The 63,149-nt window shown below is 43.4% G+C and overlaps 1 protein-coding gene across 1 annotated transcript; it reads left to right on the plus strand.

Annotated features, from left to right (window-relative positions):
• The first annotated feature begins 12,527 nt into the window (after window positions 1–12,527).
• On the plus strand, window positions 12,528–56,981 carry LOC147433512 (uncharacterized). The gene is made up of 10 exons (XM_086490192.1): window positions 12,528–16,472; window positions 37,130–37,319; window positions 37,400–37,550; window positions 38,064–38,184; window positions 38,401–38,475; window positions 38,557–38,644; window positions 39,931–40,201; window positions 40,702–40,744; window positions 40,859–40,962; window positions 56,328–56,981. The coding sequence occupies exons 1-10, from the start codon at window positions 12,740–12,742 to the stop codon at window positions 56,736–56,738; spliced, it is 5,187 nt and encodes a 1,728-aa protein (XP_086346318.1). The 5' UTR covers window positions 12,528–12,739; the 3' UTR covers window positions 56,739–56,981.
• Window positions 56,982–63,149: the final 6,168 nt, after the last annotated feature.

Below are 63,149 nucleotides of genomic sequence, written 5' to 3' on the forward strand. Positions count from 1 at the left end.
ATCAAAAGACAGACGTTACTCAACATCATGTAAGCTAGACACAACGAAAGCATAACAATCTGATGCATAAGATGCATGGCAAGAACCTGAACGAGTATGACTAGACAAAGGTGCATCCAATTTATTGTCATGCAAAGTATGCACCAACCATTTAGGCATACCCCTAGCTTGCTCTTTCTCAGCCCTTTCCTCATCAAGTACATCATGTATATCTGCATCAATAATAGGCTGATCCATAACATTTTTAGAAACCCCCATAGGCTGTGCTTTTGCCTCATTGGAATTTACATTTGAACTTCCACCATTGAAAAGGGGCAACAAAGTATCATAAATGTCCTGTGAGCTTACATTATTGTCTCTAGTACATGACAGCAAGCACTGAACAGAATCTTCCACAAACACAACATTTTGTGAGATCAAGATACGCTTTGTTTGCGGATGATACAACCTGTAACCTTTCCTTTCAGCACTATAACCAACAAAATTACATTTAATAGCCTTATCATCCAATTTCTTACGATGTGTTTGTGGCACCAAAGCATATGCCAAACATCCAAAAACACACATGTGCTCAATAGAAGGCTTTTCTATCATGCCATGCTTCATATGGAGTCATAGACTGCAAAGCTTTCATAGGAAAGCTACTTAGGACATAAGTGGCACACATGATGGCCTCAAGCCAAAACAAATGCGGCAAAGCTTGACTCTTAACCATACATCGTGTAATTTTTGTCAATGACCTATCTTTCCTCTTAGCAACACCATTTTGCTAAGGCGTACAAGGCACTATTCATTGGTGTTTTATCCCACGACTAGCCAAAAATGCATTAAACTCATGAGACATATACTCCCCCCCTCGATCAAAACGGAGGGTGCCCATGGTACATTTCAAGACATTTTCAGCCATAGCCAAAAATTGTTTGAAGAACACAAATAATTTGGATTTTATTTTAAAGCAAATATACCCATGCATGCCTGGAATAATCATCAATGAAAGTCACAAAGTAAAGGTAATCGCCCAAGGACGAAGTTTGCATGGGCCCACAAACATCTTTATGCACAAGCTGCAACCTGTATGCGGCCCTAACTAAACCATCATTCAAAAACTTTGAATGCTGCATCTTACCCAAAATATAGCCTTCACAAATATGTTTGATAGGTGCTTCAAGAGGCGGCAAAGAAGCAACCATATTAGATTTCTGCAAGCACAGTAAACTGGTAAAATTCAGATGTCCAAAACGTGCATGCCAAAGTTTTGCATCTGAAATAGCCTTAGAATCTACAACTGCATTTGCTAAATTTTGCCCACACTTTTCATATAAAGTAAGCTTATACAACCCATGGCATAAATGCCAGATGCAACAATTTCATCAGCAAAACTGAGATCATGTATTGTACATCTGTCATCCACAAATTTGACTACCAAACCAAGTCTACAAAGGGTAGATACAGACAAGAGATTCTTCTTGATCCCAGGTACATACAATGCATCAACAAGTGTGAAAGAACTGCCATTTGCAGTAGTAAGCACAATATTTCCAATTCCCTTGATTGGATAAGAGGCATTGTTGGCACAAGTGATTGAATTCCCATAAAGGACATCCTCGAGAGAGGTAAACACGCTACGATGAGAGGTAATGTGCTGTGTAGAACCACTATCAAAGTACCACACTTGAGCATCTGCAACAATTGACAAACATGCATCATGGACAGAAGGATCATAAGTGCACTCTGCACTAAAAGCCCATTCTGCATCAACATCAGCATCATAGTCCTTTCATGAAAGACACAACGATAACTGCATTTGTAGTGGAACCATCCTCTTTCTTCTTAGCCTCTCTGGCCTTCAACTTAGGACATTGCTTGATCAAAAGATTATTAGCTTTACAATAATGGCAACGCATCTTCTTTGCTCTTATCACCAAAACTTCCAGACGAATTGCTGCCAATAGAAGCATTAGGAACAGGCAATTTACCACTCTCATAAGAACCATGAGAAGTGGCTACATTGTTGTTACCACCTTTTCTTTCAGCAGCAATAGAGGCATGTTCAATTGCACGATGTCTAGTCCTATTTTTTCTGGAAAGTGACTCTTGCAATACCAATGTGCATAATGCATCAAACTTAACAACTTCAGGATTTCCTTGGGTCATAAGTCTCCGAGTACTAGCAAAAGTCTGGTAAGAATCTGGCAAGGCATCAAGAACAGTCTACACAAGGGAACTGTTTGAAATGACTTCTTTTACAGAAGTAAGTTGCTCATTGATATCCTTGACACCAACAAGGCAAGTGTCCATGTCATCTTCCTCACGCATAATCTTTGACTCCAGCTCTTTACACAACAATGCAATTTTTGCCTCATTGCGACTTCCATAAAGACCAGCTAGAATATCCCAAGCCTGTTTTGCAGATTTTGTTGAACAAATGTGAGGAGCAATAATGGGCTTCAAAGACAACGCAATCAATGCATGAGCTTGTACATCTTTTACATCCCAACGAGCTTGCTTAGTTGTAGGCAGCAACCCTGCCACCAAAACTTGCAACATTCTCAACATCGCCTACATTCTCAGAATGAGGACATAAATCAATGCCCTGCACAATATTCGAGACACCCTTTGACACAAGGGCATGTTGCATCATATAAGCCCACATAGGGTAATTGTCCACATCCAATCTATCCTCAGCAGCAAACATCTTGAACACGTCTGTGTTTTTGTCAGCCATGGTAAATGTTGCATCTGATGTGAAAATTGCTTGAAAAGAGGAGAAACGAAGCGAAAAGAACATGTTCTATACATCACAAACCTTAGAAGATTGTAAGGACCTATTATGCAAAAAACGGCATTGACAGAATGTCTACACAAAATGACAAAATAGCATGCATAGTACTACATGTAGTGGAAATGAAGGCCAAAATGAGCCCAAATAAAAAATCTAAGTAGACCAAGCTCTACTAGCTTGCCTAAAATATATTTTGACCTGCGAACACTCACCAAAGCTCACAAAAATCAAAGAAAGTGAGTAGGCGTGTGCTAGAGTTGCTAGCGACTAAGCCCGGGAGGATGCAACCTACTCTCATACCAATTGTTGGTATTAGGGTTGTAGGAAAACACACAACTTAGAGAAGATGAAGGAAGATCAAGGAGAGTGATGGACGTATATACAATGAACGGGGGGAAAACCTCCTAGTGAGGAAAAAAATTCCCCGACGGTCCTAAGTGTATTCACACACATCACTACCACATGTATATGGTAACAAATTGATTAGGAACCAAAAAGATGGTAGTGGTGCTACTTTACAATCAGCAACTATCCCTGAGATAAACATGGATCACGATTTTTTCCAAAGGGATATACGATCTCTATATGGGGATATCAGGTCTGTCGCATCTGAAGAGAGCAAACCACACTCTCTACAGACTTTGCCATCTTTCATAGGAGAACTCAAAACAAAATTTGAGGTTAGACTGGTACCTTCTCAGTGGAAAGCCACACCAAAGGTGACAGTACACGAAGTGATGTCATCCCTATACGATGCACTATTACTCTTGCAAAATTGTTGAAAATTAGACCGCATCTATGGGGCTGAATGAGAAAAACCTTAGAAAAGATGGGGTTGAAAATACCTTCACATGACAAACTCACAGATGAAAACATGGATGAAACTTCGCCTAAGAAACCACAAACAAAATCGGTACCAGTGAATAAGGTGGGTGATTACTGCAAAGGAGAGGAAGGAAACACCACCTCACCACTTGAGTATAAGACGGTTGCGATATTAGATAGTGGGGCAGGAATTGCCATTGCAACCAAGGGAGCATGGGAAAAATGGGAAAAGCTTGCTCTTAGGAAAAATCGAAGGAAACTGCAATTAGCGGATGAATACATGGAGAGACCGATAGGAATGTTAGAACAAATCATTGTATCCTCGTGTGGCATTGCGTAGTACGAGCATACCTTCACCTAGTTAATTTTGACAAGAGCAGCAACTTTGATATCATATTGGGCAGACCATTCATGTGTCAGCTCAAAATGGTGCAAGACTGGGGCTATGACTATATCTACTTGAGACACAAAGAGGGCACACACAAAAATCAGTGTCAAAGATCATAGTTATAGAGACGTAGAGAGAACCCCAGGGGAAGAATTAAACTCCACAACCAAACAAAAAAAGGATGTATCTGCTTGGTTGCAAAGCAAAGCGCATATTGGATGTGCGGGGCATCAGAATGCGGGTGTCTTAAAAAGGAAGATTGCATCCTAGAGCATTCAGTAGAAAATGGACCTTACATGAAGGAACCATTTCCAGAGGAGTTATTTGAAACCTTTGGATGGGATCAAATATTGGCGACTCTTGATGTCTGCGTAACGATGTGACCAACACCAAATTTTGCGACAAAGATGGCTATGATATAAAACCATTTCTAATGGTTTCGACGGTCAAGAAAATTGAAATCCTCTCTAAAGCTACTAAAACAGGATTGGCAAGTGATTGCAAACAAATTGTGGATTAAGTTTCTATACGGGATCTTCCACACGATACTGAAGAAGAACTTTCAAGTGGCTATGACATCACTCCCTTATTTATGATAAAGGTGTCGAAGAAATCTAATAAGATCTGTGAGTATGAAAGCAAAAAAGGTGAGACAGATAGCTACATCGTGAAACATGATGTCAAAGTGCAAAAGAAGAACACAAAGCAACCATGAGAATATGTCATCATTGACATACTTGGAGAATCGACAAAGGTTGTTTTAAATAAGCCGACTCTAGAAAAAGTGCAAATGAAAGCAGATGAAGGAAAAGAGTTTCCAAGTTTGGAATCAAATGTTCAGCAAACGCAAGATCAAGAGAAGAACAAGGATAAGAAAGAAGATCGATTGTCTCCTATGAAGATCAAATTAAGCATATGCGAAGAAACAAAACTTAAAATCACATGTTCAGCTATGATAGATCTAGAAACAAAAAAGAATCTAATGACTTATGGAACGTGGATCGTGATGGCAAAGCTGTCAACAATAAAAGAGCTAGAAGAAACAGTGTACATAAGTTTAAAAATTTTGATTCCTAACTTTGGCGTGGCAGAAGCCGTACTCAAGTTGAATACTGGGGAGTATAAGGATACTTTCCAATTAATCAACTCCCATCACATCAAAGAGAGTCTGGTCCTGACACAAAGCTGAAGAAATATCTTCTTTTGACAACAACCCAAAGCTTTGACAACGACAACAGTAACAGTCCATGAAGCTTCTCAAATCCATGCGGAGAAGAAATTTCCAACCATTGCAAAAAAAGGTAAAGCTAAGGTAAATACTGAAGAAGATCAACCTTTTAAGACGACTTTACCTTCAACAAATCTCCATCAAACTTTTCGTAAAGCTTCTACATCAAAAGACAAAACATCAACAATGCAATGGAGACCAAAGAAAAAGTCTATCAACCAAAGTTTCCATCACAAAAATGCATCCAGAAGAAGCCGGAAAGAATAAACCAAGTGCTAGTATCCAAGGAGTACATCAACGTCAATGACCCAATTTGGATACATCTAACACGGGTTCAACCTTAACAACAAAAGGTGATAGGGTGGGTAGTATCAAATAAGTCAATCACTACTCAAGGCTACCAACCTTAACAAACAAAGGTGATAGAGTGGGTAGTATCAAATAAGTCAATCACTACTCAAGGCTACCAACCTTAAAAACAAAAGGTGATAGGGTGGGTAGTATCAAATAAGTCAATCACTACTCAAGGCTACCTTCAAGGAAACACCATTGTTTGGGCCAAAAAGCCTAAAGTAATAGCCTTGATCTAATCACCTCAAAGAAAAAAGTTATACACAGAGCAAGCCGAGCAATGGACAAAATACCAACAACTTAAGAAAGAGTAAAACAAACCGCAAAAGGCATCAAAAGAGACCTTCAAAACCACAAGCAATGCGACAAGTGTGGTTATCAAAGTCAAACGCTACTGGTCAAGCTACCCAAGAAAGACAGACGAAGCATCGGATGACTATAGTCAAGCTACTCGCAGCACAATGATTTTATGAAGGTAACACTCAAATATGGTTACCAAAAATTGTAGCTCAATCTGGAACAACCAAGAGAAATCATGCAGCAAAAGCTTATATTCGCTTATATTCAAAGGCAAGCAATGACAACCAAGAGCTCACGAAAGCCAATCACAATGGAGGGTGCTAAGACCTCTAGATGGATACCTCGTCTTCAACTACAAAATCAAGGCTTCTACAACGAAAATCATCAAATCTGGCTACCGAAGCCTAGTGTCCATCAAGTCATCGAGCAAAAGAAGCAAATGCAAAAGAAGACAAGGTGCGTTCCAAAATCACTAGTGGAAACTCAATCACAAAGAACCCACACCTATCGACAATCGCTTCTCATGGGAATTAACGCAAAGGCTACATAAGCCCCTACAAGATTTGTAAGACTTGTTTCACAAAGCAGTTACAACATAAAACAAGCAAGTCAAGAGGAGCCAAAATATGGCAGGCTAGTGGACAAAATGGTGGCGTACGTAGACCAACACAATGAAAGAGACCTAAATTTCCATGAATTACAGAATTGGGTTTCTGGCTTTGAACAGGTAAGTCCAAGTCGCCATTAAACATACATGGCATAAAAGTCAGAGTCGAACAACTAAGCCACTAAATGAGCGAAACGTTGGTCCCAAACCTTCATGTAATATTCTCTGTGGTCTAAACATCTTAGTAATTCTAGGTAATGCTGAAGCTTGAAGAGTTGAGCATAGATACATTATGTTGGTCATGTTGGTATTGGTGAGCATAAGAGTCGAAGTCTATATAAATTATGTGTGGTGAAGTGAAGGAGGAAGTCCAAAAGACTCTCACGCACTAAGCACAATGAGGTATGAGTGGAGAAGCTTCTATAATGAAAACCCTTCTTGGAAACGTGGAAGCTATTGAAACATCCTTTGATGTCACATGTGTTACATTTGTTCCTTGAATCACCCATCAAGTCCATCTCTTACATTGCATGCTTGTGTTTGATAAAATTTTCATATGCATATAGAGTGTCTCATAATTGGCACTTGCATTAGACACTCTTCCTTTGTTTATTCCACGCACTCACCTTGCATGACATGTACTTCAAACGCAAATGCTCAAGTCCAACAATAAGAGCGTATACCAAAGGCACTTTTTTCCCCCTGGGTTTTTTACCTTTGGTCATCCAGATTTTAGACCCTAATCTAAAAGCACATAATCTTCTTGTATATATTCCTTCTACATCAGCAATAAGGAAATGGATACCCAAATCAATCAACAACGACTTGGAGCAAGATGTGGAGATTTCAACATACTTATCAAGAGCATCTCTTATCTTCAAGGACGACAACAAAGCTCGATAAAAAAATGGGACAACAACAAAGCTTCATCAAACACGGACAAAACATAGAATGGCATACAAAGACAACGGACAAATAATGACAACTTCAGGAAGCGAGCTCTCAAGAACAAAATATAAGGAGCTCCACAACGCTGAAGCTAGCGAAATATTGCAAGTCAACGACAAAGGCAGACACATCAAAAGAACTCTTCACGGCAATAAATGGCAACAAAAAGAAGAATGAGCAACAAGATTAAAAGTTGCCTTGATAATTGAAGTCCAACACATGCATCAACCAGGCCACATGAGATATGAAATACTCAAGGAAGGGGGGAGCATCATCAACGACAACGCACTTCCCAAGCTAAAGATCAACCTTGAAAACAAAGCTGAAGACAACCCTAATGGCAAGAGTGCACATGGTCGTGTCGAGGGACAACATGAGCTAGGAAGGGGGGAATGTCAGCGGATTGACCGAACAGGCGTCCACTTGGCTGGACACGTAACCGGACACCACATTTGTACTCTATTATTTTTTCAAGCTAGTGTAGTGATACTCTGTGTAAATCCTAATTCCAGAGTGGCAAGTCAATTCCCTAAGTTATTTTGTCATGATAACTGTAAAGGTCCATGCCGGCCACTAACCATTTAGAAAGCCCTAGGTATAAAGGTCAATAACTTTAATGTGAAAGGAGGTTTATCTTTTGAAGAAGAAAGAGCTATGTTGTACGTACGCTGAAGCGACTACGAAGCTCCCACTTGTAATCATCGCAACTAATGATTGGGTGATCCGATTTCAGTTTTGAAACTTGCATTGTGTTCCTCTTTCCATGCTCTTTCATTCAAGTGTAAGCATTGTCAGTTTTGTTGTGGTTCGCGACTACGTGTTAGTGAGCCTTGATTGCAGTTTTGAATGCTTAAATACTATTTTTGACATTTTGACCATAGGAGAGTGTTTCAAAACCATAGGGTGACCTTTCTGGATAGTTCTGTTGTAGTTTTTAGGACTTTTTTCATGATAGATCGTGATTTTGGTACCTTGTTGGATTGCGACCAGACTTGGTAGGATAGTGTCCCTAGGTGTCTTAAACCTCCTCCTAAGTTTCGTTGCATTTTGAGTCGGTTCGAATGTTGAAATGGCGTGATAACCTAGAGTGGTGAGAAAGGACATAGGCAGGTTTTCCTGATCATTGAGTGGTGGTTTGCTTGTTAGGTTCACTTCTTGAGATTGACAACCTCAAAGAGTCTCCGTGCCCCATCCGAGTCACTTCCCTGAGTATTGACATTATGTTAGTGCCGGATAGCTATGCTACAGATGTTCGTCGCGACGACCCACTAACAGAAGGAAATTTACAAAGCATGGTTGATAGAAAGCACCCTATCCCACCGAGCGCAACATGGCTTTTTGAGAGGTTTCTAACAAAAAACGATAGATAATGCTATGATTGAAGATATTATGGATTTTTGTTCAAGAAACACACAACTCCTAGAAGTAGAACAAAGCCTTTGCTAGCTAGATAAGTTCAATACATTGTAAAATGTTGAAACATAGCTTTGTTTGTAGCTCTTGGAGGGGCCCACCTTCCCCCCACAAACTTGGAAAGGGCCCAACTTTCTCCCCAATTTTGGCACTAAGTTGGAGAGAGACTCAACTCTTAAGTATGTTAACCTTGGGTGCCAACAACTATCCGAGGTTGTAGATCTTGTTGGAAACACTTGAATTTTATACCTAAGTAACCTCAAGTAATGGGGATTAATTGCATGTTTACACATTGAAAGGAAACATGGGATCCCGTATATCACAAAGAAGTGCGTGGGCCATGGGGTTAAGGAATATGCCTCAAAGGCCTAGGTGGTGGGTTCTATCCTTGGGGGCACACGATGGGGCATGGCATAGCGATTGCATCCACAACAGAGATCCGTTCACTTTGAATCTCCTTTGTAGAGCTTAATGGGTGTAATGGGTACCCATGATAAAAGAGTCCCACCCTTGGTGCCCCCTTGGCTCTATATACCATGGGGTCGAGAACCGTTGACCTCCCTGAGGGCAGCTTGGTGCTCTATCCACACATCGTGTGGGTTTGCTTGTCCATATTGCCACTTCACTTGTTCATAAAGTGAACCAGCCCAGGCAAAAGTAAAATCAAATGAAACAAGTGATAAAATCACGAGGCGTGCCCTTGATAGCAACAATGGATGTTAAAAAAGACCACCATTTTAGAGAGAGAGAGAGAGAGAGAGAGAGAGAGAGAGAGAGAGAGAGAGAGAGAGAGAGAGAGAGAGAGAGAGACCCATGATTGGGTCAACGAAGTCCAAATGAGCACCACCGAGTCGTGCATTCGAATCCCCGACTCATAATGCCGAGTTGTTGACGAAACACAAGAAGTCATCCTGATACAAACTTTGGCAGTGCACCATATGTAATACATAGTTGCGATGAAGAGTTTTTGCTCACAAAGGTAGCACAAGCACACAACTTTAGAGTGTGCCATTGGGATTCCACAAGCTCGCTCAATTCTTTAGCTGCACATGATTCTATTCGCTTGCTAGATTGCCTACTTCCACCATAAGAAAGATCTAGAGGGGAGCTTGCGACCTCCAAACGGCCCATGCTAGAGCTATGCAAACAATGCGTGTGCTCACCTTGGCACTTCCAATGAACATTCCAACGCTTAAAAAACAAGACTTGCGTTCTCACCTTCATCTGCAGGCTATGGTGCTTCTAAGTATTGCACACATGAGTAGAGCGAAGAGGCACGAGTAGGTTGGTGCCATGTGGTCACATGCCCATGTATATTCTAAGGTAATGCCTTATCATTGGTGAGAGTGGCAGCATGCGAGCAAGCCTTCACATGCATAGTTGCCTCAGCACAGGAAGGAGCATGAGTAGAAAGAGGGAGATAGATCAAGTCAAGTGCATGCATGATTGGCACATATCTGCAGCATGTTGCACATATCTATAGTGCAGTAATGTGTAGATGGATGGAGATGAGGTATGTAGGTTTAATGGCGAGCTTGAGGTAGTTGATTCTGATATGCAAGAGCAAACACAAATGCGAAGAGAATCGCAGAGTCAAGGAAGAGACCATCTCATAGAGCAAGTGCTTAGCAACTTGTTCCAGCAAGCGCCGAGGACGAAATGTTATGGGGGGAGACTCCAAGAAGGGTCTGGAAGGGTGCTCGCACGCGAGAGAGAGAGAGAGAGAGAGAGAGAGAGAGAGAGAGAGAGAGAGAGAGAGAGAAATGAAATGTTATATTAACGTCTTCAAAAGGCCATAGTGACCTATGAGACCAGAAAGTTACAAGGTGGTGGATCTGATACAAAGTCAGAGTAAATAACCTAACAACAGTACAAAACAAAGATATATACTATGGGATCCTAGATTGGTCGGTGTGAGCTAAGCAAAAATGGGCGGCTTGTTGGGATAGCTGAATCACAAAAGATCTAGCATCGGTCATTGGCGAATCTCATCAATTTCCTCCATGGTTAGTAGTTTGAACGGGCGTCGTGCATGCCTGGCCAGCGTGCTCCGAATCTTTTGACGTAGCCTCTGTCGATGCTGTGTAGTCCTTCGCAGTCGTGGGCGCCTGGATTTCCCTAGTTCAATCGCTCGGTCGATCAGTGTGCCTCTAGTGTGAGACGAGGGGGAGCTCTGTTGTGGGAGTGGCTCTTGCGACTGTCCCGTGTCTGCTCTGAAGAAGTCTGTGATCCGTCTTTGAGACTGGCTAGCCTCGCCATTCATCAGGCTCTCTCTGTGTCTGCGCAGCTCGAGCAAGAACAAACCCATGCATCTCTGATCTTCGTATCCCATTACTCTTGAGAGTGGTCCAAAACCCTCGCTGAACAAGCAATGGAAGCGGCCTTGTATCTCGTAGTAGACGGGGCAGCGACATGTATAATGCAGCTCTGTCTCAGGTTCCATGTAACACAAGGGGCATGTTCTGGCCTTTGCTGGTACTCCGCTGTATCTCCCAGTTTCAATCCGCAGCTGGTGAGACGATGTGCGTAACTGGCCAATAGCACATCACATTCCATGAGACACAGTGGGTATCCATGTATCTTGGTCTCGTCACAAAACCATCTTTCGTGAGCTGGAGAAGGTGGTCTCTGTAGAAAGCCATCTTCGTGCCCAATTCTTGTGCTGGTTGTATCCATGTCCTCATGGTGTCTAGCTGGGTCAGGTCTTGGCGGATGAGCTTGGTGATCTCCGACTATGTAAGAATGGGAGATGGTGCATCCAATGAGTACTGGAATGGTGCCAGCCTGTCTATGCTGAACCCATGCGCCTGAAACCATGATGTCATCTCCCCATACCAGCAAGTTGTATCTCCTTGTATGGCTAACTGTCGAGAGGACTCAAGTGCAATGTAGGCATATCTGTCTCTGGGAAGTTCCCATGTGCGGTTTATGAAGGAGACTGATCTGGTGAGCGCCTCCACCACTAGTGGGGGGGTCGCTAGCTCTGCTCGGATAATGGCCCGTGGTACTGATGCCTTGGCTCTAATGAGCCGCGAGATCATAGAGACAAGAGGTTTCTCCATGTTCCCCCATCCATCTATGCGACCCGGCCTCCCGTGGTGATCCAATGAAGGTCCCCATATCTTAGCCCCGTAGAGCAATGCTGAAGCCACCAAGGTGTCAAAGAGCCAGAGCTTCGTCCGGGGCTCCTGAAACTGAACCTGCGAACACATCCTCTCCAATCTACCCAATGCTGCGTGGGCTCTAGTTAGTTTGGTCTCTGCTGCTCTTCTGAGTGAAAATGTAGGTCCGCTAAAAACCACTCCAAGGTAAGTGTAAGCGTCTGTGTACTCCACAGTCTCCTGGCCGTATGTGACTATAGGTGCTGACCTCCTGATCCACTGTAGGGGAGAGAGAGAGAGAGAGAGAGAGAGAGAGAGAGAGAGAGAGAGAATTAGAATTTTAAATACATATTTTTTACTCTCTTTAAAGAGAGGATCTTCATTCGATTCCACCTTTAACTAAATTTCCCAACATTGAGTAATGAGCACTGCTACAAGCCTACTTATTACTTGCTTGTCTTTGTAATGAATATTTTTCTAACCAATAAAAAAATATGAAAATTTTAAATATATTCTCTTCTTTTTCATTAGTGAAAAGGGAATGCATCAGGAAGGCCTCACCCCTTTGGGACATGCCGAAAAGAAACTCGGACGCAAAAGATGGATCAAACGGCACGGCGGGTGTCATCAAACCCAGCATTTGAGGTTCATCCAAGGCCCCGTGATATATATTGCCGAGGTGTGTGCTGCTGGCGGCTCGACCATTTGGGGGAATCAACAGCAGTCCATTAAGAAAACGCAGAGAACGGCTAACGAATTCACGACGTTTGATTGTCCACCCTGCTTGATATCAGACATGGATTCTCGCCTTCACAGCCAGCGGCAAAGGGGCAGGTTAAGGGTATCTCGAGCATTTACGCCTCCTCCGCAACAGCAGTACGTACAGCAGCTGCCGCCTGCTGCGTCGTCGCATTTTCATCCTCAACAACATCCGCTGCAGCATCGCATCTCCCTTGTGGAGGATCACTTCCCCCGCGCCGCTTCCTCTGGAGCTGGCATTCCCTTGGAGCATTGCGATTATGCTACCCTTCTTGCCTACCGTCAGCGCATCAATGGTCTCTTCTCATCGCAACCTTCAGACATGGTCCCTCACCTGGCTCGGAGCCAAAATGCTGTTTGGTCTCAGGCCCAAAGACCACAGGGGTTTCGTGGCGCAGAGAACAGGCTTGCTCTCTCCGAGGAGTACGGCAGGCAAGGACCCTTTGATCGTGATTACAGGGACACTAGGGACGATTTACGATCCCTGTCAGAACTTGACAGCAGCAGAAGGTCGGCAGCCCTTTCTGCGAAGCTGTTTCTAGACGATGTTCGACCTGGATTTCAGAGGGGCTCCCCCTTTGAACCAGCACCAGCTGTTGAGTTGAGTAGACACCGCATTGACAGAGAAGAGGCCTTGTCTCATGACTCTCTTTTCTCAAAGGGATCTGAACGGGGTGCAGAGCGAGGTCTTCGGAAAAGAAACAGGGAAGAGGAAACAAGCATGGATTGCAGAGAGAGGGCTTTACGGCACAGAAGATTTCACGATCCTGGACTGGCTGCACTTCCAAGAACACCCGAGTCATCTCGGGATTTTCCCATTGTGCAACGTGTGCTTTCATCAGGTCGCTTTGTGGATGGGGAGGATCGGCAGGATCGAGCTGCATCTCCTCGTGAGAGGCAAGAGTCACTTCATATATCTCCTGTCAAGTCAGTCAAGAAGAAGTTTCCCTGCCATCACAGAAGAACATCATCAGATGTGTGGTATGGCAGTGCCCCTGCACTAAAAAGGTTAGATGAATCAAAAGATAAACTGCTTAACTCTAATAATCCTATGGATGCTCATATGCGGTTAAGGAAAATTAATGGCCAGCGAGACTCAAAGGGCCATATTCCTAGCCCCAAAACATCATCATCTATGAAAAACAGCACGCAATTAGGGGTTGATGCCACCGATCCGAAGAACAAACTTGATGATACTGAGATTTTTAACATTCACAAGGTTTCCGGTACGACTAGAGTAACTGGACAAGCAACCCCAGACATGGGGCACGAGGCAGGGGGACAGAACCCAAAGCAAAGGCTGGCAGCAAAGTCTTTGAGTTCTATTCGAAAGGCACTCAGAGCTGTTGAGTCAACACCTAGGAGTAAAAATGTGAAGACACGAGTTATAAGAGTCCTTGGCAGCGACGCAAAAGTTTGTGGGGTCTCACCTAAAAATAGAGAAGGTGAACGAGAAGGTAATGCTCTAGACCTGCAGATGATGAAAGGAACTGCAAGCTGTAAAGCAGCAGTGCAGCATGACACAAGATCATCTCAGCAGAATGTACGCAAGGAAACATTTTGTGGGATAAAAGTAAAGCAGGAGCAACTTGTACTTGCAGACAAGAGCACATCTCTACAGACTCCAACAGCCTCAGAGCTCCCTATTTCTTTATGCCAGAATTTTGCAGATTGCGGGAACAAGAATCATACGGACAACAATGTGTTTCAGCATGGGCATGAGAAAGAACAGAATTTGATGTCTTCTGATGTTGCACTGGCACCCTTTTTAGAACAAGAAAAAGGACATCCTTGCTGGCTTGTTGCTACAGAGAACTCAGGACATTTAGGTACGAGGAAGACTGGTATTGCTAGTCTGCCTTCAGGAATGCCTATGCATGAGCAGATAACAAAGGATCAAGATTCTGTTTGTCCATTGCTGAGCTTGAGTGTGAACATTGGTGCGGAGCGTATAGAGAGGGGAAATGCTGAAAATCACCAATCAGCAGTTTCATGTGGGTCTTCTTTGCAGGATTCTCTGCTGTCTACGAATGCAATGGTCACACCTTTGATAGCATCAAACACAGGAGGGTCAGGGTTGGTTGTAGAAGAGATTGCAGCCGAGTGTGAAGTGAGGCTGTTTGGAAAATCTTTGAAAGCACCAGTGGCTAAGGCCAGCTTAGGTACCTTACGCATGTCTGCTCCATCTGTTAGCACCACACCAACTCCTAGTTTACCATTATTACAGCTGGTACCAGATCAGCAATTGGGTTCAGTCAGGCATTGTAGCAAGGCATTAGAAGCAGACTTTGATCTACCATTGGATTTAACTGCACATGGAACTTTGAAAGACAACGAGGCTGTAGGTGGGATTTCAAAACAGGGAGAAGATGCAGCTCTGGTGTCATCTAGTCTGGCAATTTTAAATTCAGCAGTGTCAACTCCTGAAGTGGTCTGTAAAATGCAAGGAACAATGTCTAGGTCACCTGACAAATTGTCGGAAGGCGTGCCTAATGTAGGCCATGGCACAATGCTAGAACCATCCTCTTTCTTGTCAGCTCTTGCCTCTGAAAAGGAAGCTGATGAATTGCTAGAAAAAGAGCCCAATGGACCTTCGTGTACTATCCCTCAGCCAGAACCAGCTGCAGCTTCAGCTACTGAACAACAAGAGGGCACCATAGGAGCACATGCAACTACAGTTTTGATAGAGCCAGTTATGTCATCAGGTATGGCTTCTGGGCAAACAATGTTAAAGGAAGATCTTCCTATAAAGGAATCTCTTGTTCAAGAAGATCGATCAGTATCAGAGGCATCTCTTGAACATGATGGAAGACCAGAAGTTTTTTCAACGGAGAAACCAACAAACTATATTCCGTCTAAGCAAGTTTCCTCATTACATCCGCAGGGAAGGCCTCACAAATTACCAGGTCGTGCTGGGGCAAATACTTGGCGTAGGTCCGTTGATAACCATGTCTTGTCCTCCTCGCAAGTCCTCTCTAAGCCACTTCCTGACAAGTCTCTCCCAAAAGTTGTAAGCCAGAAAGTGTCTGAGGTTGCTGCGTATGTTCGAAAAGGGAACAGTTTGGTAAGGGCTTCTATTTCGTCTATTACAGGTGTGTCCCCATCTTCAAATCCAGGTCTTGTAGGAGTCGGAAAAAATTTGGCAGGAAAAGGACTTGCTAATCTGTCACGGGCAACTCGGGGCTATCCAGGTTTTAAGAATGTGGTAAGGAACACCACAAGATCTTCATTTAAGCAAGTCTTTTCGGTTCAGAAGGTGGCACCTCAAGAAGCAACTCCAAAGGTTGTTAGTTGTGACAAGGTTTCAGTAGCAGTAGAGGATTCTGAATCTTTAAATACAGGGGCGAAGTCTATGATGGTTGTGACTCCTGAGAGGCAGCATAGTAGTTCTCTTTCTGCTAGAACTGCAGGTGCCGAGGAATTCAGACCTCTTGTGGCTGTTCCAGAAGCAAGCAGTTGTGAACTTATTGCTTCTGTTCAACCTAGACCCCAGCTGCCATCTGGACACTCTGTCACAGTTGGCTCAAAAATGCCCGACAGTAGCACCACTTTATATGTAAAGAGCAAGGCCAACCAGCTTATTGCAGCTTTGCCTATTAAGACACCTCAGGTTGCCTCCTGTCATGCAAATCCTAATACCCAAGAGATTTATTATAAAAAAAATAACAATCAGTTGGTTCGGAATGGTTCAGAGGCAAAGGGAAAAACTGTAGAGTATCAGACATCAGGAAGCAAAACACAGGCGGCCTGCCAGTTAAGTCTTAAAAAAGGTATACTAGCTTACACTAACTTTTGTTAGATAGATGAGCAGGATGCATCTTATAGATCAAGTTTTGAAAGCTGATTATTGAACTTTGCTCAATGTTCCTCGTAAAGACTTTCTTAGTTGTTACTTTGGCGTCATATTATTGTTAAAAACATGAAATGTAATCAGGACTGTCATATTCTGGTTTGGATTTTAAAAACTTTGATGCTATTTTTAGAAAGTAGGTGCTAGTCATATGTCAGTTCTGTGATTGTGAGGTTTCTTGTTACTTATATTAGAGTTTGTCACCCCTCTGGCCTGTCCTGGCAGAGTTGCTAGTGCTGCAGTTTCTCATAGGGGCTGATCTTAGGGAGTGAGGGCTGTTTTGTGGCTGTGCCCATCCTATGTGAGGTAGTTTTCTCATTTTTGGCTTGTTTCCGCTATTGTTTTGCCCAATGTGTACCGCTAGCGGTGTCATATATATGTTGCCTCTTGGTAGTCCCAGGTCTTGGGCATTTTATCCGAGAGCCCTATGCCCACTGGTTTCCATTTACGGGCGAGGTTTTGTTTCGTTTTCCGAGGTTTTGCCCACATTTTATGGGTCGTGGGGCTTTCGGGGTAGGTCGGGCAATCTGGTTATTTCCCTATATAGGGAGGGGGGTGCCCACCCCATGTATTCTTTTTGTGCATTGTAGTCAGAGCCAATTTGTATCAGATCCACCACATTGTAACTTTCTGGTCTCATAGGTCACTTTGGCCTTTTGAAGACGTTAATATAACGTTTCATTTCATTTCATTTCATTTCTCCCTTGTGCCTCGGTGTTTTTGTAGATCTCTCCCCTTTTGTGCCTTCTCTAACCCTAGGTGAGACGACTCTTGCGTGTACTTTGCAGATCTAGGAGATCACCGCGATGGGGCTGCCCTTGGAGGCTTGACATTTGGAGGTTGCTATTGTTCGCCATCGAGTACAACAGGTTGTGCACCTGTTGCCACTGTTTTCAGCCAGATCTGTCCATTTTCCGCTGTCTTCCGCTCCCACTTCCAACATGCTATCAGAGCTCTAGTGTTGAGATCCGACCTTGGAGCATTTTTGTGGTGTGTTCCAGCGCTTTTTTGGAGTTTTCAGAGAGGAGTTAGCTTGCTGTTTTCTCATATTCAGATCTAGTGTTATCGCATTTGGTGCGAGTTTTCAAGGATTTGGTACGAGTTTTGCAAGTACAAAGAGGTTGTCTATTGGCTGTAATAAATTATAGATTGGAGTGGTCATTTTAATGGAATATAGACCCAGATTTGGAGGTGAAGAAACGTTCTAAAGGAGGGAGAGTTGACTGGCCGTTCATTTGGTGCTGATTTGGAGTTGTATGGGCTGATTTGGAGCGGTTTCTTCCAAGTACATGAGCCTATCCTCTCACATGACCATACACTGCCTATCATCATCATGAAAGGTGACTAAAATGGTTGTGGTGCTGGAGCATCGTTAGGTGCTACAAGGGATTGGAATGAGAAGGAGATGGGTGACAAATCTGTGAAGATACTGACCTTTTTGGCTGATCGTTAGTTAGATGGTACGAATTATAGTACTTGGAGGATGACGATGATGGCAGTATTTGACTCGTATAATCTGGGGTTCTTTGTGACAGACGGTGGAGAAGCCATCTATAGCAGAGGGTGTGTAAGGATTCTAGTCGCTAATCCTTAATTAAGTACTTAAACTCATGATTAAGACTTAAGAAACTGAAATTGAACTTAGAACAAGACTTAGAAGACTCTGTGTTTGATTCATTGAAAGTGTGATACAAGGGTTCCTTTTATAGGAATTGAATAGTCATCTGTGAAGAGACATGACTTTAGGCGAAAAGACACATCCTTTCGGCGAAGAGCTGCAACCATTGGGTGAAGAGTTGCATCCGTATGGTGAAGGGGTGTGATCAGTCGTTGAAGGAGTGTGGCTTTTGGTGAAGAGGTATGTCTTTTGGGCGAAGGGGTGTGACCATTCGAGAACAAGAGTCCTCTTGGGTTAGTCACACTTCGCATCTGCATCTGTAATGAATCAAGAAGAGTGTAACAAGTCACAATCGTGACATTTCTTCCCATTTACATTAAAACCCCGTGTTTAGATGAAAGTCTTCCGCTTTTCAAAGAATTCTTGAAGGAGGTTTGGGTACTGCTGCATATCTTCATCCGTCTGCCAAGTTGAGTCTGACTCATCAAGATCCATCCACTTGACAAGAAATTCTGTTGTGATCTTTCGTCTTGTTTCTTTTTGTCTTACATCAAGAATCTTTTCTGGAACAAGAATTATGTGTTCATCTTCAATTTCTGGCACATAAGAAGATAAGTCTGGAATTGGCGAATCTCCTTGTATGTATTGTTTGAGCCAAGAAATGTAGAAAGTTGGATGAAGTTTTCCCCATGAGAGTGGAAGTTCCAACTTGTAACTGACAACTGAGTACTTCTTGATTATTTTGAAAGGTCCATCGAAGCGAGGGCGCAACTTTGGAAAGACCGATTTCACAGTTTTGTAGCGATGAGGTGCTACATATAATAAAACCAAATCTCTCTCTTGGAAATCTGCATGTCGTCTATGCTTATTGGCTTGTTTCTGGTACTTTAGTTGGACATGAACCAACTTGTCACGTACTTGAATAAGTACATCTTACATTTCTTGAACCAATTGATCTGCTAGAGCTACTTTGTGTTGAAGAATAAAGTTTGTCGGTATAAGAGGAGTATGCCCATAAGCTGCTTGGAATGGAGTCATGCCAGTTACTGAATGGATAGAGTTATTGTATGCGAACTCTACAAGTGGCAAATACTCTTCCCATGATCTCAATTGAATTTGTATGTAATGTCGAAGCATTTCTTTCAAAATTTGATTCACTCTTTCTGTCTGCCCATCAGTTTGAAGATGGTATGCTGAGCTGAATAACAAATTTGTACCAAGGGATTTGAAAAGGGATGTCCAAAAATGCTCTGTGAATTTTGGATCTTTGTCTGAAACAATAGACTTTGGTAGTCCATGTAATCTGAAAATGTGTTGCACAAACAATTGCGCAACGTCTGGTGTCGAGGTAGCTTTCTTGCAAAGAATAAAATGTGCCATCTTTGAAAACCGATCCACCACTACGAGAATCTGTGCATTGCCTTTTTGAGAACGAGGCAATGTAGTGATAAAATCCATGCTGACACTTTTCCATCTTTCTTGAGGTACGGGCAAAGGATGAAGTAACCCTTGAGAAAGTTGTCGAGAGGCCTTCATTGTTTGACAGGAATGATAAGCTTTGACAAACTTGATAACATCTTGCTGCATTTGTGGCCAAAAATATGTTGTAGATAACAATCTGTATGTCTTGTTGATGCCTGGATGAGCAGCAAAAGGGACTTCATGATGTTCTTGGATCAAAATTTTCCGCAATGGTGTATTGTGTGGAACACAAATGCGATCAATGTAATACAGCAAGTCATTGACAATGGTGTAAGCTGCAAACATATTCATCTCTGCAGGAGTCGGAGTAGAGGATTTAAGGGCTTGAAATGCATCCCCAAAATCTCGATCTGTCAAATACTCATGCTTGAAACAAGCAGGTATCTCCATCTGCACACCGGAAATGGCAAAGTTGATGGCTCGAGGAAGACGGCTTAAGGCATCTGCAACTGCATTTGCAAGGCCTGGTACGTATTGAATAATCATATGAAAATTTGCCAAGAACTCAACCCATCGTCCTTGACGAGGATTCATCACCGGTTGAGTAAAAATGTATGTCAATGATTGATGATCTGTCTGTACCACGGAATCTGCGCCAAGAAGATAATGTTTCCAAGTGCGGTAAGCATGAACAATGGCTAAAAATTCCTTGTCATAAACTGGGTATCTCATTTGTATGGCTGAAAATTTGCGGGTGTCAAAAGCAATGACACGCTCATTCTGCATAAGAACACCTCCAGAAGCACGATCTGACGCATCGGTCATGACCTGAAAAGGTTGAGTAGGATCTGTAATAGCCAAAACTGGAGTTGTCATCAAGGCATGTTTAAGGGCTTTGAACGACTGTTCTGCTTCTTCAGTCCATTGAAGTTTATCCTGTTTGGTAAGCTCAGTCAAAGGAGCTGCAATGTCGAAGAATTTGTGGACCTTGGTATGATTAAAGTTTGCAAGTCCCAAAAAGGAGCGCACATCTGAGATGGTGAGCGGTAAAAGCCAATCCACTATGACCTGTATTTTCTTGGGATCGATTGCAACGCCACTGACAGAAATAATGTGACCAAGGTATTCCACCTGATTCTTGAAGAAATCACTTTTCTTCTTATTGATGTATAGCACATTGGTTCGTAAAACTTGGAAGACAAGCTTCAAATGTTCCTTGTGATCAGCCATGGTTCGACTGAAAACTAAAATGTCATCCAAATACACGATCACGAACGTGTCCAAGTATGGTCCGAATATTTCGTTCATCAGCGTCATGAAAGAGGCATTGGTTAACCCGAATGGTAATACCAGAAATTCATAGTGACCATACTTTGTGCGAAAAGCTGTCTTGTACTCATCACCAATACGAATGCGAATTTGGTGATACCTTGATTTTATATCAATTTTGGAGTAGATCTTTGCTCCTAGTAACTGATCAAATAACTCGTCAATGCGAGGCAGGGGAAACTTGTTTTTGATCGTCAACTTATTCAAAGCACGATAGTCGATGCAAAGACGCATAGATCCATCCTTCTTTTTGACCAACAGAACAGGAGCTCCAAAGGGACTTTTGCTTGGGCGAATATGACCCTTATCCAACAAATCTTCTAGCTGCCGCTGTATCTCTTGAGACTCTGAGTATAAAACTCGATAAGGGGCTCGAATTGGTGGAGGTTGGCCGAGGATCAAATCAATGGGATGGTCCACGGGACGCCGAGGAGGCAAAGTTGTTGGTAGCTCGTCGGGAAACAAGTCCAAATGTGGTTGAAAGAAGGGTTGCTGCAAATAGGCAATATTTGAGGAGGATTTAACTTCTGCTTCTTCTGCATCGGGTTTAACATCTCTTAACATGATTAAGGCAGTAGCACAATCACGTTTTCGAACCAGCCGTTTGACTTGTAAAGCAGAAACCAATATAATGGGTTTGGCACTGAAAAGACCACGAAGCTCTATTTCCTGTTGCTTGTGAAAGAGCCGAATTGAGTGATCTCTGAAACTGATTATTGGATCATACTGAAATAACCAAGATTGACCAAGGATCAAGTCGTAATGTGACAAGGGCATAACTGAAAAACCAAGCTGATCTTGGTAATCCTATATCTGAAAATCTAGCTTTTCAATCCTTTTGTTGCACTCGAGGAAGGAACCATCAACAAGTTCTACTTGGTAAGCTGCCTCACTAGGTTGAGTTTGAAGGCGCAATTTAGTAATCAAAGATGCGCTGACGAAATTAGTAGAACACCCACTGTCCACAAGAACGTTCATTGGCTGCTTGCCAACAAAGCCAAGGAGGCTGAGAACCTTATTCGAAAGATCCACTGTAGTAGTAACGTGATTCCGAGCATTCATCATTAAGGCACTTACAACCTTGGAAACTCGAACACAACGTGCTGCCTGTTTGCCTTTGTCTGGGACAGGAGGTTGGCTGTGGATAGGTTCTGCAATTGTGGTCTCCATGTGAGAATTCTGGCGAGGATTTGAAGGATTTGGCTTCTTGGGGCATTCATACCATCTGTGATCTCCATGACAAATTGTACATAATCCTGTACGGTTGGAGTTGGAGGTTGAAGGAGTTGATGAAGAGGATTGCTGTCCAGAGGACGTATTCGGCCGAAAATCACGACGACCATTCCTTCTATGATTGGGACGATGGTTTCGTCGATTCTGATTATTTGCCGAAGACGAGGCTCTGGAAGTGGCTGCTTGTCTAGAAGATTGGGGTCGGAAAGAAGTTTGTCTAGCAGAGTATTGTCTCGAAGAGTGAGCTCCTGAGAAAGAACGCTGATTCTGACCACCTTGTCCTTGGTAATTACGTTGTGAAGAGCTTGCAAAATTGGAAACTCGATCACCAAGAAGGAAACTTCCGAGTGGGCGCCCATTGTCACCAAGACGCTCAACATAAGCGATTGCAGCATCCAGTGTGGCAGGGTTAAATTTATGGACATCATCTTGCAGGGAAGGCTCAAGTCCGTCAACAAAAGTGTGGAGTTTGTCGGAAGGACTGAGTGTCTCTATCTCAAGAGTTAATATCTGAAACTCTGAGATGTACGCGGCCAAGGAGACGTTTGGCTCAGGCGGCGGAGAGAAGACCGGGCGTGGAAATCGGCATTTGCAGGCTCAAAAGCCTTGCAAAGAACGCGCCGGAATTTGTCCCAAGTAGCGGTGATTTTTCCATCTTTGATGCGGTGACGCCACCAAAGGAATGCAGTTTTAGTAGAGAGCTAGCCAAAGCAACTTTCTTGCTTTCAATGAGATCAGTATTTGAAAAGTAGACCTCCATTTTGAAAAGCCAATGGTCCAGCACGCGCTTATCGCGGCGATCGTTGTATGGCTCGGGCAACTTTGCATCTATCTTCTTTTTTTGTGCTGTGTTTATTATCTTAAAAAGATATTTCAATTCAGGATTGTCTACCTCTGGTTCCGGAGCGTCGACTTGCTCAGGAACTGACTCTGCTACCGAAGAAACTGAATGGGTAGCTGGCTGTCCTCGAAGAAGAAAAGGCCTGCAGAACATCCAAACGTGCGGTCATCGATGCAAGACCGGTGGAGAGGGCCTCCTGGAGGACGGACATCTGTTCTCTGAGGATGGCTATCGGATCGTCTGGTGCAGCACTGCCTGTCTCTGACATTCTGACGACTCAGAGGGAATATCTCGGAGAAGCTGGAGAGGTGTGGTTGCCGTAAAAAGGTGAAGCTGCTGCTGATGCTGCGTCCCACTCTAAGAATTCCTGTCCAAGATCCGAATCCTCGATATCTTCCACCTCGTCGATAGGAGGTGTGTCGTCTTGCGTCAAAGGCGTGTAGTCCGGAAGCTGTAACTCGCTGTGAATCCGAACTAAAGGCTGCTGGGAGATGATGTCGTTTACTGAATCCACGCGACACTCCGTCAGAGAATAGGCCAAGTGGGGATACCGGCTCAGTATGTGCTCGTAGTGTGGCAAATGAAGAGGCTCGCATGTAACGATGATATGCCACACCACCCAGCCCTGTGAGCGCGAGGCATGCCGAAGAGTGACATAAACCAGGTAATTTTGGGGCAACACTGCTGGCTGTAATGCAGGTACAGGAGCAGGCTTGGGTGCCGGAATGAAGTCGGGAACCTGTCTTTCCTTTGGAACTGAAACTGGAGACAGGGAATCCGAAATAAGAATGACTTCCGGTTCGAATGCGGGTTCCGGTTCGGGTACGGGTTCTGCTTCGGGGGTATCTGGTATAATTATCACTTCGGGAGCCGGAGGAGGATTTTTTGGCAATATTTCTTCGGGTACCTCGTCTATGTACGAGAGAAAATTGACGGGAACGTCGAAGGCATCGTCGTCCATGACTCTGAACAAGCCCGCGTGCGCGTCTGTTGATGGCCAGAATTGGTGGCGCTGGAAGTTAGCAGAAGAGGGTGCGCTGAATTTCTCTCATGATGGCGCTGTTTTGCCATTGCACTGGCTGCCGCTAGCCTCTTGGTATTTTTTTTTGTTTAATTTTTCCACAAAGGGGTGCCCACTTAAAATCGGTTGGCCAAAATCTTTTAAAGTAAAAGTGTGGCCTTGGTTAAAAAAAAATCCAGTGCTGGCTTTTTTTCTGTGAAACGCTGCACTGCTGGCTTTTTAAAACGCACGCTGCTGCCTCTTGGAAAAACAGCAAGCGCTGCCATGTTTGGGCTGCCGTGAGCGAGTTGCCGGGTGAAGGGGCGGCCTGGATGCATGGGCTCGCGGCTGATGCGCAAGGGAGATCCACGCGAAGGGTCACCTACTGTTGGAGAGACTTACTCTAGAAGTGCAACTGGTATGCCGTAACACCCACGCTTTTTGCCATCTTCTGCTTAGTTTTATGTATGTGTTTGAGAAAAAAATTTACCTCATGGCCATCTTTCTTCTGCTTCCATACAACTCCGGGAAGGGGGAGAGTAGCGGTGAGGGTGAGAGGCTCACAACCTTCGGGTCCCGGGAAAAATTTGCTCTGATACCACTGTAAGGATTCTAGTCGCTAATCCTTAATTAAGTGCTTAAACTCATGATTAAGACTTAAGAAACTGAATCTGAACTTAGAACAAGACTTAGAAGACTCTGTGTTTGATTCATTGAAAGTGTGATACAAGGGTTCCTTTTATAGGAATTGAATAGTCATCAGTGAAGAGGCATGTCTCTTTGTGAAGAGACATGACTTTAGGCGAAAAGACACATCCTTTCGGCGAAGAGTTGCAACCATTGGGTGAAGAGTCGCATCCGTATGGTGAAGGGGTGTGACCAGTCGTCGAAGGAGTGTGGCTTTTGGTGAAGAGGTATGTCTTTTGGGCGAAGGGGTGTGACCATTCGAGAACAAGAGTCCTCCTGGGTTAGTCACACTTCGCATCTGCATCTGTAATGAATCAAGAAGAGTGTAACAAGTCACAATCGTGATAGGGTGCACTATGGGAGCACGTCAATGCTCTAGTGCGGCCCTTTATCATCTTGAATTGTATCCCACAGATTTTGGATAATGTGAAGGCAATGATGAGTTCCAAGCAGATTTATCATTTGAGATCATGCGGACCTATGAAGCGGGTTGCGTTGCAAGTGCAGTCGATCAACCTGGATGCAACCTGAGCCACTTCCATGAGGGGGTTCATAGCAACAAGATGCAATCACCGTGGCAAGAGATGCTTTGGATTTGGAAGAACATTGCCTCAGAGGACATGGCCATTTGTTTGTTACTACGGTCTTGCTCCGGTATCTATTTGTCATTGATTACAAGTGGATGAGTGAAAACTATTTTGTGGGAGGAGTTAGTGCCGACGGTTTTGGATCTGGAGGAGCAATTCAAATCCCAAGTTAGATTGAGGTCTTCTGATTCAACTGCGGCTTTGGTTGGAGATTGAAAAGGAAAACAGAAGGTTGGACAGAGCGAGCCGCATTCTTCGAGGAGCAATGCAGAGTGGGAAGCCTTGAAAGCCCAAAGATATTGCAACAATTGTGGAAGAAAGGGTGATTTTTGAAGGAAATGTCCTTCATGGAGAGCGGAGTTGTCAACATTGATGTCACAAAGTGATGACGTGGCGGACAACAAAAACCCTAATTTCTGCCAGAAACCCTAAAATTCCTGCAAACCCTAATTTCTACCAGAAACCCTAATTTTCGAAAATCGCGGAGGTTGATTTTTTTGTGGAAAATGATGAGCGACGCGAATTTTGCTTTTTTTTTAATAAAAAAAGAGAAAAGACTCTCTAAGAGAGAGAGAAAACTGATGCTTTTTATCTTAAAAGCTTTTGGGGCTCTGCTTTTGGGCATCCCTTGTAACCTTTAAATTAGTGGTGAGGGCTTCACTTCTCAGAGCATCTGGACGCAGAGTCTGAGAGTGAAACCCTAGCCACTCTCTTGTCCTTTGATTTGATTAATATAAAAAGAAATACCGAAAGGGGCGCCAGTCTTTGGGGCCAATATCTCTAGGCACGGAACTTCGCCGGGCCAATGTACATCTATTGTGATCTGTGACTTGTTTTGAAGTGGTTATTTGGTGCTGTCGCGGTTGATTCTTGACTTGGAGTGTCCAAGTCTGTTACAGTGGTATCAGAGCACGGCCGATTTCTCTTCTACGGGAAATCCGATCCCCGAATTTTTTTTCCGTGGCACCTATGGCTTCAGGCAATGATCAGTCGACTCCCTCTGCATCTGGAGATGCGGGCAGGGATAATAACGAAGATTCCGGCAGAGAGTATGGCTGCCTAGGCCTACTCAGACGGAGCAGCAAGAGATGGAGCATCGTCAATTGATTGGCGATGCAACAAAGATAAATGCTCAATTTTGCCAAGGACCCGAAGATGGCAAAATATATGAACCATACCTCTTTGGAAGAGGTACAGACGGAGTGGCAGAGAACCACAACACCACTCTCGAAACCCGCTCTCAAGAAACCTTCTGCCTCCAAGAAAATATACGGAGAAGGAAGTGGAGAACGTGGTTGATGCACAGATTGCGCAGCTTTTCGACGTGCAAAAGAAAGACAAAAAGCACGGCAAAAAGCAGAAGAAAGGCATTGACTTTCCAGGTTATTTGGGTCGTCAGTCAACTTTTGACAAGGCAAAGAAACAAAAGAAGCGTGTCAAGTTTGAAGGCTTACTCAGTTCTTCTAGCTCTTTAGACTTGAGCGAAGAAGAAAGAAAAAGCAAAAAGCGAAGCAAGACACAAAGCTTCGGAAAGGGCAAGAAAAAGGCAAAGAAGGCTACATCTCGCCTAGAGACTGACAGTTCTACTGAGGACTCGTCTACAGACAGCTCAGATTCCGATGACGGAAACTTTTATGTGAACAAGAAGAATTTTTTTTACAAAGCTAACCAGTATGACTTTCTCGAAGATAAAAGCAAGAAAGTCCGAGAGTTAAAGGAAGGTGGCCACTCGATCAAGTTTGATACTTTTTCAGGATACTCAGATGCTTCGAAGGCTTTGTCTTCTATACAACAGTTTGACATCGCTTTCGTGGGAGGACGCTGTTCAGAGCACTCCAAGATTCGGAGAGCTACCTCTTACTTTAAGGGGAATGCTCGTACTTGGTGGTCCACTCTTCTTTTAAACAAGACTACGCCAGTTAAATGGCTGAAATTTAAGAGGCTTTTTATTTCTTCTTTGTTGACTCAAGAGTTTGAGTGAGATATACGAGCTGCTTGGAACCATCTCCGGATGACCAAGAGCGATACAGTGAATTCTTACTGTGAAAGATTCTGGAGCTCTTTTCTACCCGTCTCTTCATTCAAGAAGATCTCGTTCAGAGAACAGATTGAGCGGTTTATCAATTTCTCTTTCAATGTTTGAAAGGCAGTCACCTCTGTGGATCCCCACAAGAAAGGGACTCCTTTCTGTGTCAAGACATGCAAAGGGGAAGCAACCTCTACAAACTTTCGTATGAACCGCCTGTAGGTCGAACACAATCCCAAGAAGCTTCTAACTTCATGGACATTCTTCAAATCGGGCCAATCACGGATAGTCTCTATCTTGGCCGGGTCCATTTGCACTCCTGCTGCTGAGACCATGTGTCCCAAAAAGTGTCTCTCTTGTAGGAAAAATTCACTTTTCTTTGCATTAATCACTAACTTGTGATCTCGTAATGCCTGAAAGACCTGAAGCAGACGATCTCTGTGTTCTGCCTCATTCTTGGAGAAAACAATGATGTCGTCAAAGAAAGTGCCAACAAATAGCCTGCAATCTCGAAAAATTTTGTCCATCATCCGGTTAAATGTGGCAGGAGCATTGGTTAAGCCAAAAGGCATCACCAATAACCCAAAAGTAGTCCGAAAGGCTGTCTTGTAGACGTCTCCCGACACGATTCGGATCTGATGATATCCACTCTTCAAATCAATCCTGCTAAAGCACGAGGATCCCTGTAACCTGTCGAGTATATCATCGATCCTAGGAATCGGAAATCTGTTCTTGATGGTGATTTTGTTGAGAGCTCTATAATCGATGCACATTCTCCAAGATCCGTCTTTCTTCAAATCCAACAACAGCGGAGAGCAAAGCAGTGAAGTACTATGCTGGACAAGACCCTTTTCCAAGAGGTCTTTCACTGGGTTCATAATCTTTTCATTCTGTACTCGGCTCACACGGTAAGGTGGCCGGTTCAGTGGTGTGCTTCCAGGTATCGGATCAATGGTATGATTTTCAGGCCCTTTAAAAAGCAATCGGCATGAGTGTGGAGAAAAATCTTGGCGTTCTTTTGTTCCGGTCAAAACATATTCAACCTTTATCCATCGTTCAGTTCTCTCCCAAAAGAATGAGTAAAGAAACTGAAGTTCATCAAGTACAATCTCCGAGCCCTTCATTTGTCAAAGTTGCTTTCTCGGCCCGATAATCAATCACGGCATAGTTCTTGTGGTACCAAGGGATTCCGAGTAGAACGTCACTCGCCTGCCTTGAACACCCCTGTCATTGCAAACGAAGTATGCCAATGCTCGGTGTAATGGCAACATCCCGTCCGGGTGCCAGTCGAACTACCTCCGCCTGTGGCGTGAGTCTGTCGGGCGTAATTCCAAATCGAGCCGCCAATTCCAAGTGAAAAGAAGTTGGCCTTGGCTCCTTCAAAAGAGCTTCATGATCCTTCACTTTGCCCCAAAAAGCGGCAAAGTTTGTACTTTCATTCATTTGATTCGGTGCAGGTCCCACGCCATGTGGTACCAGTTTTGCTTTTCTATCTGCCTTTTCTGCCACGTTCCTCAGCTGCTCTTGAACTCTCAGGTTCACACGGGAGACGGATTCTGTATACATAGACGAGATCTACAGATGCCTATGCAGTGAGGACCAAGGGCGAACTTTGGAGGAGCTTACTACTATACTGACACAAACATTACATGATGCAGCAGCAGAGGCATACCCACACACCCAGCCCGAGCATAGACGCCGTTCTGGGAGTATGCCTCAAACCAGTTGGTATGATGAGGAATGCCGCCAAACTAGAGCTAGACTTCAGAGGGAGGTGCTTTTGGGAGACATCACTCATAGACAGTCACAGATTGACTTTCGATGCCTAGTGCGGCGGAAAAAGAGGGCATTTTTGGCTCAACTAGAGCAGGATCTCTACCAGCTATTCTTGAGTCAGGACTTGCGTGAGGCATGGCGGCTCTTTCATGAGTTGTTCCCCCCCTGGCCATTACCTCTACAGAGACTTGGGGTCAGTACGCATCATCTTTGTACACAGTTTTTGGATAGCCACCCCTTCTCGACCCCCCCGACCCATGCCCACACACGTGCTTTTTTCACCGCTGAGATGGTGAAGAAGGCTTTTGACAAGATGAGGATTGGGAGAGCATATGATCATGATGGCTTGGTGGCTGAGCATTTCATGCATGCCAAAGATCTACTAGCAGTCATGTTTAACCGTGCCACGTGCGAGGGCTTGCCTAATACATGGAGCCTATCTACGATTGTACCTATTTTCAAATCTGGATGACCCTATGGAGCCTACGAATTATCGCACTATCATGATTGGACACACACTGGCACGGTTGTACGCATCCACTCTTGAGCAGCAGCTGAGTAGATGGGCAGAGAGGGAGGGAATGCGTGCAGCCGCGGGCAGGCAGGGTTCAGGAGAGGTTTTTCTACTCCTGACCATATCTTGACACTCAGGGCCATCATCGAGGAGGGCAGATCTTGTGGGAAACGGATCTATTGCAGCTTTGTGGACTTTCGCAAAGCATTTGACACAGTACCCAGAGCTAGACTGATGCGTAGATTACAGGAGATGGGAGTACCCACAGAACTCAGTTGGGGGATCATGGCATTGTACAGATCAATAGTAGAGCATGTGCACCCAAGAGGGTCTATCTACACCGGTTCACTCCACTATTGGGTTGAAGCATGGCTGCCCGCTCTCTCCTACTCTATTTGGTATGTATGTGGATGAGGTTTCTAACTACATTGAGAGAGATTGGGATAGAGGTGCACCGCTAGCGGGGACATGGATCCCGCTATTATTACACGCTGATGATATCGTGTTGATCTCCGACTCCCCGGAGGGGATGCAAAGTCACCTGGATTCTTTGCATAGGTTTTCCCATTACAGTGGTTTGTCCGTTAACCTTGGTAAAACCAAGGTCATGGTTGTAATACCACCCCACAGTGGATCAGGAGGTCAGCGCCCGCATTCGCATATGGCCAGGAGACGGTGGAGTATACAAATGCTTACACTTACCTTGGAGTGGTTTTTAGTGGACCAGCATTCTCATTACAAAGAGGAGCGGAGACTAGATTGACCAAAGCCCATTCGCCATTGGGTAGATTGGAGAGGATGTGTTCACAGGTTCAGTTTCAGGAGCCTCGGACGAAGCTCTGGCTCTTTGACAGATTAGTGGCTTTTGCATTGCTCTATGGAGCTGAGATTTGGGGGCCTTCATTGGATCATCGCTGGAGAACAGGTTGCACTGATGGATGGGGGAACATGGAGAAGCCCCAGGTCTCTATGATTTCCAGCTCATTAGAGCCAAGGCTTCAGTATCAAGTGCCATTAGCCGAGTAGAGCTAGCTGCCCCCCCACTAGTGGTTGAGGTGCTCATCAGATCTGTCTCCTTCATACACTACGTGTGGGAACTTCCTAGAGACAGATACGCCCGCCTTGCACTTGAGTCCTCTCGACAGTTAGCCATGCAGGGAGATACAGCATGTTGGTATGGGGAGATGACATCATGGTTCCAGGCGCATGGGTTTAGTATAGACAAATTGCCCCCCTTCAGTACTCACTGGACTCACCCTCCATAACTCTTACACAGTCCGAGATCACCAGGCTCATCTGCCAGGACCGGACTTAGCTAAACACCAAAAGGACATGGAGACAGCTAGCACAGGAGCTAGGCACGAAGATGGATTTGTACAGAGAACATCTTCTCCAGCTTACGGCGGACGGTTTCGTGGCGAGGCCCAGATACATGGACACCCACTTGTCCCATGGGATACGGTGTGCTATTGGCCAGATATGCACATCTTCACACCAACTGCGGATCGAGATTGGGAGATACAACGGAGTTCCAGTAGAGGCCAGAACATGCCCCCTGTGTAACATGGAGCCTGAGACAGAGCTACACTACACATGCCACTGCCCCGTCTACTACGAGATACAAGGCCGCTTCCACTGCTTGTTCAGAGAGGGCTTTGGACCGCTCTCCAAAGTCATGGGGTACGAGGATCGAAGATGCCTGGGTTTGTTTCTGCTTGAGTTGCGCAGACACAGAGAGAGCGTGCTGAGAGGAGAGGCTAGCCAATCTCAGAGACACAACATAGACTTTTTTAGAGCAGACTTTGGACCCCGGAGGAGTTACTACCACAACAGATCTTGTGGCCTCACACCAGAGGCACACTGATTGACCGAGCAACTGAATTGGGGAGATCTAGACGCCCACAACTATGGAGGACTACACAGCATCGACGGAGGCTACATCAAAGGATCCGGATCACTTTGGCCCAACATGCACGATGCCCAGTCAGTCTGCTGATCATGGAGCAGATTGATGAGATCTGCCAGCGACCAATGCTGGATCTCTTGTGATTTGTGGTTTAGCTATCCCGACTAGCTGCATTGTTCACACCTACCGGCTTAGGATTTCACAGTATTTATATTCCATCATTTTGTCATTTCATTTCATTTTGTCACTCTGACTTTGTATCAGATCCACCACATTGTAACACTCTGGTCTCATAGGTATTTTGGCCTCTTGAAGACGTTAATATAACATTTCATTTCATTTTATTTCATCTCTCTCTCTCTCTCTCTCTCTCTCTCTCTCTCTCTCTCTCTCTCTCTCTAAAGGAGGTCAGCGCCCGCATTCACATACGGCCAGGAGACGGTGGAGTATATGAAACCAGCCTGTTTAATCCAAAAAGGGCGGTAAACTTTAGACTTAAACTTTATTTGCTTTCACCCATTTAATTTGTTGCCCACTTTACCTGTACTTTCAAGACACAACAAAGGGGGAAGGGATACAGGCTGCTAGATTGCACCTGTATGAGAAGACTGACACCAGATTGGCCCCTAAATAGGCGCCCCTTTCGGTATTTCTTTATTCTTTACAAGAGAGAATAAATGCTGTGGTTCCCTACAAGCTGCCCCGCACAACCTTGGCTGAATTTCAACTGTTCTGGGCCGATTTCGGCAGCATAACTGTACTAGGACCCTTCATAGTCAGTATTCCCACGCATTGGATGACTTTCCCGACGCATACAGACACTTTGCAAAACCTGGCGAGAATATGCAGCACGCTGAATTCTCTGTTTTCTGCCCCGAAAATGCGCCAGATCACCTGTACAGCGGTCCCCTCGCGTCCCCGAACCTCCTGGGGGTATTAGGGTCCGTTTAGGGCCAAAACCCTAAACCTGCAAAAATACACAGCAGGCTGTAATTCACTGTTTCGGGCTCCGTTTTGCGTGCCGGTCGCATCCGTAGCAAGTCCTCGAGCTCCCGCACCTGTAGGGCTACTTGCCCTTTGAATCGGACGAGATTTCGCACGTGAAACCTCTCCGAATCACCTGTACCTGCAGGGGATTAGCCGCTAGCTAATCCAGTACCTGTGCAAGAGGCTCTTGCCTCGGCAATCGCGCATGAACCCACACAACTATACATTGGTCAATTGAAAAGCCCACTAGAGGGGCATAACATACTGCCAAAGGGGAGAGAGAGGGCAGTGCGTAGTGTGCAGGGAATCACTCTTGGCACCGTGCTGTACATAAGAGGGAAAGGAAGCACTCCATAGCTCTCAACCTGTGACAAAAACTGAAAATGAGCTTCCCTTCTCCTAAAATCAGCACCACTTCTTCCTGCATGAGGAAAGTGCACAGAAATGTGCCACTTGGCACATTTACAGGCTATTTCCCTTTCGGGGTTGCCGCCTAAAAATCTCCCGACCGGTTGCCCAGTTGACTTCACGGCAGAGTAATAAAATGTTTCCCTTGTCATTCCGGAGGTAATGACGCAAACACATTTTCAGGTCCCAAAATTGCAGTTCCCTAAATTTTAGGAGATGCTGCCATTGTATCTTTCTAGGTCATCTGACCCTCTTTGTACACTGCAGCCACACCAAGAACTGAAATGTAGCCTCTGTAGCAAAGGATTCCACTTTGGCTAGTCAATGATCCCACTTTGGCTAACCATAGTCCTTGTCCAACCTTAGTGCTCTCTTGCCCTTGGGCCTGGACTCCCTCTGAACAGTTCCACACTAGCTATGCAATGCAGGGCAGTTAGATTTCCAGAGGGGTGTTTCCAAAAAGTGAAAGTGAATAAATAATAAGAAAGAAATCAACAAAAAGGATAGATAGTAGTCACACGCTGGTGACAGTATACAGATGCTAGCTTACCTTGGAGTGGTTTTTAGTGGACCAGCATTTTCATTGAGAAGAGCAGCAGAGACTAGATTGACGAGAGCCCATGCAGCACTGGGTAGATTAGAGAGGATGTGTTCACATGTTCAGTTTCAGGAGCCTCGGATGAAGCTCTGGCTCTTTGACACCTTGGTGGCTTCTGCATTGCTCTATGGAGCTGAGATTTGGGGACCTTCATTGGACCATCATGGGAGGACAGGTCGCACTGATGGATGGGGGGACATGGAGAAGCCACTAGTCTCTATGATCTCACGGCTCATTAGAGCCAAGGCTTCAGTACCACGTGCCATTATACGAGCAGAGCTAGCTGCCCCCCCACTAGTGGTTGAGGCGCTCACCAGATCCGTCTCCTTCATACACCGCATCTGGGAACTTCCCAGAAACAGATATGCCCGCCTTGCACTTCAGTCCTCTCGACAGTTAGCCATGCAGGGAGATACAGCATGCTGGTATGGGGAGATGACATCATGGTTTCAAGCGCATGGGTTCAGCATAGACAGACTGCCACCCTTCCAGTACTCACTGGATGCACCCTCTCTGACTCACACACAATCCGAGATTACCAGGCTCATCCGCCAGGACCTGACTCAGCTAGACATCAGAAGGACATGGATACAGCCAGCACAGGAGCTAGGCACGAAGATGGCTTTCTACAGAGAGCATCTTCTCCAGCTTACGGAGGACGGTTTTGTGACGAGACCTAGGTACATGGACACCCACTTGTCTCATGGGATACGATGTGCTATTGGCCAGATACGCACATCTTCACACCAGCTACGGATCGAGAATGGGAGATAGAGCAGAGTACCAATACAAGCCAGGACATGTCTCCTATGTGACTTGGAGCCTGAGACAGAGCTGCACTACACATGCCACTGCCCCGTCTACTACGAGATACGCGGCCACTTCCACTGCTTGTTCAGAGAGGGCTTCGGACCACTCTCTAGAGTCATGCGGTACGAGGATCAAAGATGCTTGGGTCTGTTTTTGCTCGAGCTGCACAGACACAGAGAGAGCCTGATGAGAGGAGAGGTCAGCCAGTCTCAGAGACGGATCACAGACTTCTTTAGAGCAGACACTGGACACCCGGAGGAGCTAGCCGCCTCACACTGGAGGCACACTGATCGACCGAGCGACCGAGCTAGGGAGATCCAGACACCCACGATTGTGGAGGACTACACAGCATCGACGGAGGTTGTATCAGAGGATTCGGATCACTCTGGCCCAGCATGCACGACGCCCGGTCATGCCATTGACCATGGAGGAGATTGATGAGATCCGCCAGCGACCGATGCTGGATCTTTTGTGATCTGTGATTTAGCTATCCCACCTAGCTGGATCTTTTGTGATCTGGGATTTAGCTATCCCACCTATCTGCTTAGATCACACCTAGCTGTTTCAGATTCCATAGCATTTTATTTTGTCATTTTTGTTACTCTGACTTTGTATCAGATCCACCACATTGTAACTTTATGGTCTCATAGGTCATTCTGGCCTTTTGAAGACGTTAATATAACATTTCATTCATTTCATTTATTTCTCTCTCTCTCTCTCTCTCATCCGCCAGGACCTGACTCAGCTAGACACGAGGACATGGATACAGCCAGCACAGGAGCTGGGCACGAAGATGGCTTTCTACAGAGAGCATCTTCTCCAGCTTACGGAGGACGGTTTTGTGACGAGGCCCAGGTACATGGACACCCACTTGTCTCATGGGGTCCGATGTGCTATTGGCCAGATATGCACATCTTCACACCAGTTGCGGATCGAGACTGGGAGATACAGTGGAGTACCAGCAGAGGCCAGGACATGCCCCCTATGTGACATAGAGCCTGAGACAGAGTTGCACTACACATGCCACTGCCTCGTCTATTGCGAGATACGAGGCCGCTTCTTGTTCAGAGAGGGCTTTGGACCACTCTCCAGAGTCATGCGGTACGAGGATCAGAGATGCTTGGGTTTGTTTTTGCTCGAGCTGCGCAGACACAGAGAGAGCCTGATGAGAGGAGAGGCTAGCCAGCATCAGAGACAGATCACAGACTTCTTTAGAGCAGACACTGGACACCCGGAGGAGTTACTACCACAGCAGAGCTCGCCGCCTCACGCCAGAGGCACACTGATCGATCGGGCGACCGAGCTGGGGAGATCCAGACGCCCGCGACTACAGAGGACTACACAGCACCGACGGAGGCTGCATCAGAGGATTCGGATCACTTTGGCCCAACATGCACGACGCCCGGTCAGACTACTGACCACGGAGGAGATTGATGAGATCCGCCAGCGTTCGATGCTGGACCTCTTGTGATTTTAGCTATCCCAGCTAGCTGATTAGTTCACACCTTGGAGTTTAGGATTTCCATAGTAGTCATTTAGTCATTTTGTCATATTGTCATTGTCATTTTCATTTCATTTTGTTACTTTTGTTACTCGGACTTTGTATCAGATCCACCACATTGTAACTTTTAGGTCTCATAGGTCACTTTTGCCTTTTGAAGACGTTAATATAACATTTCATTTCATTTCATTTCTGTATGTGTGTGTGTGTGTGTGTGTGAATCAATCATAGAGTCTCAATATAAAACTGATGGTACCTTGGCCTCATGTTTATAGGCACTTATCCCAAAGACAAAAAGCGATTTAATAATTAGCAGTTAATATTTACAAAGTGCTTCAGAACATGTAAATATCAGAGGCTAGAGCAACTTAAAATTATCTTCTCATAACTGACTCCCAAAAAGTAGCTTCTAGCGCAAATTCTCTCACGTCAGCTTAGTCCATACCCTGCTGCATCAGCATGCCACATCATCATTATCGTATTGCCATGTAAGCACCTGTCCTGTAGTCCCATGATTGCGGCTCGAAATCCAGGCAGTAACGCTCAGGTTTTGGCATCCTGCTCTTTTCCATTTCTGCTCCACTCCATCCAGTATGGGATTGGCCGGGCCACTTTTGAGACAAGTGTGGCTGGGTGGTATGGGACGCAGTCTTACAGTGGCATGCCTACGTCCTCGGGCACTGGCCTTGGCCCTGACTAGGGATGCTTCTAGACAGTGGCTGTGGTTGGGTGGTTTGTCCGATGCATGCCATAGCCAAGCCAGGTAGCCGGGAGATCTTTTCGTGTATGTTTTAGTTTTGTGGTTTGTGTGAAGCTAGATCTTGTCATGTTTGTCATTCCGATGTGCATGGCAGGCTCCTTGTCAAGCTATTTGCTTAGAACGGTGAGGCTGCTGCGAAGGCAAAGAGGAGGAAGAGCAGAGAAACTATTAATCTGCCTAGTTTTGAGGCCCGAATTGTGGACATTTCAGGGTTGATTGAAGTGTCTTTTATCCAATGGCACCTATCCCCAAATTGCAGCTGTGCCCAGGAAAGCTTGAGTAGCGCATCTTGACCAGTATAGTATGCTGTGCATTCATCTCACTTTTAAAACTCTGGTTTTACTAAAACAGTCTTGAGCAGCTGTACTCCTGAAAGAGTTAAATATTCCTGTTTACAGGCTATGCATGCTGTAAATCAGCTTGTAAGGCTTGAGCTATATTAACACTGAGCTTAATAGTTTAAGGGTCCAAACACATTAGATTCCATATGTTTTAAGCGTGATTGCTTTTTTTTGTTCCATTAGCTAGAAGAGTCAAATGTAGCTAGAAGGTTTTAAACTTTTCATGCTAGCAGTTTTCAGGAAACGGGCTTATCTATCCTCATCTCGAGTGTGGACTTTGAAGGATGGGTCCTCTCCACAAGCCAGAAGTGTCTTACCTCTGCTGTTCCCATGGAAGAGACCTGGCTTTGGATTAGCTGTTTGTGCTGGCAGATATAAGGCTCTGCCCAAGGCTAAAAGGGGGTCTTTGTTGTTTTTGATAAGGTTAGAAGTTGATTTCTGTCTTGTACTGTTGTACTTGCTTATCTGCATCAGAAGCTTAAAAGCATGCAGTTTACTTGCAGTAAAAAGCTGCAGCGTTTGCGCAAGGTACAGCCAGTGTACAGCCGATCAGCTGGTGGCTTTTCTTTACATAGGTCTGGAGTACTCAGTCTTAGTGGATCTAATCTGAAGTGGACCAAGTCAATTGAGAGGCGTTCAAAACAGGCCAGTGAGGTAAGTGGCTAATTCTCTCAACTTTTAGTTTGCTAGTGAAATATGTCAGTTTTTGGTGCCATTTATTTTAACCATTCTTTTCACCTTTGGGATTGTCAAAGCTGCTTAGGGAATTACTTCTGTTCGTAGGAATCTATTTAGATAGATGGATGATGCATAAATTTTAGCATAATAGTATATCAGTGGCCTTTTGGATTCAGAAAGCTCTTTATAGAATCAGTTCTGTTGAAAGAGATCTATTTAGATGGATATATATAAAGTATAGCAGGCCAATGTATAATTAGCCGAGAAGGGGGGAAAAACCTGTACAATACAAGTGGCCCCGCATAAGCTCTTACATAGTAGCACTACACATAAAAGTTCATGTTGATGCCATACAGCCATGTGAACTTGCTGTTTGATGTCACATCAAAGGGTCTACTGGGTTTAGTAGAGTAGAAGTACGTAAAAGCATTCAGAGTTTTGTGGGACCAGTCTCTAAATGATGTACTTCGAATGTCTGTACCTTTGAAGGAAGCCACGAAGGCAGTGGCAGAAGTTGAAAAACAACAAAGAAAGGAGAAGGCCAAGGCGGCGAGTGGGGTCGCTGAAAGTAAGGTTCGGAGGAGACTTACTCGTGAAGTTTCTCATCGGAGTAAGTTGATAAACTGTGCTAGAAAGTTATTTTAAGTTGTTAACATAATGATTGTACTGGTTGTGTTTGATTAAGTTTTTATTACATGTTAAGAGAGCAAGGCGAAAAATCAAGTGTATAATATGCAGCATTTTGTTGGACTCAGTTCATATTATGCTAGTTGACATATAGTTTTTGGGGATTCATTTTATTTATTTGAGAGCTTTACTTAATCAGGAGGAAGAATTGTCACTATTGGCTTAGCTCGTTACAAAATGGACCCCTTGGGACGAACATTACAAAGGCTTCCTGGTAGGTCTAGTCTTATGCTGATCAAGTTCTTGCCTTGTAGAGGGATTGTAAAAGCTATCCTAATCTGTGCTTGTTATACAGATCAGTGGTGTGGAAATGCTGAAGTCAAACAAAGTACTAACTCAGCCATATTGTCGACGCCAAGGAGACTATCTTATGATGGGACAGAGTACGTTTTAATGGCTGCTGTAGAATTTTGAAGATGCAATTCTGATTTTTAGATTTTTGGCCCACCACACGAGCCACTAGCTTGGAATTTTGTGAGTAACCGACAAAGAATAGTAGAAGGGATGAGAGTGGTACTGAATGCTGTGCCTTCTGACACATGACATGCCTGTTATTTTTCGCATAAAACACTACATGAAAGTCAGTATTAGGTTCCTAAACTTGTTTCATGTATTCTGCATTCTAATCCTTTGACAGCCCCTAATCCCTGTGGAACCAATTGCTTTGATTACTTTCACCAAACCTTGGCTGGAAGTAGGGACCCTGGGACAACAACTACAGTCTAGCTTCTCTCTATTATACTGATGGCCTTGGCCCATGTTTACAACTAAAGGTTGCATCTTGAAGAGGCATAAAATACCATTCTCTCTAGACCCTGTGACAGATTTTTTGCAAGCTCTACACATTTTTGGCTTGTTAGAACTAGCCATAGGGGAGAAGGATGAAAGGCCGTTCATCTCCTATTGATGGGCATGCGTCCCTCAAGTGGGGCTTAAAAGTATTGAAGCCCAAAAGAAATCATGTCCTTTTCGGGAGGGTGGGGTCTTGATTTTAAAAGCTATTTCCAAAGGCTGCATTCACTTTTTGAATTTTCTTTTGTTTTCCCTTAGTAGTAAAGACACAGACAAATAAGCACACTTTCCTTTAAAGTTTCTGAAAATAAGGAATTCAGTTTCTTAAGCATGTTTTTTGTAAATATATGTTTTTTTTTTCAAAATTTACAAGATCATTTTATTTCTTCTCCTTTCGTTTAGTTGTAGAGTTTTTAAAATTTTAAACGGTAAAACTCTAAATTAAGAGACACTTTTTGAGAGGCTAATATGTTTAACATGCCTGCATGATCTTCACCTTGTTTATCAAGCATAGGAGTTTTGTCACGTTTGCAATTGATGGACAGAAGTAAATAAAAGGTCTTTTTTGGTGTGATTGTAAATATAAAGCTACAAAATCAAACATTGTCTTAAAGAATAGGATGCAAATGAAACGGTTTCTTACATTTTCCGTTGATCTTCAGGAGTAAATAGAAAATGTGAAAGCTCACAATCAGATTATGTCTTTGAAGGAAATATTTTGGTCCTTCTAGTCATTTAACATTTAATTGAACTTTCTACACTCGTTTGCTGACGCTATATCCTGTAAAATTTGCTTGGTGTGTAATATGTATTGATCTTTAGGTTTGTCGACCAACCCATGCAAAAATTTATTTCAAGCTATTTTTTCTCTCTTTAGGTATGTACGAATTGGGAATGGCCATAAGCTTGTAAGGGATCCAAAGGCAGCTACACGAGCTTTAGCCAGTGAAAAAGTGCGATGGAGTCTTCACACAGCGCGGTCTCGTCGAGCCAAAAGGCAGCAGTATTGTCTCTTCTTTACGCGGTTTGGGAAATGCAACAAAAGTGATGGTGATTGCACTTACATACATGATCCTGAGAAAGTCGCCATTTGTACAAAATTTCTGAAGGGTACCTGTTCAGGGATGAACTGTTTGTTTTCTCACAAGGTACTACTCCCTTCATTTTGTTACGTTGAGTTGGCCAGGAATTGCTACTGTTACTAGTCATGCACATAGACATGTAGCAAGATGCTTGTGAAGAAAGTTAAGCTTGGGAAAGAAGCTTTCTTTCAGTTAATTACTCATTGGAGATTTGAGAATGCAATAGCAACTGCATGCAACTTTTTTGAAACTGAGCAACCCGAGTTTAGTCCAAGGCTCTGAGCCAGTGTTGCGCTGGCTGATTCTCTACTTCAATCTTTTAAGAGCGTAGTGAGTTGATTGTGTAAAATAACTAAACAGTTCGCCATTGTTGCGCTGGCTAATTCTCTACTTCTCTAGGAAAAGCTTATCTTAGGTGAAAGACATTTCAATATTTCTTCATGTGCTGCTGGACAAAAGTTTCTGTGCAAATTTTAGCATTTTTTTTTCTCAAGCACAGTTTTGCTTGCTGGGTTTTGTAGGCTTGAAAATCCTACATATTTGCTTCATTTCTCTTTCTTGTGCAGGTCATTCCAGAGCGAATGCCAGACTGTTCCTTCTTTCTGGAAGGTTAGTCATGTGGACATTCATCAATATCCTTTCAAAAATAAAGGGGTAATTTTAGAAACTTTAATCACTATATTTTGAACAAAAGTTGACATACTGAGTTTGACAATCTGTCAGGTATGTGTACCAATGAGAAATGTCCATATAGACACGTGAATGTGAATCCAAAAGCTCCTATTTGTGAAGGATTTTTGAAGGGATTTTGTTCCGAGGGCGATGAGGTGAGTTTTCTATAGCTTGAATCAATAAGCAATAGTTTAGTGTTAATTGATTAGAACTCTATCTTAAGTTGAAAAGGGATTGGGTAAATGTCTTTGTACGGTCAAGTATCAGACAGGCAGGCTAACTACTTATGCTTCTCAAGCTCAAGCTGCTGACACCATTTAGTGTTACTAAGTAACTGCCGTGTGGTACCTTATTGTTTTGTCTCTGGCTGTGCTGCCATGAATTGATTTATTGATCTTTCTTCTCACATGCACATTGGCTTTGTGTATCGTGTGGACATGGTAGTATAGTCTATGACACCTGTAGAGTAGAAATAGAAAATCTAGGGGGTCTTAGTTGGCACATTGTGAGCCTGTTAGCAGAATCTGGCCCTTGGAAGGTAGTACTACGATGAAACCATAACGCTCTGTGCATTCATGATTGTATAATGCATAGTCAGATGTTGTTACAATTTCATTGGCATCCAGCAATGCTAGCATGTAGTCTAGTATAAGTATTTGACGCTATTCTCGTATCGATTTAATACACTGATTAGGTACTATGCAGTGATGCGACCCTCTATTTGTGTTTATTTTCATAGGTACCTTGTATTCCCAATTTTTTTTTTTCATAGAAAAAGATCCTTCTATTAGTTAATGAAACTGCCCATAGGGCTACAACCACCTCTACAAGAGAGGGCTACAACAATCATGAGGGGGAGACTCTCCCAATGAAAAAACAGCATATGTACAATGAGGCTAAATCAAGAGATGGGAGGAGGGAAAAGCCACACAGCTGGACAGTAGTGCCATCTGAGCACACCCTGGACCATGGTGAAGAAAGGCCCAGGGCGCCAGAGCCGAAGGAAAGCCTCTCTACGCTCCCGCATGCGGTGGGAGCTGCCTTGGAGTCTCTCGAACTGTCCTCTGAGAGTATGGATCAGCTCTAGCCAAAGATCCCGATCAGTCTCTGCTGGTGGTACAGGGCGAGCCTCGAAGATGCGGAAGCAGCGGGCCCGCCAGATGAACGAGAGTGTCAGGCCGCAGATGAGCTCCCAACACTCCTCTCTCTCACTGCACCACTCCTGTGGAGTAAGCTCTGTAGCAGGCTGGAGTGTAGGTCGACCCCCATGCATCACTTATCATCCTGTTGGTGGAGGATAGCTCAAACTGAAGTGCCGGGCCCGTGAGAGTGGACCAAGCAGCTGCCCCCCAAGTGTACTGCCGAGCTGTGGAAAGAGCTGGCATCAGCCGAAGAATACAAAGCCAAACCTGCTGTGCCAAAGGACAGTCCCAAAGACAGTGGCGCTGACTCTCCACAAGATGGTCACAAGCTGCGGATGCTGCCGAGAGACCACTATGTACAAGCCAGCTCCCAACTGCTGTAGCTTGATGTGCAATCAGCCACTGGAACAAAGTGACTCGCTGCGGCTGTTTGGAGTCCCACAACCTCTCCCAAAAAGCTGCCAAGAACTCAGCTGTGAGACCCTCCTCCTGCCAATGAGGTGCTGCAGCAGGACGAGCCTCTCTCCATGCTACCAGTATGTGACATCCCAATCGAACAGTGTACTGAAAGAAAGGGACACCTGGATGGTCGACTAAGGAGAAAGGGTCCCTCCAAAACCACTCTCCAGGATCCCACTGCACTCATGCCAGTGGACAGCACTCCTAGGCCCACAGGCTCCAGTGGCCAGTCTCAAGAGCTGCAGGGTCAGGATCAAATGACGCAAGTCCTCCAACAGATGCCCACAAATCGGATCCTCTGAAAACAGCACTCTGCCACGTGTGGGGCCTCTACTGAATCTCTGTGTAAGCGACCCTCACCCTGTAGCGCGAAGAACAGGGAGGGTACAATCTCTGAGCAAGCCCGAATTGCGATGAGAACGCCCACTTGCGTGAAGGCACCCATCCATCTGGGCGCTGCTGACTCGAGAGGTGTGAGCCACTCAGCTGGTACTGCCTCTGTGATGTCCTGACACATGCTCTGCACCCCTCTCATGCCGTGTAGCTGGATCCCTTGAAGCTCCTCTGACAAGCCTGAGAACTGTAGCCAGTCATCTAAAGTGCGTGCTGGACCCTCTGCCATGGGACCCCAGGAAACATGAGGCCTACTACCAACCAACTGGCCTCTTAGAGTGCTAACCATGGGGTTCCAAACAAGGTGCTGTCTCAGGCGCTCCTCCGTGCAAATAGGCTGACGTTGCTCCAAGCCTCTCCGCAGCTGCGAGCAGACTCACAGTGAAGCGGTCCTCCAGTCTCCTGCTCAAGCCAACTCTGCACATCTTTGTGAAAATCCATGTGGTCGAAGGTCGCCAGGGGTCCAGCCTGAGGCACTCTAGCACTAAGCCGCTGAAGCAAAAACTCCTTCCAGGGCTCCTCCCCTGGGAGAAGTCCTTTGACGATAAACTTCCCTACAAGGGCTCTGCTCTGTTGTGCTAGGTCTATGATCCCCAACCCTCCTTAAGAACGAGGAAGAATGGTGACTTGCCATGCCACTTTGGCCCGTTGTATTCCCAAAAGTGAATAGTAGGACTAACCAAGGAGGGGGTCTCATTTGCAATAGTAGTTGGCGTGTCTTTGTGTTGCCATGTCACCCCTTGGCAGTGATTTGGAGGAGCCGCATAGCCACAAGAATCAGCCCACCATAGCCTCAATAATCAGCAAGACATTGGTGATGAACGGGCCCTTACTAGGGTCGTCTAGTACTTGCTATCCTTGAACTGCAACCTCCCATACATGCACTCCAGTTGCCTTGCATGGACTGCCACTTGCCATGCATGGACTCCAGTTTGAAAGCGCGAAGCAGAGGCTACCGGGAGATGTGCGCCGTGAAGTAGTGCAGGATTGGGCCGGGTAGAGCCAGGCACATATGCAGGAAGGGGGTAGCGCTAGGGATCGAAAGTGCTAAAAGAGAGAGAGAGGCTCGTACGTTTTTGGGAAAACTCACATTAGTTGAGTTGTGGGTTTTCCACTTTTATTATAAGTGACTTTAAAAAATGTGTCCAGGTTCACAGTTCAATGTGAACTTGGACAAAGTATAAAAATGTACATAAAAGTGTACATAAGGGGTTATTTAGGGCCTTTAACCCAACAACCTCCCACTTAAAGGCATAAATGACACCTTTAAGCTAACCAACTCCCACCAGCTGTATGCAATGCTCGTGTTGAGCTTTAGCAAGACTCTTGGTGAGAACATCTGCAGGGTTATCCAGTGTATGGATCTTAGTCAAAGTGACTAGACCATCCTCCAATACTTGACGTATGAAGTGGTACCGCACATCTATGTGTTTGGTACGCGCATGGAACATGGCATTTTTGGCTAAATAGATAGCACTCTGGCTATCACAACCCAACACTGGAGTATGAGCAGGCATGCCAAGTTCTTTTGCAAGTCTGCCCAACCAAATGGTTTCCTTTGAAGCTTCTGTGGCTGAAATGTATTCAGCCTCAATAGTACTCAATGCCACATTTTTCTGCAACCTAGAATACCAAGAGACTGCACCACCAGCAATAGCAAATACATAACCATTGGTATATTTCCTCGTATCCATGTCACCTGCCATGTCGGCATCACAATATCCTTGCAACTTTAAGTCATTTTTACCATAGCAAATACACTTTGATTGTGTACCTTTCAAATATCTCAGAATGCATTTGACAGCTTTCCAATGGGCTTTGCCAGGATTTGACGTGTATCGACTAACAACTCGCATTGCATAAGCAATGTCGGGACGAGTGGCAACCATAGCATACATAAGAGAATCATAAGCGGATGCATAAGGAATTCCCTTCATTGCTTTCAATGCCACCTCATCCTTTGGGGAATCTGCTTTGCTAAGCTTGGTGTATGGAGGTAAAGGTACTCCAAGAGGCTTAGCATCAACCATATTAAACCTGTCAAGTACTTTTACAATTTACTTTTCTTGAGATAAAAACAGTAATTTCAGTTTTCTATCTCTTTTAATATTCATGCCCAAAATATGCTTTGCATCACCCAAATCCTTCATAGCAAATGCTGAATTTAGCTTACGCTTGAAAGCATCGAGACTAGTCTTATGTTTCGCGGCAAGCAGCATATCATCAACATAGAGAACAAGTATGATGGGACTATCATCTTCATCCCTTTTCGTATACAAACAATGATCTGCATGGCTGCGTTTAAAGCCTTGAGACAGCATAAAAGTGTCAAACTTCTTATACCACTGCCGTGATGATTGTCTCAAACCATACAGAGCCCTTTTCAGTTTGCATACTAGTTCCTCGCGTGTAGGAACTACAAAACCCTCAGGTTGTTTCATATATATGTCCTCTTCAATGTCACCATGCAAAAACGCTGTCTTTACACTTTTTGTGCATATCCTTTTGTAGCCAATCTTGCCTTGTACTTGGGTTTTTCATGCACAATCTTAATCTTGTATACCCATTTGTTAGGAAGAGCCTTTCTCCCTTTAGGCAATGGCACAAGATCCCAAGTATCATTTGCATACAAGGATTTCAGTTCCTCTTGCATGGCAAACTCCCACTTACTGCTTGACTCACATGACTTAGCCTCTTTATAAGTAAGAGGTTCGCCCTCATCTGTCAACATTACATGATGCAAAGAGGGATTAAATCTCTGCGGTTGCCTTCTCAAACGAGTTGACCTGCGTACCCAATGGTCTACATTCTCAGGCAACGGTTCTACATCATGAGGCAACTCATTTTCAGCTCTATCATGCTGCTGAAAATCATTTTCAGCTAATTCAGGTGGTTGTCCATCCTCCTTAGGCGCATCAATATCATGTCCTACCTCTTCTGGCTCAATGTTAACCGGCTAATTATCAATTTCAGCTTGCGGTAATGCATCATGAGGCTCTTTTTCAACATCAATGGGTGGCACGACAGGCTAAAATCTGACAATTTTCTTGTCAGCATCAGATTCTGTAGCATTCTTAAGCAATTTTGCCTCATTGAACACTACATCTCGGCCGCGAATTACCATTTTAAATTGTGGTAACCACACTCTATAGCCCATTTCACCTTCTTCCCCATAACCTAGGAAGACTCCTTTAATGGACTTCATATCAAGTTTTGTTCTCAAGTCATTGCGTACATGAACAAAAGCTTCGCTGCCAAATACTCTCAAATGATCATAAGAGGCAGGTTTGCCAGACAAAACTTCCTCTGGAATGTCATTTTTCAGTGTACTATTCGGAGAGCAATTGCAAATATGAACTGCAGTTTTTAATGCCTCCCCCAAAGGAAAGATTAGCGGTGGACAACATGCAACATACAACGCACTCTCACATAAAGTACGGTTGTACCTCTCAGCCACACCATTCGAAGACGGATTATAAGTGGCTGCCAACTCCTTTTGTATCCCATTATCATCACAAAAGCACTGAGATTCAGCAGATACATATTTTCCTCCATTGTCCGACCTGAGACATTTAAGCTTAGCACTCTTTTGAGTAGTGACAAAAGCATGAAATGTCTTAAAAGCATTAAAAGTCTCACCCTCATTTTTCAACAAATGCACCCATCCTTTCCTAGTACAGTTATCAATGAATGTAACATAATACAATGCACCACCAAAAGACTTAACAAGCATAGTGTATACATCAAAGTGAATATGATAAAGAGGATTAGCTTTGCGAGAGACACCAAAGTAATAAGAAGATTTCTTTTGTTTTCCATAAAGACAATCGTTACAAAAATCCAAGTTTTTGCCTTTTATATCAACCCTCTTCAGAGAGTAAAGCACATCAATACCCTTTTGGCTCATATGGCCAAGTCTCTTATGCCACAATTCTGTATGTGAAGCAACTTCAGCAATAGCAAGAAACTTGCCAGGCAAAGCTTTACATCGAAGATAGTACAAGTACCTCCTTTAGACCCTTTTGCAACAAGCATAGAGCCCTTAAGCAACTTCCATGAACCCCCAACAAAAATGATAGTAAAACCATGTGTATCTAACTGGCCAACAGATAGCAAATTTTTCTTGATGCCTGGTACAAACTTGACATCATTCAATACAAGCTCTTGATCGCATGGTACCTATTCCCTCAATATTGCAAGCAAAATTATCACCAAGGTACACCTTGCCATAATTACCTGTAGCATATGTAGCAAAACACTCCAAAGATGGAGTCACATGGAAAGACGCACCAGAATCTACTATCCAAGACTGGGATAGGCCATCATTAGCACTAAGCAATGCATCAATGACATCTGTCTTCGAAATAAGCATGTCTTCTGTATTAGCTATCACCAAGGGGCATGAAGCCGCAACCAAAGTTTCCTCAACGTCTGACAACTCCTCAATGACCACACTAAAGGATACATTTGCATTTTCAACATCCTTGGAGGAATCACCTGTTGATTTTTCCTCTTTCTTCTCATCTTTCTTCTTCCTATCATCCTCTTTCTTGAAATACCTGCAATTGGGTTTCTTGTGACCCTTTCTGCCACATTGATAGCAAGTGACATCTTTATCCTTTGTTTTGCTCTTACTTCTATTTTGAGTCCTGTTGCCCGCATCACGCTTTTGATTTCTACCTCTTGCATTGTAGGCAAAACTGTCACCTTCCGCACTGGACTTGCATCTAATCTCTTCATTGAGAATAGTGAAGGAGTACGAGCGGAAGTGCGACGCGAGAGAGAGTGCGAGAAGAAGAGCACGACGATATGGTGAACTCGCTCTACTGTAATGTGTAGAGCATAGTGAGTTCTTATTAGGTTTTTACAAAAGAATATGTGTACATACCTGGCGGCCCGCCCACTTACCTGGGCGACCACATTGGGCTTTATACCCCAACAACCTCCCACTTAAAGTCCAATGTGGTACTTTAAGTGTGAGAGAAGCTACTATACAAGCTAATATACAAGAGATGTAGAGAAGTGATGTACTACCCTACACCTAACTGCTTGCGAAAATGCGCAAAGCTCTCTGAGGGAAGTCCTTTTGTAAGTAGATCAGCAGGATTTTCTGTGGTGTGAACTTTGACAAGCTGAAGTTGCTTATCCTCGAGCATTTCCCTGATGAAATGATACTTCACATCCACATGCTTTGTCTTTGAGTGATAAACTGGATTGCGAGCCAATTGTATAGCACTTTGACTATCACAATATAACACAGGCATCTCTTCTTTGATTCCCAAATCTGTTACTAGTCGATTAAGCCAAATTGATTCTTTGCATGCCTCTGATGCTGTAACATATTCAGCCTCTGTAGTAGACTGAGTAACACAATCTTGTAATCTAGAACGCCATGATACTGCTCCACCAGCCAATGTAAAGACATACCCTGACGTAGACCTTCGGTTGTCTAAGTCACCTGCATAATCTGAGTCTGTAAAACCCTTTACACTTAGCTCCTGACTCCCATAGCATATACGCATACTCTTTGTAGCTTTCAGGTATCTCAATATATCCTTTCATTGCCTCCCAATGTTTCTTGCCTGGGTTTGACATGTATCGACTTACTACTCCCACTGCAAATGCAATGTCTGGGCGAGTAGCAATCATTGCATACATCAAACTACCCACTGCAGACGCATATGGAATCTTATCCATTTCAGCCTGTTCTTCCTCAGACACGGGACAATCTTGTTTGCTAAGTTTCACATATGGTGGCAATGGAACACTCAGTGCCTTTCCCTTCTCCATATTGAAACGTTGCAAAACCTTGTCAATATACTCTGTTTGAGATAACCAAATCAACTTCTTTGATCTGTCTCTCTCAATGCGCATACCAAGGATATGACTTGCCTCACCCATGTCTTTCATGTCAAACGATTTTGCCATCTTTGACTTCAAAGCTGAAATTTCTTCCAAGTGCTTGCCAGCAATCAACATGTCATCCACATATAAAATAAGGATCAGCCAACTACCATCCTTAGCCTTCTTTGTATATAGACAGTGATCGAACTCACTACGTTTGTAGCCTTGAGAAAGCATAAACTTGTGGAATTTATGGTACCGTGCCCTCGGTGATTGTTTTAAGCCATAAAGACTCTTTAACAACTGGCATACCCAATCTTCCTTGCCTTTCTCAACAAACCCTTCTGGCTGCTGCATGTAAATTTCCACATCTAAATCACCATGCAAGAACGCTGTCTTGACATCCATTTGGTGCAACACCAAATCTAATATGGCAACCAATGCAAGAAAGCATCTCAATGTAGTCATCTTGACCACCGGAGAGAAGACTTCATCAAAGTCAATGCCTTGTTCTTGCTTAAAGCCCTTGGCAACAAGCCTTGCTTTGTACTTTGGCTGACTATCATGAGTGGTGATCTTATACCTGTAAACCCATTTACAAGGTAGAGCCTTTTTGCCCTGTGGTAATTTAACTAGCTTCCATGTCTTGTTTTTATGCAGAGCTGTCATCTCTGACTGCATGGCCAATTGCCAATTCTCGGAGTCCTTCATTTGCACTGCTTCCTTGTAACATGAAGGCTCATTGCAATCAGTCAACATGACATAGTTCATAGATGGAACAAACCTATCAGGAGGTCGCGTGACACGTCCAGATCTACGCACAATAGGTGGCTCAGGCTCAGCCACAACCTGTGGTTCCACTCTATCCTGTCCTTGCTCCTCTTGAGCCCTGACATTTTGTCTTGCACGTGCAGGTCCATCTTCTTGGAAGACAACTCTTCTAATCTCCTCAACCCTCTCTGGTTTATAATGATATTTGGATTCATTAAAGTGAACATCATTGTTGCGGACAACCTTTCTGGATTCGGGATCCCAAAGTATGTACCCCATCTCACCAGAATTACCATAGCCTAGAAAGATGCACTTTCTACTCTTTGGCTCAAGTTTGTTCCTAAATTCCTTTGGAACGTGAGTATAATATATATGCCTCACAGCCAAAGACTCTGAGATGCTTGTATGAGGGCATTTTGCCTGACCATACCATCTCTGACACTGAATCCTTCTGCAAAACCTTGCTAGGAGATCTATTTAAAAGATGAACAGCGTTGATACAGCTTCAGCCCAAAACCCATTTGGCAGCTGTGCATTAGACAACATACTTCTGACCTTCTCTTGTATGGTCCTATTCATCCTCTCAGCAACACCATTTTGAGGAGGATTGTAAGGAGCAGTAAGTTCACGTTTTATACCTTTTGACTCACAAAAGTCCTGAAAGGCCTTTGAAACATACTCTCCACTATTGTCAGTGCGTAAGCATTTAAGCTACTTGCCACTCTGATTCTCCACAAGTGTTACAAACGTTTTGAAAACACTAAACGCTTCATCCTTGTGCTTGAGAAAGTAAACCCATACTTTCCTCGAGTAATCATCTATAAATGTCATAAAGTAAGAAGCTCCCCCTAGAGATAGGTTAGGCATAGGTCCACACAAATCACTATGAACAAGTGCCAACTGTGTATCTCTTCTACTGCTTCTATGCTTATGTGGATGCTGTGTTTGCTTACCATACAAACAATGTTCACAGAATTCAAAATCATTAAATGAAAAGCCAGACAAATAACCAGAACGAGACAAGATTTCCATTCCCTTCTTGGACATATGTCCTAGCCGGCTATGCCACAAAGAAACGTTCGGCTGCTTGGTTACATTGATTACATTTTTAGAGACATTTGATACATAAATCATGTAAAGTCCTCCAGACTTTACTCCATGTGCTACTATCATAGAACCCTTGGATATCTTCCACATGTTCTGTCCAAAAGTGGTGACGTAGCCAGCATCATCAAGTAAACCTTTGCTGATCAAGCTCTTTGTAATTGCGGGAACATGTCTCACATTCTTCAGTGTGAAAGAAGAGCCATTCTGAAACTTCAATTGAACATCTCCAACACCTAAGATCTCACATGTCTGCCCATTGCCTAGCCGAACATGATCTTTAGTGGTCACATAAGAAGTAAACCACTCCTTGTTTGGAGACACATGAAGTGATGCCCCTGAGTCTATAATCCAATCACTCGGTGCATTTCCATCAGATGCTGTAAGAAGAGCTGAGTCCATTGTATTCTTCAAGAAGTAGATGTCTCCTGACACTAGACTGTCATCCTCTGCAACAGTGTTTGTCACATTTATTTCTTGAATCTTCACTGAGGACTTGTTCTTCTCACCATGGTCTTCAGCTTTCTCTTTGCCTTTTTCTGCTTTCCATTCTCTGCAGTCTCTTTTCATGTGACCCTTCTTGCCACAATGGTAGCATTCTATGTCACTCTTGCCTTTAGCACTGCGGGACTTGCTACGAGACTGATTCCTCTTTCCACCTTTGTACTTTTCTTTGGTCCTTCCCCTGACAACTAAGGCTGTTCCTTTGCCTTTGTCCATTGTCTTTCTATTGGTTTCTTCAGTAAGCAGACTTCCTTCTACACCTGCTATGTTCAAACCATCTGGAGGTGCAGAATTACTCAAAGCTGTGCGAAAAGTGTCCCAACTTTCCGGCAATGTGATCAACAGGAACATAGCTCTAACAGGTACATCAAACTTAACACCTTGAGCTGACAACTGACTATAGATTGTGTTGAATTCATTCAGATGATTGGACATAGGTGTCCCTTCTTTTATCTTCAAGTCAACAAGCTTCTTAAGCCAGTATACCTGTGAAGCTGCACTCTGTTTCTCATAAAGATCACTCAGCTTTAACCATGCTTGATAAGCCGACATCTCGTCTGCTACATTGAAGTAAACGCTTTCTGCCAAAGTCAGCATAATGGTAGAAAGTGCCAATTCATCCATTTCGCTCCATTCATCTTCGTCCATATCTTCTGGTTTTATCCCCTTGAGCTTTATAGGTTTTATCTGCTTCTTTTGTACCAACACGTGCCAAATCTGCTTCTTCCACAATGGGAAATTGGTTCCATCCAGCTTCTTGATATTGTAAAGAGCAGTGTCCTGTGATCCAGCCATAGCTACGCTTCACAGTAGTTTACTTTCTTGGGAAAAATTCGGCAGAGTTTCCTCTGTAAACTGACCTCTGAACCAATATCAACCTGTCAAATGAACCAAGAAAGTTTCAGATTCTGCATAAATTTCGGCAGAGTCTCCTTTGTAAAATGGCTCTGGTGTACTCAAAAAACAGACCAAAAACAGCTCAAAAAAACATTGTCTCTCTGACACTGTAAGCTGCGGGTAAACCTGTCTTGCACCTGTACTGTCTCTCTCTATCCTGTCACTGTCCTGTAAGCATAGACTGTGACAATGCCTCAACGGCAGTAAAGCAAAGATGCAATCCCAATTGTCTAACTCACAGTCAATACATCCTAGCTGCCTATCTAAGGGTGCTCGAGGGATCGCTCCAAGACCTGTATCACCGAAAGGATCTCAACATTCGAGAATCCCCCAGCTCAATAAAACCTCACTCGACCCTCAACAAAGGCTGCAGTAAATCTGACAGTACATAGACTTCCCACAAAGTTATACATCCACAAATTTCCCACTGTATGCTGTAACCGCTGCGGCGGTTGTTTGCTGCGTGACTCACAGCCAGCAAACCCTCAATAGACATACATCATCTCTGACAATACATCCCATGTGGAAGTACCTGCAATGTCAGGATGAAATCTGGAATATCAAGCAGCAAACACAAGCTACCTGATGAACTAGTGGATGTCGCCTACAGTCTGTGTGTAGATGCGTCCGTGTCGTATGTGACACGCCTCCAAGAACTGTGAGCCGTCCTTCGATGTGTAGACAGCCACTAATCAACACTGTGGGAGTGTCGATATCCTTAGCACCTGTAGTCGTAGGCCGAAAACCCCAAATTTGCAGAGTCGGATTTGCACCCGCTGAGACCACGTAGTCGAAAATGGCCTGCGCAGAACTTTGTCGAAGCCGAACGGTGACCGAGATGACAAGATTTGGGGCCGTGTCTTTGCCTGTCGAATTTCACTCCAATCTGAGCTGGTGACTCTAGCCTCCTACAGTGCTGCCCCGAGCCTCGATCTGAGCTCTGATACCAGTTGAAGGAGTACGAGCGGAAGTGCGACGCGAGAGAGAGTGCGAGAAGAAGAGCACGACGATATGGTGAACTCGCTCTACTGTAATGTGTAGAGCATAGTGAGTTCTTATTAGGTTTTTACAAAAGAATATGTGTACATACCTGGCGGCCCGCCCACTTACCTGGGCGACCACATTGGGCTTTATACCCCAACAAATAGACCCTCTCACACCGTCATACGTGAGGGTGGGACTATTACTCAAGGAGACAACCAATGTTTCCCAAGTATCTGGCAGTGTCATAAGCAAGAAAATAGCTTTCAGCTTATCATCAAATTGCTGAAGCTCATTGTCGTGCAATTGACTCAACACACTTGTAAAAGCACTCAAATGCTCAGAAGCTGACTTCGAGTCATCAAGCTGCATATTCACCAACTTTTGCATCAAATGCACGTGGTTCACAGGCGTGGTGTTCTCATAATTGGACTTTAGCTTTTGCCATATTGTATAAGCAGAGTCCAAACGCTTGATGTCCGTCAAAATGTCATCATTGATAGCCATGTTGATGTAGGCCATAGCCTTCTTATTCAAACTGGTCCACTCTTTGTCAGACAAACCTTGCGGCTTATTCTCTTCCAATGCATCTTCACAATCCTTTAAGAAAAAGATACCTTGCATGCGTTCTCGCCAAAGGTCAAAGCCTTGACCATCGAACCGTTTGATTTCCATAAAACTTTTAGTGTCAGATGCTGAAGAGGTAGAAGCCATCTTAACTCAACCACAAGTGTGTATACAAAAGAGATGCAATAGGCTGAAAATTTCAGCAAATAGGAGCAACCACAAGACTTTGCATACGATAGACCACAATTTCTTTACATGAAACTGTCCAAATCTGAATTTTCAGCTGAATATGCGATTTAAATCACCTGTACTCAGCTTTTCACTCAAATCCTCACACAAAACATCAATACATGTGATCCAATAAATTTGGTATACCTGCGTATTGCTGTTTTAACATGTAATAACTTGTAAATCACCTGTTTTGACCTAAAAACATGTTTTGGCAGTTTTGGTGACCTTCTTGACCCCGGAAGCAAGGGGCTTGGCGATAGAAGCAAAATTGGTCGCGGGAGAGCAAATTTAACTTGCTGTCTAGCAGACTGCGCAGGTCCTATTTTGAACCCTAGAGCTCTGATACTAGTTGAAAGCGCAAAGCCGAGGCTACCAAGAGATGCGTGCGGTGAAGGAGTGCAGGATTGGGCCGGGTAGAGCCCGTCACAGATGCAGGAAGGGGGTAGCGCTGCAAGTGCAAAGAGAGAGAGGCTCGTACGTTTTTGGGAAAACTCACATTAGTTGTGGGTTTTCCACTTTTATTATAAGTGACTTTAAAAAATGTGTCTAGGTTCAATGTGAACGTGGACAAAGTATAAAAATGTACATAAAGAGTTATTTAGGGCCTTTAACCCAACACTGTTGACTTGCATGGACTGCTACCTGCCATGCATGGACTCCAATTTACTTGCATGATTGGCTACTTGCCATGCATGGACTTCAATTAACTTGCATGAGCCATGCGAGTGTTCACTTGCCCTGCATGCTCTGCCAAATGCTAGAGGTGCCAGTAGCCTTACTCCTTTCTCTGCATCCTTTGCTAGGCTATGAGTTGCCCTGCATACTTTGCCAGCTTCCCTTCTCCTGGGTGTCTTGCACTTGTAGCTTCACAAGGAGCAGAATCTCTTGCAGCTCTCCTACAGCTTCTAAAGTGATTCTTGCAAAATCAACAAGCATATCAATGCATTCAATACTCGTAGATATTCAACCCTGTACATGGCTATGTGCCAAATTGGTGATAGTTGCAGATCAACCCTGCAATGGCCGATATCGGTGACAGTGGTAATTATGTTTTTTTTTTTCTGCTACTCCGTTGCGAGTCCAATCACATGATTGGAAGGAGACCTACCTACTGAGCCTTCAAATGACGTAGAACCAGAGGTAGAAGAGATTGAAGAAATGATATGTGCACATGGCTCTATGTGCCACGTGGATCTGCTACTACTACATCTACGGAGCCAAGGTTTGTCTGTAGAGCCTAGAGGATTTGGTATTGGCAACCTTGCAAGCCTGTTTGCAGGATTTGCACGTCTAGGCAAGTCCATTGTTTTAGGTTTTTTGTCAGTCTTAACCCTCTTTGCCGTTGTCCTCTTCTTCTTCTTTTCCAAGTTGTCATACTGCATGGCTAGTAACAGGTGATTCTTCTTCTTCTCATAAAGTGTACCAAAAGTGTGTGTATCACTGTCTGAACTGTCAGAGGTGGAAGAGGTTTCCTCCTTCGAATTGCTAAATTGCTTTTTGCGCTCTCTAGACTTGCTTTTCTTTTCTTTTGCTTGCATTGCTTCGACCGTCTTTTCTCATCCATGCTAGAGCTACACGTGTTTGACGGATGTTGTTGGCATCCAGTAACACAAAGTCGTGGTCTAGATTCTGTGGCAAAATTGGATTACTAGGTTGGGAGATATTGATGCTATAAGTGCTTGAAACCATGTGCACATTGCACATTTTATAGGCGGAAGTCATGATTGTGAGATTCTAGGTAGGGCTACCACTACAAAAGCAGCCCCTCCCTTAGTAGCCTCATGTATCGGGGGCCTCACATGATGTTTTTGCATAGCTTGCAATCAGCCCCCCTTCACTTGTCGTGTTGCTGCAAGATCACCCTCCCATCAGCATCTCCTTGTGGCGTGTTCAGGCAGCTATTGCCTTCTCCATTCAGCCTCATCATTGGCCATTGGAGCCCCCCTTGTTACTGCCCATCACAGTTTCCCATCTCCCCCAACCCAACCTGCATACAGCATCAAATGTGTTTTTGTCCTTTTTGAACTGCGACGTTATCAATATGTAGGAGATTGGGCATGAAAGCAACTGAGCTGTGTATGGCCACAATGGTGGAGCTGATTTGCAGACTCTATGTGGGAGGAATCAAGACTGAATGCTGGCTGTAAAAAGGCAGATCTGGCTTGGTGCTCAAGGGCTGAAACGCCAGCAGAGAGGTGGCCTCTAATTAATGTAATCACATCGGCTTAGGTGTTGAGAAAAATTGATAGGTTATGACAATGGATATAGTAGAAATGTGTAGACATATGGCTTTTACATGCCTTCTTTTTACTAGTAAAGTGCCTTCAGTAGTCAGTTATGATGCTGTGTAATGCTATGTTGTCTCTGCTTGTAGCAAACTACTGGCAGAGCTATTGACTGCCAAGGTTTTTGCAGCCCTATTCCGGACTGACTGCCTCCTTTGGGGTTTCTTTTGAGAAAGAGAATTTCGTTTTTTGTATGTGCTTGTCAAGATGTGATTTGTCATCTCTAAAAATGTTAACCATTGGTGTTGGATATGCATCTAACCATGAGTCACAGTTTTTTATCAAAGTAAAGTGATTTTGGTTTTCTTCTTGAGGCATGAAGACTTTTTTCGCGTGTTACAGTGCAATAAGAAACATACAACAGTGTGCCCCACATTTTTGGCGACTGGAGAATGTCTTGATAAATCGACTTGCAAATTGCACCATCCAAAAAGGAAATGTAAAAGAGCTCCTACTAACAATCTGTGGAAGAGCAAAAGTAAAAAAAGGCGGCGCTATTTTGGCACTGAAAGTATCGAATCTGGTCAATGCGCAGATGAGGTCAGCTTTGATGGTGTGTCTTCTTCAATGGATGCAGGTGCAGAGTTTATTGAGGTTCCTGATGTGATTTTTGATTTCGAAGAGAATGAAGAGCTCAGAAGGAAGTTTCCTTTTATCAAGGAGCATATGCACATACCACAAGATCTCTTTCAGGGTGAAGCAGATACGCTTATAAAGCCGATTCTGCTATTGCAAAGACCTGTTCCTGTTTAAACTTTAATATACACTGTGATATCAAGTCACTGTATGATTGTTTATTCCATCATAGAGTCGGGAGGGCCTTTGATGAGCTGATTCAGAAAGATGATTGAGGCTTTTTCTTTTTAAGCACTAGCCTTTATCATGGCTTCTTTTCCTGTAAAAATTGAATTGCGAGCCCAAAAAAGAATTATCATGTCAGGGCAGGCTTTTGTGCATCTACTCTGTAGCTTTTGCCAGAAACTCATTTTACATACATGCATTCATGTCTTATATTTGATGTTTGAAAAGGGCCCTGGAAGAAAGAGGTCAATCCCTTGCGCACGCTCCCGTTTGGGAGTCTCTTAGGTTTTGAGACGAAACATTTCATCCTTCGACCAGAAATTATCAGGGTTTCTTAAATTTTCGTAGATAAATACAAAAAATGATTTAGACCTTCACACTCTCATCTCAAGATTTGTAGATTCTTACTGCAAGTGACGCCATTATCATGCACTCTAATCTTATCGGGATACTGTTGACAAGTTGAAAGGCAATTGCATTGTAGTGGATGTTCAACGTTAATCATTTTCTGCACATTTAAATTACAGTCAACCTTCAACTTTCAAATAACCATGAATCATTTCATGGATAAATGAGGAGGTAAAGAACCCTATCTAAGAGAATTCAAACTCTGTGATTCAAAGTCGACATGAGTCGGAACTCAAATTCCAAAAGTCGATTAGTCATCCCCCTGTGTTAGCCAAGTAGTATAATTAGGAACTTGCTACTTTTAGGTGCTGAGCTTGCTAGCTTTTGAAAGAAATTGTGTGGTGTCAGTCAAAGCTTTGTTACTACCTTCCCACTTTGTGCCCCAATCTGATGGACTATTTTGTAGAGATCAAGCTGCTCTTCAAGCTATAAAAGAATTCCAAATTAGTCTTTGCACTCTTAATGAAGCTACCTTAATACAGATGCCCCCCAAAATGTAAAAGCATTTCGTTTCCTACTCGATAGATAGATTGCAGTGGAATCTTTCAGTGTGAACCACCAACTTTGGATTTTACCAGATAAAGATTTTTTGGCTCCCATTCTTAGCAAAGTTTGGGTGTTTTTGGCTAACTTTCTTGCCACCACTCTTGAAGTTTACGTGATCAAGATTTTCAAGGGACTACAATTCCGCCACAAAGGGGAACTTATCAAAGCCCCTTCTAATTTGAACTTTTTTGACCCCTCCAAGTGTGCATCCATGTTGCACTTAACATTCTAACCAAAGGAGTCGTGGATTTTGTAAAGAGTAATCTGGATTGCTACATGAACTTTATCCTACTTGAGAAGTGCTTGCAAATTTTTGGATCCAAAAGCAACATGTGGATGTAGTATTACTTGGTTTGACCATCGAGTATGGTATGCTTTTAACCACTTGGAGCTTTTGTTATGAGATAAAGCAACGACTTTCGTTTATCCCTTGCTCTTGGCTTGGGGGTCAAGCTTCATCCCTAGGTATTGCTCGGATTACCTCCAACCATTTCAAGAGCCTGATGTTGACGTTCTTAAAGATCTTACGTCTAATGAGCCTATCACTTTTATAACCACTTATGGGAATCATAAGGGAGTCAAATTGGTTACTAACTTGCTTAAATCTTGTATTGATGAAGGAGCAACATCCTCTCAGAAAAGACCTATCTTCCTTACCTCACCTCTTTCATATCTTTTCTTAACTCCAAAAGCCTCATCTACCAATAGTATAAGGCTAGAAGTCTTCCTAGAGGAATAGGGAAACGTACTATTATTTGACATCTACTTGACATGTATTACGATTTGATTGCAGGTGATTCTAGGACCATGAGGAAGAAAAACAATATTTAATGAAGTGCAAAAAAAAGGAAAATTTCTACACACTATCTAATAATGATCTTATGGATTGCCTCCCTCCCAAGGCTATCTTTTGTGAATGTTTTGATAATGTTTTGGTCACTGTGAATATCTTGACAATGTAATGGTTGATCGGACTTATCATAATCCAATCAAGAACTTAGTGTACAATGTTGATTTCCTTAGGAAAAAACTTGTTTCTAATTGCAAATGTGACAAATTTCTAAATTTTGTAGATTGTTTGATGGCTTTGGGGAGCATGTTTGTACCTAATCATCTTTCATAGTAGATTGGCAAGATGTACTAGATGCTTAAGAGACTATGCGTCCGGCAAGCTTGATTCATGATATGCATACACTTAAGACTTATGAACATGTAAGAGAAATCTTAGAGTCAACGCAAGACAAAATTATTCATAAAGTATACTTTTGGTCATACCTGTTTCTTACCTTTGACAAGAGTCATTGTAAGTATTTACAAGGTTTACATCATCATTTAGCTGGATGTCTTGTATCCACCTTGCATCTTATAAATGATAATTTTTAAATTTGACAAGATATCGTCGGATAGATTTACCACTTCCTAAAACCTTGTCTTCATGTCATAAGATGATCTTTGGCTGCAAAATCTCTTCTTCACCCTCAAACTTAGGTAATTCCTCAATCACTAGTTCTTTGGGTGGCTTGCTCTTATAAGGTTTCAAGAGGCTCACATGAAAGGCATTATGAATGAGCCAAGTACTTGGCGACCTTAACTTATAAGTTGTTTCATTGATATGTTTAAGAATTGAAATGGACCATAATATCTTTTTGCTAACTTAGAATAATATTCATGGGGACCCGTTGGGCATCCTTGTTTTCACTTGCCCGTAGTGTGACTTAGGCGTGCTTTTGGAAACTTGAGCAATACCCAATTTCTTTGAAGATCAAGGCTTGTCTATGCTTATCAGCAACAACAACCTTTTGCTTCTTTTGCGTGATGGATATAGCTTCTTTGATTTCTGAAAAGATTCTTCAAGATCCTACTATACTCATCAACAACAAATATGTTCCCAAATGCCTTGACGATCAATGGGAGCTTGGATCTTCTTTCAATTATTTTGAAGGGTGCCTTTCTTGTAAAAGTATGGATAGTGTTATTGTACGCATACTCTACTCAGGATAACTACTTTTTCCATTGATCTCTTTGATCTACTTTTGTAAGATAGGATTTAAGTAGATCAAAGATTGTTGAATTTGTTGTCTCACTTTGGCCGTCCATTTGTGGGTGATAGGCAAAGGAGAAATTTAGCTTAGTACCCAAATTCTCAAGGAGACTCTTCCAAAAATTGATGGTCATTCTTGGATCTCTATCGGATACTATAAATGCTAGTAAGCCATGGTACTTAAAGACCTGTGAGATAAAGAGGGTTGTTGTATGGTGTGATTTAATAGTCTTTTTGTTCGGTATAAAGTGTACTTACTTGTTAAGCTAGTCTACTATTGTCCATATTCTTGTATTCCCGTGTATGGATTTGGGTAATCCAAAGATGAAATCCATGGATATACTTTCCCATGGGGAATCATGTATAGGCAATGGTTGAAGCAAGCTAGGATGCCTCCCTGTATCATACTTTGTCTTTTGACATACAATGCATTTGGCAACATAATCTGGTATCTCTACCTTCATTGTTGGCCAATAAAAATACATCTCTACTTCCTTGAGAGTAGCTTGAATCCCTTATGTCCCATATAAGGTGGAACATGAGATTCGTACTACATAACCTTTTAAATTATGTGTAACACATAGCCTTTTCCTAAGAGAAGATAACCATCTTGCACATTGTATGATTCCTTTTTCTCCCTTAGTGCAATAGCTGACATTATGTCTCTGAATTATGTATCCATAACGTACGCATCTATAATAGAGGATAGATAATTGTGAGTAGCTATTGATACAACATTCACTTTTGGCCTTCGTAAAGTTCATCGGCCACTTGGTTGTGCTTACTAGCTATGTGAGCAATATGAAAATTAAACTATGAGAGATTATTTTCCCATCTCATTTGCTTATCACTTAATTTAGTTTGCATCAAAAAGTATTTAAGACTTTAAAAGTCTGCGTGCAAAATAAAAGGAATGCCTAGGAATAAAAGGAATGCCTTTGAAAGGTCTGGTAATATTAGAACGGGTGGAAAGATAAGCTTTGCCTTTAAATTTTCAAAAGCTTCATTCTCTTTTGCAGAGCGTAAAAATTTAACATTTTTCTTAGCCAAATCATATAATGGGCATGCTATGAATGAGATTTTTTATATGAAGTGTCTATAGTATGCACACATTCCTATAAAGCTTCTCAATTTGTGTAGATTTGTTGGTATAGGCCGTTCTTTTATTACCTCCAACTTTGGAGGGTCCATTTGGATCCTTGCTTGAGAGATAGTATAACCTAAATAATGAATCTCTTTTTAAAAAAAAGTCATTTTTCTTTTGATTAATATAAAGATTATTGTATATTAAAGCTTAAATATTACCTGAAGATGCTGCTTATGTTCTTCAATAGTGTTTGAGTAGATGCTAATCTCATCGAACACTCCCATAAAGCTTCAATGGGATCTAAAGAGCCCTTCCATCATTCGATTAAAGGTAGTTGATGCATTGGTAAGTCTAAAAGGGAGTACAAAGAATTCATATAGGTCAAAAGTTGTTTGAAAGGTAGTATTATCCTTATCTAGCGATAGCCACTTTTGAGATCTATTCTACTAAAGTAGGTAGACTCTTGTAGCTTATCAAATAGATCTTCTATCATGGGAACAAGAAATCTATTCTTTATGGTTATCCGATTAAGTGTCCTGTAGTCCACCCACATTATATAAGTATAATCTTTCTTTTATACGAGTAGAACGGATGAAAAAAATAAAGAACTAGGCATGGCCATGCCTTTTTCTACAAGCTCGTTCACTTGTGTCATAATCTCCTCTTGCTAAGGCGGTGAGACTCGATAAGCAGGCTTATTAGGAAATGAGCTACCAGATAGAAGTTCTGTGGAATGATAATCTTGTCCCCTTTTGGGAGGTAGCTCCTTGGGAATGTCATCCATAAACACATCTTGAAACTCATTAAGGAAACTAGGGAATTCTAACTCCTCTTTAGTTTCATCTTTAACTTCATTAGGGACACATGCATCTTTCTTACACTCTTTAACAAAAACCATATAACAAGAAAGAGATATTTTCATTATTTTGTCTAAAGTTTGACTATGTAAAGAGGTATAGTGTTGCTTGCACTATTTACATCTAGTACAACATCCTTGCCTTGATAGGAAAACATGAATTTTCTCTCAAGAAACTTCACAGTGACAAGCATGCGATCAAACCATGGTGCCCCTAGGATAACATCTTCATGCTTGAGTGGAGGGATGAAAGAATATTCTTTACTAACATAACTTTTCACATGGAGCCTTAGCCTTCCAATCAAAGGAGTGACTAAGACCTCTTTCCCTTCAAAAGCTTCATGTGCTTGTACTATATCTCCCATCTCAAAGTCATGAATTCCTAGCTTTGTAGCTCAACAAAAATGAATTTGTGGGTAGAGACAGGGTCAAACAATATGAAAGCATCATGCTCTCTTACCTTTTTCCCAAGCATAAGAGAGTGGTATTCGTTTGCAATGGCCTTCCTCTTTTAGAGGTTCCACTAAGGTTGCTCTAGGAGGGTCATCATGTTCATTTCTCTTAGGACATAACCGAGAAACATGACCTTACTCTCCACACTTGGAACACTTGTTATCTTTACGAAAACATTTTAACCTCTTCAAGAGAAAGTTTATTTTTACCTTTATAGCCCTTCTCTTTTGTCTTTCCTTTGTTGTTGTTGTTGTTAGTTTTAGGAGAATCCTATGTCACATTGTTCTTCTGCTTTGGCTCGTTTGATTTTTTGGCTTCTATTGGCTTTGAGCCCTTCTTGGTCCGTTGTTGGAAATGAATCCTCAAGGCAAACATAGTATGATGTATGACCTGCGTAATAGTTTTAGGTCTTTGTAAGTTGACATACTCACTCATCTCCTCAAGTAGGCCAACACAAAATTGTTGCTTTTGCTCTACAAAGTCTTCGTTTTGTAGACAGTGGCTTTGAGATGTAACTCCCAAAACTTATTCACGTACTTTGGGATAGACTCATATGGGGCCATCTTCAAGCTTCGCCATTTTGTGAGGACTTTGTCTTTGGCATCACTTGCAAGGAATTGCATTGTAATAGCAATCCTCAAATCTCTCTAGGTCTTTGGAGCTTCACCTTGACACGTAGGCTTTTCCCACCACAGGTTGACTTTTAAAAATGCATAGAAACATTTCGGAGCTTTGAAGATTTGGAGAAATCTTCATCTCCAAAAGTCGTGTCAAATTGTTGATAAAGGCCAATACTATATCAGTTGCTCCAAAGGTTCCATCATAGGTAATAAATTTGTTGTTCTTTCCTTCCTCTTTGAATTTCTTCAACTTATGTGACCTCTTCCATGCCACATACCTCCTCTATTTACCCCTTCTCTTCTCTCTCTCTTGGGTGTGGTAAGTCACTGTCCTCCGTGTCAGAAGATGGTG

The sequence above is a fragment of the Adiantum capillus-veneris genome, chromosome 19, assembly GCF_014529385.1.
Source record: "Adiantum capillus-veneris isolate H3 chromosome 19, ASM1452938v2, whole genome shotgun sequence".
NCBI classification, from domain to species: Eukaryota; Viridiplantae; Streptophyta; class Polypodiopsida; order Polypodiales; family Pteridaceae; genus Adiantum; species Adiantum capillus-veneris.

What these genes read in the sequence shown, in the direction of transcription:
- LOC147433512 (XM_086490192.1), top strand. Translation starts at nt 12,740, where the DNA reads ATGGATTCTCGCCTTCACAGCCAGCGGCAAAGGGGCAGGTTAAGGGTA. An exon ending in ACTGTTTGTTTTCTCACAAG is followed by an intron (nt 40,202 to 40,701) that starts GTACTACTCCCT and finishes TTTCTTGTGCAG; the next exon opens with GTCATTCCAGAGCGAATGCC. An exon ending in TTTGTTCCGAGGGCGATGAG is followed by an intron (nt 40,963 to 56,327) that starts GTGAGTTTTCTA and finishes CGCGTGTTACAG; the next exon opens with TGCAATAAGAAACATACAAC.